This window comes from Hibiscus syriacus, unplaced genomic scaffold, assembly GCF_006381635.1.
Source record: "Hibiscus syriacus cultivar Baekdansim isolate YM2019G1 unplaced genomic scaffold, ASM638163v2 tig00116954_pilon, whole genome shotgun sequence".
Lineage (NCBI taxonomy): Eukaryota > Viridiplantae > Streptophyta > Magnoliopsida > Malvales > Malvaceae > Hibiscus > Hibiscus syriacus.
The window spans coordinates 987,867-1,059,955 of NW_024063483.1; the positions used below are offsets into that span (position 1 = coordinate 987,867).

The following is a 72,089-nucleotide window of genomic DNA, read 5'->3' on the forward strand; positions in this document are numbered from 1 at the left end:
AATGTTTATTAATAAAATCAACTGCTACGAATGTTAAATTTTACTTTTGCACGACGAAGATCGTAAAAAAGAATTCATTTTGAAAATAATCGTACTTGGAATTTCAAAAACTTTTTGGGACCGAGTGATAAAAAAACCGTTAAAATGAAGGGGGTAATTTCACTTCAAGTACGAGGTATTTACTTATTTCAACGCTGAAAAGATAACACGGCAACTGTACAGTCCGCACGCGCCATAAAATTATATCTTATCAGGAATGCTGACGTGGCGAGAAATTCGACGGCCCCACCGCAACCCAAAAACATTTTCGACAAGAACATCGGGAGTTGGTCTCTGCCTTCCCATCCCCAATCTTCATTTCCTTCCTCTTCCCCCGCCAAACCCTAACCCTAACCCTCAAAATTGAAAAATTCTCCTCCTGTTTTAAATATCCTCTCTCTAACTAAACCAAACCACCCTCAAATTTGCATTTCTTGAATCGATTTCTTGTTTCTTTACGACGCGGGTTCCTTTTAATTTTCAAATAAATATCTTCCATGGCTGCAGTTGAAGGAGCTACGCAATGATCGAATTACTGGGTTTTCGTTTCAATCGTATGGGATTTTGAAATGCCTGAACTTTGAAAAGGAGTCTGTAGAGGCCACGCCAAGTTAGCGCGGGCCGCAGCAGCAGCCTGAAGAAGCGGGAAAGCAAACGAGGAAGGGGAATCGAGGTCGGAAACGTGTTGCTGAGGCTCTTGAGGTGGGTAGGCCGAGGACGAGGTTGGCCGCCTAAAGATTGAAGGAGGAGGACGGCCCTCAAGTCGTTGTAGCTGCAGGTCTGAGAGAGGGTCATAATTGTAATCATCATCAGCTAGTTGTGATTGCGGAGAGAGATAGCGATATTGTGAGGGAGGAGTTGGTGAAAGTTGATAAAGAGAAGGAGGTTGTGATGGGGGGCGATAGCGGTGGGTTGAGTGCTAACAAAGCTGCCGGACGGGAAGAAGAGGGGAATACTGCACCTTTCCGGATAGGGTATGCTTGTGGTTTTGCCTTTTTCATTAATTTTTCTTTGTTTAATGAACGCATTGTTGCCTTTGACGCTTGCTTGTTGGTAGTTTTTATTATGGTTTCAAGTGTTCATATTTTCAATGACAGCACCCTTTCACCTTTTAGTCCTTTGTGTTTTTTGTAATTGCTGTCTGGGGAAAATGTTGAGAGCCAATTAATTCCAGGCTCTTTGTCTGCTAAACTGTGTTAATGAAATCAAGTGATTGATCTTAGTTGAATGAATGTTAACCAACCACCTGTTTTCCCTCCTAATTTCTTTACTGTCTAATGATTGAAAGTTTGAGTCAAAATGAAAAGTCCTTTTTCTCCCTTCTCTTTCTTCTGGTAATTGATATTTTCTAGTTTGTAATATGATTTTTCGTTTTAGTTTGGTTAATGGGATTTTTTTCTTTTAACTTTGCAAGGTTCATGTTGGGGGATCTCCTGTACAAACTAGATAGAAAGCTTGGTAAAGGTGGATTTGGTCAGGTGTTGTTGGAAGACGTGTTAGTGGTGGAAATGAATGTGCAACAGGTTCTGCGGCCAATGGAGGTAAACCATCTTCGACTGTCTCAAGCCATAGAAAGCTACATATAATCCTAACCCTTGATATTAATATAAGTTCTCCTACTATTTATGCATTCTTTAGGTAGCTCTGAAATTTGAGCATAGAAACAGCAAAGGCTGCAGTTATGGTCTCCTTATGAATGGCAAGTTTACAAGTAGGTGGCTGTATTCCTTCCGAGTCTTTTTGAAATATTTCTGAATGTTTTGACTCTAGCTGATAATGAGTGTTGAGTTTTTGGTAAGCAGTGCTCTTGGTGGTAGTCATGGGGTTCCCAAAGTGCACTAAAAGGAAAGCAAGGAGACTATTATGTGATGGTATCCTGCATTGTCTTTTATTTGTGTATCTATCCTAAATCCTTGGCTTAACTTCCATTGTGTATTTTCAGGTTATGGACATATTAGGGCCCAGCTTATGGGATGTTTGGAATTCTTCAGGGCAAACGTAAGTGACCTGTCCTAGTTCAGACTCCACCTCTCTATCCCTGCCCCTCTATTTTGGGTTGCTTATTGCCTTGTTCAGAAATGAGCATCACATATGCTGAAGGCCTTTATTAAGCCCAAGGACCCTCATATATCGAAAAACTTGGAAAAAATTCAATGTACCCATGTCGGACACACGCCTGTATCTGGTACCCCCACCCATGTCAGACAAAATAACAATTGTTTTCAGTTTCTCCATTAGACATCAAAGAAACAAAATTACTCCCTTAGAAAGCGTATGCAAGTTCTTTCCCAAATTCATCACTTTCTTATGGAATATTTGTGCCTTGTAATCCTTCGCATAAACGATGTGATACATGGACTCTAACATGGAATAAGCGCACAAATCTTGGGTATAATTTTTTTTCTCAATTTCACATGTAGGATGTCTGCAGAAATGGTAGCATGTATAGCGGTAGAGTCCTGTCAATCCTAGAAAAGATGCACTCCAAAGGGTATGTGATTTTAAATTACGTTTGGTATGAATTCTAGTTTTCATGAAAGCTCTATAAATCTGTAATATTGGTTTCATCTGATTTTCAACTTTTGATTCGAGTGTTGATCTTATGTGATACAGTTATGTGCATGGGGATGTTAAACCTGAGAATTTTTACTTGGTCAGCCATCTACGCCACAAGAGAAGAAGTTGTTCTTGTCGACCTTGGTTTAGGCAGTATATATATATATATATTTTTTGTCCCTACAATATCACTTTATGCTTTCATTTGAGGCTCTTTCTTATGTTTGATCTACACCACCACATTGCAGCAACAAAGTGGAAAGATAGCAGCAGTGGGCTGCATGTTGATTATGATCAGCGTCCTGATATGTTAGGTGTGTATAATGTTTGTTAGTTGAAGAATGTTATGATAAACTCTTTGCTGATATCATTGTGCTCTGTAATTTTCTATTAATCAGAGGCACTGTTCGATATGCAAGTGTTCATGCACATTTGGGAAGAACTGCTAGTAGAAGAGATGATCTTGAGTCACTTGCATATACACTCATATTTCTACATCGAGGCCGGTTACCATGGCAGGGGTATCAGGTACGGCTGATAATATCATAATGATTTGCACATCAGAGGCTTGTTTCTGCTTTTGTCTATATTGTTTGCTCATTCTTTCTTTACTTTCAAATTAAGGGTGACAACAAATCATTCTTGGTCTGCAAAAAGAAAATAGCTACATCACCTGAAATGCTTTGCTGCTTCTGCCCTCCACACTTAAACAGTTTCTTGAGATTGGGTGAACATGAAATTTGATGAGGAACCAAATTTTCCAAACTAATAACATTATTGAGGGGTGATAGGACCAAATCCAGCTGTAAGGCCGAATAAACACAGATGGTGCTCAAAAGGTATTTATGTGTACTAGTGTTTGTTGTGAAGAAGAGATCATAACTTGTATATAATGATTATTATATGGTTAATATTTTTAAGGTATAAAGACATTAGAAAAATAATAATCATGATTCATGGTTGTTTGGTAGATTATTTATCAGGTAGGCCAAAAGCGAGGTAGGTTGAACGTTGATGAAGAAGATGATCAACCCAAGAGAAGGTTCGACTTGGGTTCCTGCTACACAGTGGATTTCAATCTACATGCAAGACTTCCAATGAAGCAGAGGTATTTGAGTTTTGTCTGCATGTAGACTAATCTTCACTATTTTCTTTCCTGTTTGATGTTTCAATATAAACTGTTTGGCTATCATACAAATAGGTATCATTACAATGTGGCTGATGCAAGGTTGGCCCAACAGTGGAGAAAGGAATGGCAGATGGGCTGTTAATAAGCTGTGTGGCTTCTTGTACCAATCTTTGGGCATTAATTATGGATGCTGGAACCGGTTCACAAGCAAGTTTATGAGCTTTTCTCCTTCCTTCTTACACAAGGTGACCTAGCGCAAGTTGTTATGGTTGATATCTTTTTCATAGTACAACCAAAGTGTTAATATAAAGGAAGACTTAGTCTTCCAAGTATACAGGAGTGGATCATGGATCATGGATCAGTGGGAGAAAAACTATTACATTAGTTCTATTGCTGGTTCTAACAGTGGAAGCTCCCTGTTGTTATGTCCAAAGGTCAGTTAATATTTTGGTTTGTTAAATTGTCTGATGAAATTCTGGTTTTGATGGATAAGTAGATAAGTAAAGGTCAAATCACAAGGTGTTAAGATTAGGCTATTACATTAGTTCTATTGCTGGTTCTAACAGTGGAAGCTCCCTTGTTGTTATGTCCAAAGGTCAGTTAATATTTTGGTTTGTTTAAATTGTCTGATGAAATTCTGGTTTTGATGGAATAAGTAGATAAGTAAAGGTCAAAATCACAAGGTGTTAAGATTAGGTTGGGGGTGGGGAGGAGATATTGAGGTTTTAGTTGCTATGGCGTCTTTTGTTCAATATGTTCAACTGATGCAAGTACCAATTTAGCTCTAAACCTTTTTACAGAAACCAGAATGGTACTTCAATCTAGTGTAGAGTAACGTGTTGATTTTTATCTAAATTTGTACATCTACAGATTTCTGTGATCTGAGCAAACAACTTTGTTTCTCCTCTTTTTTCCTTCCATTTACTTTTATGGCTCAATATTTCTAAATAACAATAACCATTGCAGGCACCCAATACACTCAACAATCGTATAAAGTGAGTGAATCTTTCCCTTTTAAGTGGATAAACAAAAAGTGGAGAGAGGGCTTTTATGTCACTTCGATGGCAACTGCTGGAAGCCGATGGGGTGTTGTTATGTCTCGCAATGCAGGCTTCAGCGATCAGGTTTGATCTCAGTTGCACTGAAAGTATCTGTTCATATTAAACAGAGTTATTCAAGTGGAACCTAAATCTATCATTAAAATTTATTAGTTGTAAAAGGTATTAAAAATCTGTTAACGTGTTTTTCTCATCATGGTTTCACAACACTAAAAACTGCATATTGTTTAGTATGAATTCGTTCTACCCTCTCATCTTCACCTGCTATCTCGTCTAACAATCTTCGACTGTCTTCATAGGTCTGGAGCTTGATTTTCTCTATCCAAGTGAAGGAATCCACAGACGTTGGGATAATGGTTATAGAGTCACATCAACAGCTGCTACTTCGGATCAAGCTGCCCTGATCCTGAGCATCCCTAAGCGCAAACCTGGTGATGAAACTCAAGAAACTTTGCGCACGTCCCAATTTCCCAGCATCATGTTAAGGTAGTATGATCACTGATAGCTGTTCTGCAATATATTTCAACCAATCGGTTCTGATTATGTTCAAATCTATTGATTTCATTAAGCCTGATATCTTATTGATTTCATTTGGGCTTTGTTATTATGCAGGAAAAATGGTCAAAAAACCTCTATCTTGCTTGTCTGTGCTATGGAAGGACTGTATCATGAAATGTGTATGATGGTGGCAATTTTTGCGAGGAAAAAAATAGAGTTTGTTTTCTTCCCCTACATATTATCTCTATCCTTTTCCTTTTGATGTTCCAAGTTTTTTTATTAATCTTGATGTTCCATGTTAAATGTATTTATAGTGGATATTAGGATGCTATATGTCCGAAGTCCTTGTAATATTGAAAGTTGCAATTTAGTCCTAATCTAGTTTAATTTTGTATTGTAATATTCAATTATTTCAGCTTTTACCAGCTGCCGTTGAATATCTTATGCGGCATACACATGGCCCTAACGTGTAATATTTTGTGATATTAAGTAATGATTTGAATTAAAATATATACTATTCTTCAAATATTGTGAACTATTTTTTGGATATTTTTTTAAAAGTTATCAATCCAGTGGGACTGAGTTATTTATGTACTTATTAATATTTATGTACTTATTAACGTAATATCTAAATGGCTCTTCAATATTAATAAAACTTTGTTTTGCCCCCTTTTTATATTTTTGGTTAGTTTAATCCCTTAACTTTCATTTTGTTTACATTTTAAGTCATGTCACAAATTCTAATTAGACCACTTGACATGAAAACGTCTAAATTAACAATACAGACGAAATGAAACTTTAAACTAACTAAAATAAATAAAATATTAAAATGAGAATTTTCTTAAGATAGGTAGGCTAAAGTAAATATTAATCTTCGTATATTATATATATATATATATATATATATATATAAATTCATTGATGTCTCGGGTTCGAGTACCCAAGGGTGTGAGTATTCAATATCAAATGATTGAGAATTGTTTTTTTTTAATATTATTTTATACTTATTCTGAATTAATATAAAAAAAAGTTGAAATGTATATATAAAAAGTTAAAAAGGAAATTACTTGACTAAATTAAGAATATTCAAAAGTTTTACGACTTCATGATAATTTTTAATATAATTTTTTGGATAAGTTGATTTCATTATATGTAAAGAATGCAAAGCGAAGCTACTACAAAAAAATGAGCACCATACAAAAGGCAGGAGTCACTCAACTATACGCCAAATTATATAAAGAGAGGAATTCATCCCATCATCCTAATCTATACATTTGCCAACAGCCTTAATTCTAACAACTTCCCTAATAGACACCATCACTGCTCACACGATTTCCAAAGATCTTTCTACTCCTTTCAATCCAAACGGAAAATAATAAAAGCACTCAGGCAAGTTTAAAAACGAAGGAAATGAGGGATTTACCTTTTAGGTCTTAACAGCCACTACATCTCGAAGTCCCACCCACCTACAGGCCTCTACAAGTCACATATGCCCAAGATGTTCCATCAAATCGTTTTCGAGAAAGCGCAACTAAAGAACAGGTGATTTCTTGTCTTCGTAGCACCATAAAGAACACAAGACTCATTGATCATAATTCTCATTTAAATGAGCTTGTCCCTCGTATTAAGCCTCCCCAAAATGACTAAACAGACAATAATAACATGTTTTAGCACATGGAGTGGAAACCAAACCAATTTATGTCAAGAAACTGTCCTTCTTGAGCCTAATCTTCAACCACAATGCACGAGCATTCATAGAATCCAGATTAACATGGGCAATTAAGAAATGACGGGCTTTATCACGTATAGCAAGAAGCTTTCTCAATCACCAACTCATAAATCTCTTAGGTTCCACATGCCAAAAGTTCTTACCCTTTAAAACATAAGTATGTATCCAAACAACCCATAAAGAGCTCTCATTAATAAGGATTTTCTTTATTAGTTGAAAATGACACGCCTTGTTCCAGCAACCCAGCTCCCTCAAACTAAGGCTTCCTTCAGAGTTAAGGGAGCAGATATGATGTCATTCAACCTTACCTCCAGCAACAGGGGTATCCAAACCCTTCCAAAAGAATCTCATGCAGAACCGATCAATTCTCCTCATCACATCTTTAGGAATTATAAATTGCCTACACCAGTAATTAGTGATGCTGGGCAAATTTAACAAATCAACTCCAACTACTAGCATAGCTCAAATTTCTATTAACCAATGAACAAACATCTCATTACCTAGCTACTAGCTAAGACTATGACAATCTTTTTTCAGGCAATTTCCTATAGTCATCACTTTAATTTTTTTTCTTGACATATTTGAGAAGGACATTAAATTTTTAAAAATATTTAAATTTTTATCACATAATATTTCAATATATAATTTATTTATCTATTTTGAAATGGATATCATATCATCAGATCCTTCGCCTTCTAAGTTCTAATTACAATTTCGATGCTGACGTGGGGGAGATACGGGCCCCACCGCAACCACAAACCCTGAATTCCGTTCGTATATATCAATTATTCGACTTTGAAAGTTTGCTGTCGGTCTCCGCCTCCTCTTCGTTTTCCGTTTGCACGTTCCCTTTGAATTTTCTCTCCAAAATTTCCCCTAAATCCCTAAGCCCTTGATTTGCTTTGAAATTCTTCTTCGTGTTTGGGTCCTCTCTTATAATACTGAAATTTGCTTTGTCCTTTTCAATTTATTGTTTCTTCACGAAACAGGAAATAAAATTCCCCATTTTATTTTGGTTTAATTTCCATGGCTGGCATGGTAGGAGAAAGCATACAATGATTGAATTATTGGCGTTCCGTTTCAATTGTATGGAGTTTACGAAATGCCTGAGCTTCGGAGAGGAGTCTGTAGACGCCGCACGACTTTAGCCCAGCAACAACCGCAACAAGAGCCAAAACAGACGAGGCGGAGGAATCAAGTTCTGAAACGTGGGGCTGCGGCCGCTCAGGTTGGTAGGCCGAGGACTAGGTCGGCGGCGAAAAGACTGAAGGAGGAGAATCAACTTCAGGTGGTAGTAGCTGCGCCCGGTGGAGAGGATCAAGTGATTTTGATTTCTGAGAGGGATAGCGATATCGAGAGGAAGGAGTTACTAAAAGCTGATAAAGCAAAGGAAGCTGGGATGGCTGACGTAGCGGTGGGTTGAGTGCTAACAAGGCTGCTGGAAAGGAAGAGGAGGGAAGTACTGCACCTTTTCCTGAGAGGGTATGCTTGTGCTTTTAGCTTGTCCTTTATTTAATTTATGTTTTCTGAACTGCGCTTTAAAGTATTGTGCTTCTTTGATCCTTTTTGTTGATAGTTGATCCTTTCTTTTATTAATTTATGTTTTCCAAGCTACTCTGTTTTCAATGTTGCAGTCAGTGTGTTAGACAGGAAGGAAAATGAGGGAAAAGAAAAGAGAATTAAACTTGTTTTTTACTTCTTCATTTTGGTACTATACAATAGATGGAAAATGGGCGAATTGGAAAAATTGAGCAAACTTGTAAATGATGGTGATTAATTTTAGTTTAAAAGATATCCTCCACTTATGGAAGGGTTGAATTTTGAGGGAATTAGGGAATGTTCAAGATCTACCTATTTAATTCTTTCTCTTAATTTCTTTACTGTCAAATGTTTAGGGCTTAGGAGTGAGGAAGTGAATAAAACCTTGTCCTTCTACTCTCTTTCTGGTAATTTTTGTTTCGAAGCAGTGCCATATAATTTTAGTCAGTTCAGATAATTAGGTTATTTTCCTTTAACTTCACAAGGTTCAAGTTGGGGGATCTCCTATGTACAAAATAGAGAGAAAGCTCGGTAAAGGTGGATTTGGTCAGGTGTTTGTTGGACGGCGTGTTAGTGGTGGAAATGAACGTGCAACTGGATCTGCTGCCATGGAGGTAAACCATCGTCAACTATCTTAAGCCTATAGAAAATTTTGTATGATATTTCTTCTTTATTAATATTCATTCTGTTACTATTTTTGTTCTTTTTTAGGTAGCTCTGAAATTCGAGCATAGAAACAGCAAAGGATGTAACTATGGTCCTCCATATGAATGGCAAGTTTACAAGTAGGTGGCTCTATCTTACTTTCAAACATTTTTAATCATGACTATGTCTGACGTAGCATGTTGAGCTTGTGGTGAACAGTGCTCTTGGTGGCAGTCATGGAGTTCCCAAAGTACATTACAAAGGAAAGCAAGGAGACTATTATGTGATGGTATGATCTGGAATTTGTCTAGTATTTGTGTATCAATCCCAAATCCATGCTTGACTTCTACTTTCACTTTCAGGTTATGGACATATTAGGGCCCAGCTTATGGGATGTTTGGAATTCTCAGGGCAAGCGTGAGTAACATGTCTTGTTTACCTTGTTAACACTCCCCCGTCCTTGCCCCTTCTCTTTTTTCGTCATTTACTTATTCAGAAATGACAGACACCATTATATACAGGTTTTGCCCATTAGAAACAGCTCGAAGAAACAAAAATAATCCCTTGTTGTTTACCATTTATTTTCCACTAAAAAAATACTCCCTTAACGTTTACCATTTTAGTTTTCCACTGGAAATTGTATACAAGCTTTTTCACCAATAGTATCGTGTTTTATCTTTATGGAATTTTTTCCACCTCGTAATCCTTTTTTATAAACGTTGTGACTGATAGATTATTAAATGGGGTAAGCCACTAATCTGTATTTAAAAATTTTTGTTGTTGATTTCACTTGCAGGATGTCTGCAGAAATGGTAGCTTGTATAACGTCGAGTCTTTATCAATACTAGAGAAGATGCACTCCAAAGGGTTGGTGGTTTTAATTATTTTAGCATGAATGCTAGTTTTCATGGTAGATTTATAAATTTATGGTATAAGTTTTCAACCTTTTTTTTATTGTTGATCCTATGAAATACCAGTTATGTGCATGGGGATGTTAAGCCCGAGAACTTTCTACTGGGTCAACCATCTACACCACAAGAAAAGAAATTGTTTCTTGTCGACCTTGGACTAGGCGAGTAAATTTCATTTTATCCCTACAATATCTCTTTTAACTTTCATTTTAGTTTCTTTTCTTATGTTTTGTCTACTCCATGACATCACAGCAACAAAGTGGAGAGATAGCAGCAGGGCTGCATGTCGATGATCAACGTCCTGATATGTTTAGGTGTGTATATTTTTTGTCTAGTTGGAGACTTGTGCATAATCAACTATTTTGCTGAAATAGTGTTCTCTAATTTTGGTATTCACCAGAGGAACTGTTCGATATGCAAGTGTTCATGCTCATTTGGGAAGAACTGCCAGCAGAAGAGATGATCTTGAGTCTCTTGCATATACTCTCATATTCCTCCATCGAGGTCGATTACCATGGCAGGGCTATCAGGTATGGTTGATATCATCACAGTGAATTGCCTATCAAAAACATTTTAGTACCTGGCATCTGTAATCTATGTTGTTTTCTCATTCTTTCTTTGACATTCTAAATCAAGGGTGACAACAAATCGTTCTTAGTCTGCAAAAAGAAAATGGCTACGTCCCCTGAAATGCTTTGCTGCTTCTGTCCTCCACCACTAAAACAATTTCTTGAAACTGTGGTGAATATGAAATTTGACGAGGAACCCAACTACTCCAAACTAATATCCTTATTTGAGGGCTTAATAGGACCAAATCCAGCTATAAGACCAATAAATACCGATGGTGCTCAAAAGGTATTTACTTGCACTAGACTACTTGTATTTATTGTCACAAATGTCGCTTGTGGTACTTCAATTTTTTTTAAAAAAATAATAACTATAAAGAATACTGATTTTAAACTCCTTTTGTCAATGCATAAAACTAGGTTGCATGCAAAATATATATATAAAAATAAAAATAGAGGCTAATTTATATGTATTCAATGTAAATGCATATTTATGCTACCTGGATTAAAAGATCTTGGGGGGACGAGACCAATGTTTCCCTGGCTCTCACTATCATCTGCATTGAAGACCGGTAATAATAATCATGAATATTTGGTAGATTATTTATCAAGTAGGCCAAAGCGAGGTAGGCTGAATATGGATGAAGAAGATGATCAACCCAGGAAGAAGGTTCGTCTTGGTGTTCCTGCTACACAGTGGATTTCAGTGTACAATGCAAGACCTCCAATGAAGCAGAGGTATTTTGGAGTAGTTTCCGTTTTCATTGCCCCTGTTTTCTTATTGGGCACGTTTGATTTTTCAATTTAATTGTTTGTTATCATCCAATTAGGTATCATTACAATGTGGCTGATGCAAGGTTGTCCCAACATGTGGAGAAAGGAATTGCAGATGGTCTGCTAATAAGCTGTGTGGCATCTTGTACCAATCTTTGGGCATTAATTATGGATGCTGGGACTGGTTTTACAAGCCAAGTTTATGAGCTTTCACCTTCCTTCTTACGCAAGGTTACCTCTTATTGCATATTGTTATGATTGCTATGTCATTTTAAAAAAAAAATCGTATTATAAGTAAAACATTAATGTTAATGTCTTACTCTTCCGCATATACAGGAATGGATCATGGATCAGTGGGAGAAAAACTATTATATTAGTTCTATTGCTGGTTCAAACAATGGAAGTTCCCTTGTTGTCATGTCCAAAGGTCGGTTCATATTCTGGTTTGTCTAAATTGTCTAATGAAGTTCTGGTTTTAATGTTAAAGGAGCACTAAAATAAAACTCTTAAGATGATTGGGGTGGGGAATAGAGTATATTGAGGATTTTGTTGATCCATCTTTTCTTTGACATAGATACTCCTTCCTGGTTTGTTCTGATATATTTTCAGCAATTTAGGAATCGACATAGGAACCAACTTTCTCAATCATGATTTGGTTTCTTCTCTTCACTTTTCTCCTAGGTTTGAAATCGTATAGTTTTAGGCGTTTGCCGGAAACTGAGGGAATCAACTAGATGACATTCTCATAACATGGGTAGATAAAAAGATGCATCCTGATGCAAGAAACTGATACATTCTATAACTTATCTCAAAATCATTTACAGAAATGAAGATGGGTTTCTTTTATCGAAGTTTATACTTCTAGAGGCCTTATAAAATTTAAGCAAACCACTTTTTATGTTTTTCTATTTATTTCAATGGCTCAGGGTTTCTTAATCATGATAATCTCTTCAGGTACCCAATACACCCAACAATCTTATAAAGTAAGCGAATCTTTCCCCTTTAAGTGGATAAACAAAAGTGGAGAGAGGGCTTTTTTGTCACCTCGATGACTACTGCTGGGAGCCGATGGGCTGTTGTTATGTCTCGTAATGCAGGCTTCAGTGACCAGGTTTAATCTTAGTTGCACTTGTTTGAGTTCATCCATCCATTCTCATCTGTGCTATTAACTATTGTCAACCGGTTTTGTAGGTTGTGGAACTTGATTTCCTCTATCCAAGTGAAGGAATACACAGACGTTGGGATAGTGGTTATAGAATCACATCGACAGCTGCAACTTCGGATCAAGCTGCTCTAATCTTGAGCATTCCTAAGCGCAAACCTGGTGACGAAACTCAAGAAACGTTACGCACATCTCAATTTCCCAGCACACATGTTAAGGTAATGCTCTCTTTGCTTCCTAAGTCGTATATCCCATGCATATAACTTGCTTACCATCTACATGTTTGAGAAGTTAATACGCTTTTTAGGGCAATGCAAAGTTAAATTGATTCTCGTGAATTTTGTTGCTATGTGTCCAACGTACGTAGGCAGGGAGGGCACAGGGAGGGGCTGGTCAGTTTTTTGGCCGCCATGTTTGGTGATGTTCATCCCGCCTTGACCCGACCCAAATAATTTTTGTCCCATTTTTATTTGGCAAGATAGAGAGCTACATGAAAAATAATATATAAAGGGACATTATAATAATTATATCTAAATATATATATAGAGAGAGAGGGCTCTCATTCACAAAATCAACCCGCCTGATCTGCCCCCGAATCCGAATTAAGAAAACTCTGATCCTATAAGATGGGGTTTGGGTATGTTGTCAATCCCATATGTAGGTATGTATTTGTTCTGATGTGGATTTTGTCTATACTGTGTAGGAAAATGGGCAAAAAATCTGTATCTTGCATGTCTATGCTATGGAAGGACTGTATCATGAAATCGATAACAGTGGCGTCGGTTTTCTTCCCTATCTATTATCTGTTCTCTTTTGACATTTGCTTGTATTGCAATTTGGTCCTCTAATCTAGTTCTGTATTTTGAAACACTCCGTACTAGTTGCTGTTAAATGTGATGTGTAATATATATATATATAATATTGGTACAATCAAAGCTAATGGTTTTTCAGGAAATGTACTCTAGACTTGAAATCCAACTCTCGTAATGTCCAACTACAGTAAGTTATTGACACAAAAACATGTACGTTTGCCCTACCAAATACGTACAAATCTTGAGTTGGGTTTATGTAGTCAGTTAGTGATGAAACGTATTCTTTATTATTTTTTCTTTTTTAATTTAATAAAACAGTAAATAAAATAGTTAACAGACCAGTAATATAATTTTATTATGACCCTAACATAATGATCACCGGTTCTCTTATTTTGCCTCGTCACCTAAAATTAAAAACAAAGTATGTAACCGAATTATTTCTTTTGTAAAGAGATATCTGAAGGAGAAACGAGTCTTTTTTTCTCATCTCTCATTCGATTTATTTTTCTTCCAATGAGAAAAAGAATTATTATCTTCGATTTTATCCTCCATATTAAAAGAGGTAAATTATAACTAATCGATCAATTTATAGTTATTGTTAATCTATTAAACAATTTTAAATCAATATCTCATCCATTGTGCATCAATAACATTCATACATAAACTTTGTTATATTTGCATCCTGAAAATTATTATTTTTTGAATAAATGATATTATACTTATATTACTCGGTCCATAAATCAAGGTATATTGCTTAATCTTTTTTTTTGTGTATTATATAATAACAATGTTAAGCGAATTAAATATGCATTCACAATATGAAGAACTGGCCATTATGAAAGTATGAAATGCAATTATTAAGACTGGACGATATGACAACAACGTAAAGCAAATGGTTCAAAGATTCAATAATACAACACGTAACAATTATACTCCACAACCGCATCGCCCGTCGTCATGTTAAATGTATGAGTTCTTGCCTGAACGTAGCCTCTGGCGAACCGGAACAGCCCGCTCCTCCGATCACCGGCATCTCTCTCATTTTGTTGAAAACCGCATTCCTTCCCAGAATCGTAATGGTGCTACCGTTGTATTTCCCTTGCGTGAAAGCGAAGTTCATCGACATCAACAGTCCTATTTCTTCTTGCGATGAGAGTGTGTAGAACCCTTGTGCCCTCCCCACCGCTTTCGAGCTTAACTCCGGACCTAGCGTTAATGGATCGTCGATCACGTTGATCGTTCCAAACCCCGTCATCGACGTGTTCGAGGATCGAACCACTGAGATGGATGTAGCGTTATTACCGCTCATGATGTCGTGCCAATAAAGACGGAAATGGCTTAACTTTTCTTTCTTTAAGTTCAACAACTTTGGGTCGAGGCTTCTCACGAAACCGTGATCGTCATTACCGTCGTCTCGGGCGCATCGGACGATGCCCGAGGAAGACAAAATGAAGAACAAGATGAGAAGAACCCGCACCATGTTCTGCTCTGTTCTAGGGTTTTGGCACAAGAGCTTGGCGATGACTGATATGTGCCAATGGAGGCTTGGTATTTAATATAATGTCTCAGGGCAGTAGGTATAACTCAAGAACTATTCAAAGAAAAAAAAGGCTAACTTTAGAGAAAGGATCAAATACCGATGGACGTAGCGTTTTTGTTCCAATATTGATATATTTAGTGTGTTTCGGTTTATCGTTTTAGATTGATCAATATTTTAGAATATTTTTATTATAAATAGAAAACTATATATATATATATATATATATATATATATATATATATTAAATAGGAATGAGTACAGGAGTTGGATCTGATGGGATCTAATTTAATCTGATCTTGTAAGATTGAATTCTTTTTTAAAAATTTAATTTCGGATCAAAATTTTTTTAAGAGTAAAATCAGATTCGGATTTAAGATAAAAAAATTATGTTCAACTCAAGATAATAATATAATTATCTTTTACATCTTTAAAGACAATTATAATAATACTCCTCTATTTATATTCTTTTTTCAATTAGGTTCATATTTTACCTATAAAAATGATGTTTTTTTTACATATACTTGAACCGGCTTAGGTCGGGTGTGGATTTTTACTCAAGAAATGAGTTAGGTTTTAGGTCAAGTGTAGTCTCATAAAACTCGAGTTAGGTTGAATGATGAGTGGAGGGTTAGAATACTCTAGTTGAGTTTGGGTCCACCAAAACTCAATTGGACCCAATCTGTGTCTATCCCTACATATATATATTATATGTAAATACAATTTTTAAAATTGTTAATTAAATTCAATAACTTAATTAAATACTTTTATTTTATTTTTAAAAGTAATTATAAACAAATAAAATAGTTAAGATAAAAATATTATGTATCAAAATGTATAAATCGGAAAGGATTTAAACTATCTGATATCATTATGAAATCGAAACGGTACCAACTACTATAACTTAAAAGGTTTTTAATTATGGCTGTAATTTCTTTCAAGGAAAAAATAAATTTGAATGTAGGGTAAACTACTTATTTATCATATAATTATCACTTTGGTTCTGTTTTAGTCATATAACTATTTTTTTCAAAATCATACATAATATTACGATTTGGTCACCGCATGTTCAAATAAAATAGAACTATCGACTGACGTGATATTTTTTCAATGATGATGTATCTTATGGTGACATATTAGCATTATCTTTAATTTTGTACGATGAGTAACCAAAACATAATGTTAACTATGATTTTAAAAAAAAAGTTAAAGTTGATTGACTAAATATGTTGTTTACCCTAGAATGTATTTAGTGCCAAACGTTGAAATATAATTGCAAAGGAATATTAATTTAACCTTGCAATGTAATTTTCCCTTTTGAAGGTGGGTTCCATTTAAGAGAACATTAATTTAACCTTTTAGATATAAGTTTGGTTTTAAGGTAAAGCATCATTTCATTATAACATTCTAGATTTGATGTACTCTATGATCTCTGCATATATTTCTTAAGGTAACTTATATTATTGGTCACCGTAAATGCATTTATAGCTCTCTTATTTTGATTATCGTGTTATTATTATCCAATAATTACTGACATTATATTTTATTTATTTATTTATTTATCAGTCATTAAATATTTAATAAAAAAAAAGTGATACAATTTAATATAAAAATAATTATAATCTCAAGCTTTTTTTATATTAATGATAATGATGTTTATCCTTTATCATTGACGATAGTATTTAGAGAAAATCGCCTCAGTGACCAAAAAAAAGTTATAATATACGATTTTAACCAACTTTTTTTGGATTTGCCAAAATGACCAACAAAATCGCAACGCGAAATAAAAATCGCAACGCGATCCCCAGAATCGCAAATCAGTGTCCAAAATCGCAACGCGATTCTTGAAAATCGCAATGCGATAGTCAAATTCGCATTGCGATTTTACAAAATCGCAACGCGAATATGAAAATCGCAACGCGAACACATAAATCGCAATGCGTATCCGTAAATCGCAACGTGTATCCGTAAATCGCAACGCGTTTCCGTATATCGCAACGCGTATCCGTAAATCGCAACGATAATCCGTAAATCGCAACGAGAATCTGTAAATCGCAACGATAATCCGTAAATCGCAACGAGAATCTGTAAATCACAACACTGAAATTTTGGGTATATAACACTGAAATCATAAACTAAATCCCTAAATCGCAACTCATTCCATCTCCATCTATCACTCTCTCCGGCGACATCCGTTCCTATATCCAACGACATCATTCCCAATCCGGCAACAGGTTTTAGTTTCGCAGCTCGTCTGTTTAGTAAATTAATTTACAACCATGAAATCATCTAATGTTGATCATGTTTGGATAGATTTGTGTTTTGGAGGGTCATGGGATAATGTTCATGGTGTTTTACAATATATGCCTTTACCCATGAATCTTCAACTAAAATTGTCTTTACAAAAGTTAACTTATGAAACTCTAATGCTACGTGTTTCAAATAAATGAATTTAGAGCCCCTAAGTGGATTTAGGCTATCTTATCAGAGAAATGGTAAAGTTTATTTGTTAACCGACAATGAAGATGTTGAACGATTCATTGCTTACATTAGGGTTTCACAAGATGATGTTACATTGTATGTTGTTGAACCTAGAAGTAGTATTGTTGGGTCAGTAGCGGGTAGTAATCACTAAGTTTTTCTCAAAACCCACAACCTTTCTCTAATCCAAATCCCAATCAACTTTCAGCACCAAATTCCGGTTTTCGTATTGACCAGTTAGACGATGATGAGCCAACAGAAAAAATTGTGAGTACTAGTCAGTATTCGAAATTTGGTCTTGGTCAATATCCGGACTTTGATATTGGTCAATACACGGATTTTGATGATGTTTCAGAAGAAGAAACAGACCATGCGTGTAATGATATTGATATTGGTCAATACCCGAATTTTGATGATGAAACAGCCGTTGCCGAAGAATGTAATGTTGATGATAATGAGGAGGAAGTTACGACTGTGAATGAACATGTTGAACATCCATTCTGTAATTCATATAATCCTGAAGAAGAAAAAGAAGAAGAAAAAGTCCCCGAAGAAAAGAAAATGCCACGGGCGTATAACTGGAATATGCCAGAATTACTTCAGATACCGGAAGAAGAGTTGATAAAGAAAGCAGTTGATTGTTACACAAAAGTTATTCGTATCAAGAAAGATGATTGTTTTGATACAAAGGAAGACTTGAAGATAGCTTTATATACGAAATGTGGAAGATGGCTATCAACTAAAAGTTAACAAATCAAGCAAAGATCGTTTCGAAACAAGGTGTATGATTGACAAAAACTGTACGTGGCGTATGATTGCAAAGAGAATAAAAGATTGCAAAATGTTTCAAGTTAGGACTTTTATTGATAAACATACATGTTCAAGAACCCAAGTTTTTCCTCACCATAGACAGGCAAACAAAAAGGTGTTGGGTGGTTTTCTGGCTGAGTTAATGTTTTTGAATGGCAGGGTATATCGGGGACATGAAATTATGACTGACATGAATGCTCGGTTCAAGATTAGTATATCATATTCTCAAGCTTGGAGAGCCAAATGTTATGCCTTGGAATTGTTGAGGGGGTCGCCAGAAGCATCGTTTGCCCAACTGCCGGCTTATTGTCACAATTTAAAGCTGAAAAATCCTGGGTCGGTAACTCATATCAAAACAGATAGAGATGGACGCTTTGAGTTGCTGTTTATCGCCATTGGTGCTACGGTTAGTAAATCAATATAATTTTGTTGACTCATTTTTGTTAGTTACATGCATTTCACATTTAAATGATTATATTTCTTGTGTATATTATTTTGTAGATTCGTTCGTTTATTACTTGCATGCGCCCAGTTATTATAGTTGACGGAGCACATTTGAAAGGTCGATACCTTGGAGTAAACTTATTAGCAGTAGCCATGGATGCTAACAATGGGATATTGCCAATAGCTTACGGGGTTGGCAAATCTGAAACCTCTGATTCATGGACATGGTTTATGGGCATCTTAGGGATTGCATAGGTCCTATTAGCAATCTGACAATCATATCCGATAGGGCAAACTCAATTGACAACGCTGTTAGAAGGTGTTTCCCAGATGCTTTTCATGGACTTTGTGGTGTTCATTTGTATAGAAATCTAAAATCAAGGTCTGCTGGTATAAAAAAGCACAAATGGACATACTGGAAGGCTGTAAAAATCGGGAAGTGGATTTCAATAAGCATATAAATTGTTTAAGACGTGTTTTGCCTCAGTGTGCTCAAACACTAGAAGATGTCGGGTTTGAAAGATGGTCAAGAGTACATCAACTTGGAGCAAGATATGGTTTCATGACGTCTAATAGTGCAGAATCAATCAACGCTCTAAGTCGTCATTCCCGGAAATTACCCATTACTATGTTAATGGAGTTTTTTCGAGCCTCTATTCAACAGTGGTACTACAAGAAAAGAAACCATGCAGGTATTATTTCTTTGAATTCGTAACTTATATATTATATATTTTACTAAGTATTGTTTATTTAAATTTACAGGAACATTGGAACATCGTGTTACACCATGGACTGAAAAAAAGATAACGAAACGTGTTGTGAAGTCAACGTCATGGAGAGTTGAACCATGTTCAAACACTTTGTTTCAAGTACTGGATAATAACTTAAATGGCTAGTCGATCTAAATGCAAAGACGTGTAGTTGTATGAAATGGCAAAATCTGGTTATCCGTGTGGCCATGTTATAAAGTTGCTCTTCATTTAAACCAAGATGATTCAAGCGCATACGCTATGGATTGCTACACTACAGAAGTTTATCGACAGACTTATGCCGAGATTGTCTACCCTATTCCACATCCTTCTGAGTGGGACATACCAGATGACTTACAAACAGTTTTGCCACCAGCCATGGACAGAAGGCTACCTGGCCGACCAAAAAGTCACGATCGTATACCGTCTAAGGGTGAAGAGAAGAAGAGATCGACATGTAGTCGGTGCAAGGAAAGTGGTCATACAAGGTTGACATGTGGATCACCAGTGCCATCAAAATCATCTTTTTCCTCTACCAAAATATGGATCCTCATCAAAATCCAAAGCTCATATGGTGTCAAGCAAAAGGCAATCATCTTTAAAATCCCAATCACAATTGGCTTCACCTTTTGAGATGTTAACTTAGGTGATTTTTAAATGCAAACGTTGTATTATGTGGATTTATGTGTGAACTTTTAACATTTTCAGTTGAATTAATGACTCAGGCCAACCATTTTGACTTAACCAACTCTTGTTATTCAGTTGTTATCACTATTAGGCATGCATTTGACTATCGCAACACGGAAATTACAATCGCAACGCGAAATGAAAATCCCAACATGAAAATCGCAATGCGGAAATGAAAATCGCAACGAGAGAATCGCAATGCGAAATGAAAATCGCAATGCGAAATGAAAATCGCAACGACAGAATCGCAATGCGAAATGAAAATCGCAATGCGAAATGAAAATCGCAACGACAGAATCGCAATGCGAAATGAAAATCGCAATGCGAAATGAAAATCGCAACGACAGAATCGCAATGCGAAATGAAACTCGCAATGCGAAATGAAAATCGCAATGCGAAATGAAAATCGCAATGCGAAATGAAAATCGCAACGAAAGAATCGCAATGCGAAATGAAAATCGCAATGCGAAATGAAAATCGCAACGAGAGAATCGCAATGCGAAATTATAAACGCATTGCGATTTCATTTCCGCATTGCGATTTTCATTTCGCATTGCGATTCTCTCGTTGCGATTTTCATTTCGCATTGCGATTTTCATTTCGCATTGCGATAGTCATTTTTGCCTTCAACATAATGCAGATTGAAATCAACAAAATCAACCATTACATTTCAATCAATTAAACAAGCACAAATAAGAATTATGTTCGCATCAATTACACAAATCAACTTTTACAAATCATCTTTACAAATCAATTAAACAATCAAAAAATAAGCAATAATTCTTATTTCCGATCATCTACTATTGAATCAACTTTTACAAATCAATTAAACAATCAAAAAACAATCAATTAAACTATTGAATCAAACTTTTGCAGCTCGACATCATTTTCACGCAGTTCACTTCTGAGATTAACCTGCAGAAACCAAACATTTGTTCAAACAACACTTTCTACACATCTAAAACCTACAAACAGCAAATTATTGAATTCTAGTTACTTAACCAAACATTTTCAAACCAAAAGTATATAAACTTACCAATTGTTTATGGACATTTTATAACGCGGATGCAGGTAGGCAGCGTCTCGTATATATCGATTTAGCCATATAATGCCGAAACCACAAGCCTACTGCAGCTTTATCTCTATCGGTGGGAGGTAGATACTTGATGCTTCCCGTCGTCAAACGCTCCAACGCCAAGCATACGAGAGGACCACAATCTCCTCTGGCTCCGCTCGTTGTTGTGGCGCGGTCTCGTCTCTAATAACTGTAATATTGAGCTTCTTTGGCTTCTTGTTTCCAGAACGAGTCCAATAATTGATCGCATCCAAGAATTTAGCCAAATGAGAGCTCCATCCCTTAATAACATCTCTTAAATCAGCCAATGATATGTAATTTATCATGCTGTCATACACTATTGTCTTAAGGGATGGGAGCTGAAGCTCGACGAGAATCCAATGTTTACGTTCCAAAACAGGGATAAACACCTGCAATCATAAGTAATAATTCATTCATTTGCGCACTTATTTCATAAAACCTTTAAACTCAATCTAAAATAAATACTAACCTTATCGACCTCCCACCATGCAGGATAAAGTTTAGCTTGTCCATTGCCCAAATCAAATGATTCATCTCGTGCATTCTTCAAGTGAACGGCGTGAAAAGACGTCGGCATAATTGTATATCGTATATTTTTATTTTTCTTAAGTTTTCTTATTATTAGAAGACGTGTCACCCACGCATCGATATGCTGTTTTACAAAAAAAGACATATATTAGTGACTTACATAAATTTAAAAAAAAAATTAATCAAATTGAAATATAAGAAAAATATAAGACTTACCCCCCCATCGAAATAGCCATTGTCTTCGACCCCTAATAATACGCCCCACCAAGACCGATCAAGCAACAAATAGATATCATCGGTGAGCTTGCATATGTCAGTGAAACACCCCTGGCTCTGCTCATGTAGATAAAAATCAACAGCGGTCTTAGCCCAAAGGGTGTTATCCAGAATTGTGTCCGGTAGTTGTTCCCTCTCCTCTTCAGATACCGGTATGGTACTGGCCGGTAACTCATACGAGAGCCAACTTGAATCCATCATGTCCGGCACGTCAGAGGGTTTCTCAAGAAGCCTACATATGACGCCATGTGAATCGGGCTCTTGAATGGTGGGAGGGACCTCTTCAATGATGACAGTGGCCTCTTGAACGGTGGGAGGGGACTCTCGAGGAATGATAGGGGGGGCCTCTTCAACGATAGGAGTGGACTCTTGAGGGATGACAGGCGAGTCGGGCTTCTTCTTGCGGTGTCTTCGCACTATTGGGGTGTACGGAGACTTAATAGCACGTGCACGCTGTCTGATGCGTGAACTCCGTCGTGCAAGCATAACCCGACGTAAAGCATCCACTCTATCAGGCCGCTAAATAATTAAATACAAAAATCAGTAAATAAACAGACATGATATTTAAACAGTGAAACAAAGACAAATATGTTTCAAACTTGCATTGTATTCACCCAAGTCATTATTCTATCATAGTTCACAAAATGCATCAGATAACAAAGAAAAATATGTTTCAAACTAATACCCTGAAGTTAGTATTTGTCTTTGTTTTGTCTATTGGTTGAAGTAATGCAATCCATTCAAGTTTCAATTTGCAGAAGAAGAAATAGTTTACTTTCGCAACACGAAACTTAAAATCGCAACGCGAAACCAAAATCGCAACGCGAAATGAAAATCGCAACGAAAGAATCGCAACGCGAAATGAAAATCGCAATGCGATTTTGGTTTCGCGTTGCGATCTTGTCGTTGCGATTTTGGTTTCGCGTTGCGATTCTGTCGTTGCGATTTTCATTTCGCGTTGCGATTTTGGTTTCGCGTTGCGATTTTAACTTTCGTGTGCGAAAGTAAACTATTTCTTCTTCTGCAAATTGAAACTTGAATGGATTGCATTACTTCAACCAAAGACAAAACAAAGACAAATACTATTTCACAGTGTTAAAGAATACAAAGTTTAGCAGAATTGGCAGCAACCGAACAAATTTACTTTCAACCAAAAGACAAAACAAAGACAAATACTATTTCACAGTGTTAAAGAATACACAGTTTAGCAGAATTGGCAGCAACCGAACAAATTTACTTTCAACCAAAAGACAAAACAAAGACAAATACTATTTCACAGTGTTAAAGAATACACAGTTTAGCAGAATGGCAGCAACCGAACAAATTTACTTTCAACCAAAAGACAAACAAAGACAAATACTATTTCACAGTGTTAAAGAATACACAGTTTAGCAGAATTGGCAGCAACCGAACAAATTTACTTTCAACCAAAAGACAAAACAAAGACAAATACTATTTCACAGTGTTAAAGAATACACAGTTTAGCAGAATTGGCAGCAACCGAATAAATTTACTAAGCAATCTAAGTGAAATGGCTAATCTAAGTGAAATTACGAGTAAATTTATCATTAAGTTAAATATGGAAAATCTTAAACTTACCTCATTGCGTAGAGTATGAACCTCATTCTGCAACGATACTATCATCTCACGTAGAGCGGCAACCTCACCACGTAAAGTTGACACCTCCACACGCCATGCACCATCGTTATCGCGTAGAGTACCGATCTCCTCACGCAAGGCATTGACCTCATCACGTAACTCCCTTGACTCATCCCGTTGAGGTGGAGGTGGAGAACAGGGAGATAGGAGTCGTGGCATCTTTGCCGGTCGCCTATCATGAGGTGATGGTGGAGAAGAGGCTCGATGATGTGACGGGATAGGTGATGGCTCTCGTTCTAGAGGTGTATAGTCGGGTCTATCGGGTGATGGCTCTAGGTGAGGTGATGGCTCTCGAATTGGAGGAAGTGGATGCTGCTCATCATCCGTGCCATCAAAAAAACTCTGACTAGCTTGCCACCAATCAGTGGCAAGCTCTTCCTCCGTGGGTGTCAGTCTTTGTAATGGAATGTTGGCCTCCTAAAATATAAAAACTCAAACAAAGTTAAACGTCTACTATTAATAACTAGTTTATATATTATATGAAAGTATTTGTGTTAACTTACATTATTTATTGTCGCATATGGTATTAAGTCTTCCCAATCCAACAGAGTTTCCTCTTCCAGGAAATAGCCCCCAGGAATATGTACATTTGACGTTTTATTGCATGTACGCATGCTGGGGAAAGCCTCGAATATCCAAATCTACAAACAATATAATAACAAATTAGTAATTGTTAAATAATTAATTATAATTTTAGAAACATTATATAGAATTCTTACCTTAAAGGCCCAAACAAAGCCTGACAAAGTGTATTTGGACCCATCGCCCCGCAAACTTTTGCGGTCATCAAAGGCAGACGACAACTTAGTCCAGGTAGCTTTCCATATACGAACCCCACGGAAACAGATTCCATGCATTCAGGTCCTCTACCAATATTATTAGCTCCCGATGAATAGGTTGTCTGGCCTCTGCCTAAAAAGCCGGCATACACAAGTAGTAGAAGGCATACTCGGACAACATCGACGTCATCCATCCGAGTGAAACCAGCTTTCTTATTAAACAATTTCTTCAGGTCGTCGACATGTAGGTTCGGCTTCTCCATTGACTCATCCGGAAAAACCCGGGATAACCATGATGGGCGGGCGATATGACGAGTGTACGGCCTACATCATCGTGTCCGAATCGTAGACCAGTGATTAAGCAGAACTCCTTCCGCCCAAAGCAAGTATACGCTGGTGGAAAATGAAACCATATCTCTTCCTCACCACGTTGTATACTGTCGGGTAGATTTGATGTCATGGTCTGAAGCCACAAATGGGTCAAATTAGCATCTCCACCCGGATGCTGTACTCTCAGCCATGGCCCGAAGCAGGTTTCCTCAAACAATTGTCTTTGAGCAGGTGAAAGCTTCGAAGCAATTGTAGTGGCCAGGCTGACTTTATTTCTCAAGGTCAATTGAGCCGAAAAAAATTTCTACAAAAACAATAAACATACCAAGTTAGATATACCAAAAACTACACTGTGAAGATATACCAAAAACAATAAACATAAAAAGTAGTAGTTTATTCTTGAAACTAAAATTTGCAACACTGTTTTGTCTTTTGGTTGAAATGAAAATCGCAACGAGAGAATCGCAACGCGAAATGACAATCGCAACGAGAGAATCGCAACGCGAAATGAAAATCGCAACGAGAGAATCGCAACGCGAAATAAAATCGCAATGCGATTTTGGTTTCGCGTTGCGATTCTCTCGTTGCGATTTTCATTTCGCGTTGCGATTATCTCGTTGCTATTGTCATTTCGCGTTGCGACAGTCATTCTCTCGTTGCGATTTTCATTTATCTCGTTGCGACTCTTCTGCAAATTGAAACTTGAATGGATTGCATTACTTCAACCAAAAGACAGAACAAAGACAAAGACAAATACTAACTTGAAAATCGCAACGAGAGAATAGCAACGCGAAATGAAAATCGCAACGAGAGAATCGTAACGCGAAATGAAATCTAAGTGAAATGGTTAATCTATTATTGAGATGACCAGTAAACTTATCATCAGTTTCAATATGAAAACCTACAATAATGCAAACATTTCAAAATAAAAATAATTAAAAAAACTAACCCTCGGAGGTTGATTTTCCATTTCTGAATATTGTGAGGGATTTCTGACCGTGAATGGTTGTGAGGGATTTCGCCGGAGATGGGGACGGAAATCTTCGGAGATGGGGACGGATTTCTTCGCCGTAGAGAGTGAGAGATGGAGATGGGACTGAGTTGTGATTTTAGGTTTTAGGTTATGAGTTGCGATTACGGGATTTTGTCTTAATATTCGTTTTTGTAATTTGAAAATAAAATACGCGTAGCGATTATAATGGCGCTTTAAATATCGCGTTGCGATTTACGGATACGCGTTGCGATTTTATGTATTATCGTTGCGATTTACCGATACGCGTTGCGATATACGGATACGCATTGCGATTTACCCATACGCGTTGCGATTTACGGATACACGTTGCGATTTACGGATACGCATTGCGATTTATGTGTTCGCGTTGCGATTTTCATATTCGCGTTGCGATTTTGGAAAATCGCAACGCGAATTTGACTATCGCATTGCGATTTTCAAGAATCGCGTTGCGATTTTGGAAACTGATTTGCGATTCTGGGGATCGCGTTGCGATTTTTATTTCGCGTTGCGATTTTGTTGGTCATTTTGGCAAATCCAAAAAAAGTTGGTTAAAATCGTATATTATAACTTTTTTTTGGTCACTGAGACGATTTTCTCTAGTATTTATTTATATCTATCATTCTTTTACGTTGTTTGGTTGTGTTTTTAATCTTTTCATTTTATACATATATTTCAAAAATATTAAATTTTAATTTGACCCTTAAACTTTATCAAGATATGAATTTAGTTAAAACTTTAATCAAAGTCTTAATTAATAAAAGAGTCTCTATTTAATTTGACCCTTAAACTTTAATCGTGTGGAGGCTCTCTTATTTTCAGGTCGGGTGAACCAAAAACAAAACTAATCCGACTTATGCCGATCCCTATGCGTGATAGTCTAATCAACTATTTAAATAAAAGAGTCTTCCCACTAGTCTTCCTTTTGCACGTCCCCTCCATCTTTTCAAGGAACAAACGTAATATCTTACGTAAGAAATGAACTTTAAATAATTTAAAATAAATTTATAAATATTAAGGGCTAAAAAAGGGTTTTTAGTAAAAAATATATATTTTTATAATGTATATATTAATTTAAAATTCTTAAGAAACACAATTGTCTCTACTCACCTCTTCGATCTATCTTTATTCTCTCCCTATCCCTTTATAAAACCCACTTCCCGCTCTTTACTAAAGAATGTTCTATAGTATGTTGGTGTTTAAAAATTACATGTGGAAATCAAATTCAAATCAAACACTGCAGAAACATAAATTAACTTTTTGAAATAGAATTCATGTGAGCAGTGGATAGAAAAGCATTTGACTTTGATCGACGGACACGCCGTTTTGAATTAAAAATGGGAGGCTGAGCCGTCATGTATATTTTTTGACCAAATTCGGTGAATTCTCAAACTCTAGAAATATTTTGACTTCTGCTTTTCGTTTCGGATAATTAAGTTTAGATTTAATTTTTTTAATTGGATAAAAAAAGAATAATCATAAAATTTCTATGAGAAATATATGCCAGCGAGATGACCATACATCGTATCCATCATCGTCAACAGTCACTTGACGTCAGGAATTAAAAATGGGTATTGAGCTCAAATTTGATGAATTTTATATGATTCAATTTTTTTAATAAATATTTGACTTTATATTGATTGAATTGAATTTTTCAAAAGATGAGGTTGAACTCAGTTTAGAGTAAAAAAAACCTCTAATACAAGATAATATTATGAATGTTTTTTATATTTTTAGAGATAATTGTAATATATAATTATCTTTATTTTTTCAATCGGACCCTTATTTTATTAAATAAAAATAAGGATTTAGATCACGATTAGAACTTAGATCAAATTAAATCTTTAATACAAAATTAGATGAAACCTTTCTAAACTCTAATTAGATCAAATGACAACGAATGATATAATGTTTGAGTTTGGATTTAAATCAATTAAAAACTTGACGTGATCCAATCCATACTCATCTCAATTTGAGACTATAAATTCTAAGGATAAGATGACAATTTTTCGACCATCAATGCCCAACAAAAGAGAGCTTCTCTCTTAGTTCTCAAATATCTTATTCCTTTTCTTTGAGAGTTTCATTTAATTTCTCATGAATAATCATATAACAATAATCTTTTATTCAGCAAATTTTTAAATGTTACAAAATAATTAGTAAACTTTTCAAATGATTAGAAAATGATCATAAAAAATTATTAAATTATTACAAAATGATTATTAAATTTATCAAGTTATTATGAATAATATATAAACTTAATAAAAAAATATTATTTTATAAATAATTTAATAATTTTAATGATTATTTTATAATTTTTAAAAATTAATTTTTCCTTCATAATTTAAATTAGAATAATACAATATGCACATGTTAATTAAGCTCTATATATTTTCAAAAAAAGTTATTAATAAAAAATGTTTTAACATAGTTCAGCTGTGATATACTTTACCCTTGATTTTCTCACAGATAGCAAGTTCAAATTTGCGACTTTACACGTAGGTTCAAGGATGAGGAACAACGACGTCACCAGTAACTTCAATTTCAATTTCTTTCTTGTATATCACTTAATGGATTCACCGTTAACTCATCACCAGTAAGTTCAATTAAGTAATTAATTAATAAAAATGAAATACGTTACTTGCATATGTCTAATCAAGTGTAATTTTAATATTAGCCAGGTCTAAATTGAAAACGTGATGAGCTTCCTGAGGGGGTTGAGTGAGCGTGGAAATCTCCATGCTTCGGCAATATCCCATGCAAGCAAGGCAGTCAGCAAGCCGATTAGTTACCCTTGGAATGTGACTGATTCTAACGCTCTAGGACCGATTGAGAACATCATGGATTCTCCTAAGAAGCGTAGGCTCAAACGACTGGGGAGGATGCAACAACCCATAATTCGGCTTGGAGGGCAGTGCATTTGTCGATTCTCCTGCTATATCCAACGATCCACTTACCTTCTCATCTCGAAATACACCTCCACTCGCTGCTTCCATGGAGCTCGGTTGCATCGCTTCATCCGTGTTTAACTTTAAAACTTCTAGAGGAGGAGGCTTCCATTTGGTCGCTTCATCCGTGTTTAACGTTAGCCGGAGTATTGGCAGAATCTGTAGGATGACGCCGGCGGCACCTCTCCACCACTATCCAAGGTCCAAAATCAACGTTCTCCGAGCATGCCTGGTTAACTTCAGGTTGATTACTAACCTCGGGAGATGATTCTCCTTACTATTATCATTCGTGGTATGATGAACCTCCGAAGATAGACAGAGGAAGCGATGGTTGGATTTGTAAAACTACAAGCCTCATTCTTGTGTCCGAATCGACCACATGAAAAGCAAATGAGTGGCAAGTTTTCATATTCCACGATTTGAATTTTATCTCCCACAACAACCTTAGAAATTAGCAGTTTAGTAAGGTTAATATAAACTGCAACCCTTGCGAATCTACTTCGATGGCTAATCTCGTTATGAAAATCAAGTTTAGCAACCTTACCAACCAAACTTCCAATACCATGGAGAATTTTCTTGTTATACAAATATTCGGGAAGCCCAGAGAATCGGATCAAGGCAATGACAGACGTTCGGTAAGGATGAGATGTTCGAAAATCCATCGTCTAAGGTTGAACGGTGAGGTATTGGCCATAGATAATCCAGGGTCCATCGGCCAAAACCTTAATGTAGTCTTCCTCATTTTTGAACCTAACCAAAAAAATATCCATTCTATATATCCATTAGGGTGAATGGTTGAGACGGATGCCACAGACCATAGACTTTATTAGAGAGGGTACTCAGCCCTATGTTCCTTCCTAACAACTTCAGGATCAACGTGTTGGCCATGCTAGCTTCCATCTTTTTATACTCACATTCAGAGAATTGTATAGATGGTAAACTAAAACGAGTGCCAATGATAATGTCATCATCTTCGATGACAAAGTCATTAAGGTCCTTAGTCGCAGCGTTAGCTTCACTGTCCAATATCGAGGCATAGGAATGGTTTTGGGTAGATGGACTGTCTATGCTCATCTCTTGCAATTGTAAACCAGCCTCCGGATGGAGAAGAGAGGGGACAGAAGTCTCGGTTACCACAGGGCCTTCCGGTTCTTCGCTAATAGGATCAACAATGGCCATCTCCAGATCTTGAACGTCAGCATCATCTGGAGGCTTGAGGCGAACTTTTTTGGTGGTGTCGTAATCCGCCAGAGTAACACGGGGGAGTTTGTCGCTATTCATTTTTTAATAAATTTTATTTTAATATTCAAATGTATATAAAATTTTAATTCAATTTTTATGCAATGGGTTAATTATTTTTTATTATATTCATATCCTATCTGATATTGATATTTCTTAAGACTACATGATTACTTGCGCATGAAATAGGTGTATTTATTTATTTATTTATTTATTATTAAAATAAAAAAAATGATTCGCCCGTAGTCTAAGGATTTTAAGGATCAATTGATATATCATAAAAATGATTTAATCTTATATTTTAATATCCAAATTGCATATTGATAGATCAATTTAAATTAATTATTGTATAAATGTATTACGAGAATTCTTGAATGATACGTTAGATAGCATGTACAATATTATCATTTTTAAATCCATAACCTTTTTGTTTTATATAAGTTTAATGTCTTTCACTTTTTTAAAGTGTAATATTTTGTCTAACTCAGTATGATGGCATCCTCGTCGTATGTTAGTGTCACGGTTGCCCATGTTGTCTACCTCATTCATTAATACGCTCAATGTTAAATCAAACAATCAAATAGTCATTATAATACCACTTATCACTTGATAGTTATTACATTTATGAAAGATGTCTAATCAAGTACAGAAGTAAGATTTTATATTAGAGGTAAATTATAAAATTTTAAGGTAGAATAAACTTATAAAATTTAGGATGGCCAAAATAGATTATCAATATCAAATATAAAAAGAAAAAAATTGAAATATATAGAAATTTAATTTTTTTTAGGAAGATGATCGCTCCAATCCCATTTGATCCATCCATGTGTCTAATAAAGTGTGCAACATCATCCCTTTTGGATTTCAAGATTTTCATTTTATTTTCCGACGTGAGATTAATCCCCATCATCTCTTGATGGCAATTATTCTAACACAATTTTTTCATTTACCTTCAAAATTTAAATCACGCATTGATTAATTAGTAATTAATTAAGATACGTTGGCCTAAAATATTTAAAGCAATTAATTAGTTATTAATTGAGAAATAAGTATTATAATTGGACCCAATCTGCAAAATACATATATATTTTATGATGTAATTTTTTAAGACTTATTAATTTTAAAATTGAATAATTTACCCATAATTCCATCCGATTTCGTCGTTGCCTAAGGCCTCCACTTACCCACACAAACAAAACATCGTTAGTAATTTTTTTATTAAAAGTCGATTTATGTTTTATTTTTATTCTAAATCAATTTATAGAAAATAATTAATTGTCTATTATGCCAAAAAGTAAATGAGTTTTCTTTTTTTTTTAAAAGGTTTTGTGGAGGTTTAGAAGGGCAAGTAGGGGAATGGCGTGAAGGTGGCGAAGGAAATTGCGTGCAAGCTCAAGCAAGTGCAAAATACAAACACAACCCGACATTATAGTTTGGAATGAATAAAGAAATAAAATTCTATATCGTTATATTGAAAAACAAAATTGCAATACAATTTAGGATAAACTACGCGTTTAGTATCTAAACTATCAGTTTTTTTTCATTTTAGTACTTAAACTTTTAATTTTTTTAAAATCGTACCTATAGTTTAGTTTTTGTTTCATTTTAGTATTCCGTCATTAAAAACTTAATGCGTTTAGTACATAAACTATTAGTCTTAGTCCGCTTTAGTACCTAAACTTTAATTTTTTTTTTAAACTTAATGTTAGTTATTTAACGAAATATTAAAATGAAATAAAAACTAAATGTTATGTATAGTTTTAAAAAAATTAATATTTAAGTACTAAAACATACCATAACTGATAATTTAGATACTAATTACGCATTTACCATTTGATGAAAAATTTAAAAAACAGAATAAAAATATATAATCGATACAAGAATTTCGGATCGTGTCTGTCACTTATATATATACACGTCGAGTTTTCTAAGGTTAATGTACTTTTGCATAACTTTTGTAATATTATCTCCGATCATTGTGAATTTTCTTTTGTTTTGCTCGTGATATTTTTGCCAAAAATTTTCACGTAAATTTATGTGATATTTTCTTTCTCCTTTAATTTACTATCGACAGTTTGACATTATCTTTCATAATTCGTAATAATTAATACAATGCATAAATAAAATTATAATTACTCTCTCAACAAATATTAATATTATTATAATTAATATATTCATATAATTATATGCGTAATCAATTATTACTATACATGAAATAATATATGATAACAGAAATATACAATGGCGGATGCACTCTTATGTTAAAATAGGTACGTGTTTATACTAAAATTTGAATTTTCTTCAATTGCTGATTAATTTTATTAATTGTGTTTGCCCTAAAAAACTTTTATGTGACTAATATATATGTGTCTACCCTGAAAATAATTTTAGATTCACCACTAGAAATATATATATATATATATGTATAATTAATTAAATCAGAATAATTATATTAATGCTCAAATATGAATACTTAAAAGATATGATATTTCATCTTAATTTGCTTACCTTATAAAATTTAATTTATTGTTTTTAAATTATTTTTATATAATTTACATTTTACTAAATTAATAATTATTTTCAATAATAGCATGAACCAATTTGCCTCAGTGATTAAAGGAATCGTTATTGTTCCTAAAAGTCACTCCGTAATTGTTATGGAGAATTAATATTTAGTATCAATTGTATATAACAAGTTCTCAGTTTGAAAACATTTTTATAATATTATACATGTTATATATAGTTTCATACAATTATTATATGATTTAAGTTGTAAAAATAAAAAAAAATTAGTTATCCATAAATAGATAAATAATTCAAAATTAATATTACGTTTTAAAGAAAAATAATAAAATATACTTTATTACTTCAAGTGCAAAATGGAGATCCAGATCTTCTAAGTGCCAAGTCTAGTCTCTTGCGATAAAAAAAATTTAAAAGTAGAAAACTAAGAGTGAGCTTTAGAGCTCAATATGATCTTAAAGTGATGCATATACCTTTCGAGCACCAACGACCGCTAAAATGATTGAGCGTTCATTGTTAAATGATTGAGAGTACTTAAAATAGACACTACTTTATAATCAACTTAGCTTAATTAAAAAAAATATATGCAGATATATATAATTGTATAGAATAATAATGGCTCACTCAAATAGATGTGTGTCCAACGTAGTCATTTTCAATTTCTTTTAATATGGAAATTTCCTTCTTATCGGCATTCTCTAGTTTCTTGGGCTGTCCTTTTTTGAACTTTGAAATCTATATCAATTATTCCTTTCGAAATACAGTTGAATTTGAATCTATAAAATTATATTTATAGTCCTTGAATTATATTAAAATGTATTTTTTTCAGTCGACTTTTAAATGTTATAAAATATTCTTTAAATTTATCAAACTACTATAAAAATTCATTGATTGATTAATTCGGATATCATATTACAAAGGCTAATTCATGAGATAATTTTCTCAATTCAAATTGCTTTAACTATTAATTAGTAATTTCTCTCTTTCAAATAAATATGATTTTTAAGTATTATTTTTTTTAAATATAGTAATTAATTCATAAGAAATAAGTAATAAATTGCTCAATATTTTTTTAAAATTATTCATAATTCTACTAAATTCTTAACTACTTAAATTTAAAAATATCTCACAATTTAATGTATCGGAATCTTTAACTTTTAGATTACTGTAATATTATCGATGATAACGGAATTAATACTTATGGGTTCCGAAATATATTTCTTGAGTAATATCTTAATTTTTCCAACGAATTAAAAACCAAATTGTAACTATTTTTGCCTGATTATGAACCCCCTACCCAACAGTAAAAGGGTTTAATAAGAGAATTTTTTTATAGCTAATTAGGTGAAAATGGTGCTAAATTTAATGTGTATAGCGAGAGGTAATCCTACACAGTTAATTTAACGTACCAAGCAGCTATATTTAGGTGCACGGGCCTAATAGATAAGTTCAATTTATTTGACTTGGGGAAATTTTCTTTTTAAGCATTTTTAGTTTTTTATACATAGAATTAAAAGAAAATATTATTTATAAGAATTTAAATTATTTATTTTTTAAATTAACGAGATAGATAAAAAAGAAAATATAATAAAATCACAATCACAGAAATTTTAAATTCCTTTAACTAACTAGATTAATTAATTTAAATTTTATAAGTTACGAATAATAAAACTATCGACATTGATGGATATATGTCATCAACGTAATATAAAAATAATATAACGATGATAACACATTGATAATTAGGGCGGGACATTTAATAGTAAATAATCATTAAAATTTATCATACTTTTACAAAATAATCATTAAAATTTATCATACTTTTACACCTATTATAACATTGCAGTGATTATTTTATAGCAATTAGACAAAATTAATGACCATTTTATAGCTTTTAAAAATTTGGTGATTAAAAAGATCTTCTCAATATAATTTAATGACTTGTGGTGTACTTTACGCAAATAGATTTTGAAGTTCTTGTAATGAAAACTATGTCGTATTCTAGAAAAACAAGGAGCCACTGCGTTAAAACCCCTTATTTATTCTCACAAAAACAATCTGGGATTGGTCAACCAGTTTGATCTCTCAATAGAAGCCTCTAGTCCTTCAAAATTCAACCCAGCACACCCCCTTAAAAGCTAAGCCCCCCACTTTAGCCATCAATTTCCTTTCCCCAAAACATTTTCCCTCCTAATTTTCTCTCCCCACAAACAACCCTTTCTTTCTTTATTAATATCTTTTACAAAAAATGGGTACTTTAGTGGGGCATGTTGCACCGGGTTTTGCCTTCTTTGCACTTGGTTTGTGGCACCTCTTCAATCACATCAAGCTCCATGCCATAAACCCAAACTTCTACACATCTTTCCCATGGTTCCCCACGTCAAAATTTAGGCACTTGGAGCTTGTTTTGATCATGCTTTGCTCATCAATCTCCATCTCCATGGAACTCTTCATCGGTCCAGCGAAACACCATCCGTTCGATACGGACGGAACGATCCCGTCGAACCACCTCCACAATTTCGAGCACTCTGCTATATCGATGACCTTCTTCGTCTACGCCGCGTTCGCTATCATCCTCGACACGACCAACAACATACACTCCATTGCTAAGTATAGCCTAACGCAGCTCCTCGGAGGGGTCGCCTTTGCTCAGCAGCTGTTCTTGTTCCACCTCCACTCGGCTGACCACATGGGAGTTGAGGGCCAATACCATTTGCTTCTACAAAGTGCAATTGTTGTGTGTTTAGCCACTACCCTAATGGGAATAGGGTACCCTAAGAGCTTCCTAGTGAGCTTTACTAGGTCATTAAGCATCTTGTACCAAGGCATATGGCTTATGGTCATGGGGTACATGCTTTGGACACCTGGGTTGATTCCGAAAGGCTGTTTTATCCACTTCGAAGAGGGTCACCAAGTGGTCCGATGCTCGACAGACACGGCTCTTCATCGAGCTAAATCGTTGGTGAATATCGGATTCAGCTGGACCTTGATCGGCGTCACCATTTTTGCTGTGAGTTTCTATCTGGTTTTGGTCAAGTTCTATGGGGGGAAAGTTGAGTATTCCACGTTGGCACACCATGAAGATGAGAAATTTGAGGTTGGTGGTGATGGTGATGAATCGGATGACGTGGAATTACAGAAGGGTCAAAGAAAATTACATGACGAGTCTAAAAGCTTCATCCATCTGGGAAAAGGGTTTGCAGGTCTGGACATAGAGAGATAGGTTTACATGTGTCAAGTTGGTGAATTTGTGTACAAAGTTTTAGGTTTTTTTAGGGTTTGGTCTAAATTAAGCTTTGCAATAATTTGGGGGCTTAATGACACAACAAGAAAAATGTCTTGTTTGGTTTGAAATATTGTTTGGTTTGAATCCATGGGGTTTGGGGTTAGATGGTGATTTCATTGTGATTTGTATGTATACAAGTTGTTTAAAAATTATTTAAATATATTTTTGAAATAGATAAATATTCGGTATGTAAATTATATATTATGAATGAATAAGAAGATGATTTGAATTTGAATCCTCTAAAAAGTAGAATTTGAATTTAAATTCTCATATTTTAAAAGGAAATGGTCAACATAATATTACAATAATAATAGTAATATTTGATAATTTTAATCATGAATAATTTGATAAATTTAATAATAAAATAATTCAATGACAAAGTACTTTATTTTTTTAGCTTGAAGCTCAAAATAATTATGAACATTGAAAGCATGAAGATAACTCAACGGACATGGTTAAATAATTTGATATTATTTAAAATGCTAAACTAATATATACATGACGACGCTTAAATTCAAAACTTCAAATTTTTTAACAGTATTAATTAGAAAGACCATGTTGACAAATATAAATATAAATAGTGTCAGAGTAAAAAATATATATAATTAAATTGTAGTGGTAAAATTTTAGCAATAATGTCAATTTTTTTTCTTTATCTAATTTTGAAAAATATATTAGAATGAAAATGGACATGACTCCGTCATTAAATATAAATAACGTGAAAATTAATTTTTATTAATAATTAGCAACTTGATGATATTATGTCGATTGACGATGATGATCATGACTATGGGAAGACATGATCAAGGATAAGAATAATAACATTAATTGATTAATCAAGGATGACACTAGATAATGCATATTAAATGTAGGCCTCGTGGCATACGATAATGAGGGCATTATATGATTGTGTGTTAGAAAGTATAAAGGTGTCCATAAATTTCTTTTATTCAACGTACACATGATTTAATCGAACTGGTTTAACATCAGTTGCTTGATAAGTTCAGTTAATTAAGTTAGTTGAATCAAATCAAGTCAGATTTGATTCTAAAGATAAATTATGTTAATATTATTTTTCGCCCACAGTTTTCATATTTATTACTCAATTCAACAATATCAAACATCAAAGTAAATTTTAATATATTTTTATTCCCGGAGACCTTTAAAATGGCTAGGAATAATTGTAGCTTTGCTCTGCTTGCTTGCAGATTAACAAAGAGATGGTTTGGTCAGGCAAATGGCTACCCAACTACGGAGTGCTCCACTTTAAAACATGGAATTTCTGGTGCCTTCTAAGTCACTGAGATAGTCTAAATCTATAATGATTTTACTCCAAAAACCTGAACCCGTCCAACCTTTGATAGTCAAAATGATCCAAATAAATAATCTGAAATATATTAAACATTAAGTGATAAAACTGAACTCATAATAGTCCTGTCCTGTCCTACTCAAACCAGAATGTCCCAAACACAACCCATCCACATCTTGTTTCTTTCCGGATTTTAAAAGTGAGATTTAGCAAAGGAATGAGTATGCAGAGTCAGTAGATGCATATAAAATCATCAAAATTTGAAGAAAATAATTATATCTGTTCTATTCTACATTTTCCCGAAATGTAACATCTTCAAACAGTCTAAACCTTTGACATTTAGTATCAAATATGGTTGTCAGAAACAAATCAACCAAAATGATTACTACTTTACTCCTCTACTGAAGCCATCAAGTCTTCATACTCGGGGTCATTTTCCTGTTTTCTTGCATTTTCTTTACCACCTCCCTGGTGTTGAGGTGCCCCAGGAACAGATGTGGGAGAGAATGGATCATAAACTTGCTGTCCGGCAGAATGGCCTGATGTAGGCCTGGTGGGCAGCGGGAAACCAGCACGGGACAATCGGGGGTTTGGAGGTACGAAACTTCCCGGCCTAGGTGGCAAAGCTGGGTAGTGCTGTTGATGTTGCAAAGAATGTCCAGGCCTGGGAGGAAAGGGACCAGCCACATTGGGTGTTTGGGTAGGTGGAACAAAGTTTCTCAATCCCATGCGTGGAACAGGAGCAGCATTGGTGACGGGACCGGTGCCTGGGAATGCTGGAGGTCTGGGTGGAGCAGACATGGCCATTGGCTGATTTTGTGGCAAACCCATCTGGTTGCCACTGTGTGGCCTAGGGAACACTTGCATTACCGGTTGTTGGGGAGTAGAATTGGGCACACCAAACTGGAAAGATGGTGCTTGTTGTTGAACCGCTGATTGAGGGGCTAAACCATGCGGATTTGCAGCTTGACTGCCGGGTCTTGGAACCATTGGATAGGTTGGGCCCTGTGTATGGTGAGGTTGGAAAGTGAAATCCCTGGAATTTGTATGTTGTGATCTTGCATGTATTGGTGCAGGTTGATTTATGGGAGCAAAATTTGGCATGTTTCCAGGAATAGAACCAGAAGCTCCTCTTGGAATAGATGGCGATAATAACATGGGTGGCGCTTGCGAGATGATTGGTCTCGATAACATTGCTGGATTTAGAGATGGATTCAGTGGTGGTGCCATGGAAATGACAGGTAAAGAGGATTGCATTGGTGGTGTTACGGACATAGGTACTGACACTGCTGTTGGACGTAAAGCAGATGATAATGCAGGAGAAGACCCTAGTGGAGGACCAGGAGGAAAAGGCAAGGAAGGATGGTTAACAGGCGCACTGGTTAATCGAGGACCAAACTGACCCGGCGAAAAAGTTGATAACATGTTCGGATGGGCAGAAGAATCCGATGCAACTGGTCGTGGAACTACAGGATGAGGCACCTGGGAAAAAACTGCAGGTGGAGCCAGTTGCGCTACATTGCTAAGACCTAGGGATGCAGATGTGCTTGACCAGCCAGAAAAGCTTCCTGCAGGCATCGATGGTCTTGTGCCAGGGAGTGGCCTGAGATCCTGGGGCTGGCTTCCTCTAAGTGATAGTGAAGATAAATTGCTAGGTTGAGCAGATGGAAGATTTGGGTTTGGGACAAGAAAATTTTGAAGTGGACCAGTATGACCCAAAGGCTGCAATGGAGGCATATATGGCTGTGGTATTACTTGTCTTGGAAGCTGTGGACTGGATGAAACAAGGGATGAGTCTTGAATAATTGAGTTGAATCCAGCTGCAGGAGCTGATTGTGGGCCAAAGAATGAAGATGGGTTTGAAGGTGAGTGCTGCGTATGTATGGAACTGTTGAGAATTGGTGCTGAAAGATTCAGCGGCACAAGCCTGGTAGGGAACCATGAATTGTGGTATTGAAACTGACCTTGTGGAGATGCTAGTGTAAGTTGCGGCACTTGCTGATTTAAAGCAGAATCAGTCGCACATGATACAGCTGTGCCAAGTGTTCGACTAAGAGCATTAGCATCATTCCCAGATATTGCAGGCACCGAACCAGTGCCTAAATTTCCCTGCAAAAGAGGTACAAGTAGTTATTTTCATAAAGCAGTAGCAATAAATATCATTTCTTTATCTCCATCATTTTCTTGGAGATTTTTTCTTGATGTTCAGAGCGATGAACTCACTGATATTGAACTAGTTAGCAACTCGATCAGTGCCACTGCTCCATCAACTTTCTCAAAGGTGTCAGCTGATAGACGAACAAACAACTCTTCATAAGCATCCTGGGGTTCACTACCATCAGGAGTAGAAATTTCAACCTGATGACAAAACACTAGCTATAAGTCAATAATGCTTAATTTAAGCAATCATCGTGCATATATTTAAGATTTTTCTTAAGTGGGAAATAGAAAAGGCCTCAGTTCAATTAACTTAGACGGCACTATATTCTCCCTGCCCAAAGAATTACCTTCTCTCCAGTATTTGCTTTAATGGCGTAAACTTGTACTGTAGCTCCGGTGTCCTGATTTGTAAGATGAACAGTAAGATCTTCAATAGGTCAGAATGACCTTCACAATAGAACAAAACAACAGAAACCAAATACTTACCTTTCTAGTCGCTTCTTAGTATCACTTCCGGGACCAAAGATTAGAGCAACAAAATTGCATCCAGGGTATTCTTTCACCTGCAAAACTAATATAGTATCATAAATTCATAATATTCAAGTGCTGTATGCACAATGGTAGATGATGGAAGAAACTCATTAATTTTAGAGAGAGAATAGCTTTGCCATGAAAGTTGGAACAAACTCTAAGGTAGTCCATAACATTCCATTATAGCAATTAGCTGGTCAAATTTGTTTCAGTTTGGAACAATTGACACAAAAACACCATGACCTCTGATGATAACATATGAGCCATGAGCATAGCAGGCTTAATCAACATATTACCTACTCTATTTTGGTACCATCACTAGGTTATTTAGGTTGAAAATGTCCGACAATGCAACTTTTCAAAAAAGAAAGAACAAATACAAGGCAAGTGCAATGCTAGTCCAAGCAAAAATGTTCACTTTGGGTGGAAAAGATAAACATAATGCATGTATTTAGATCAAAGGGGATGTATATAAAGAATCAAAATACAGAAAAAATAAATTTGAACCTTATCATGTATTACAAATGCTGATAACCAGGAAAAAAATTCAAATGAATCAAACTCAACAAAAATTAATAAACTTTGATCAGCAAGATTACCATTAGTTACTTTAATGTATAACTTCTTTTGGAATTACAATAAGAAAGTGCAGGAAAAGGGATTTAAGAAAATTGAATTTTCAGAGGTACTTTAATGGAAGTTTGCAGCAGAGAAAGAGTCCTGGTGGAAAAGGGTGGTATGTTGTGTTTATGACTGGACCCGAAGTGCATAATGATGGGGAACTCCTGGCCAGCCCGTGCATCATGGATTTGGAGAGGTGTGGTTAAAAATTTCTTCACCAAATATGGTTTTGGGGTTTGTATTAGGAAGAATATGCGGTTGAAGACTGGGAGGGGGAATTATGTACAGTTCTGGAATGATGTGGCTGGGAGAAGTACCTCTGAAAATTCAGTTTCCTAGACTTTATGTTCTTTCGAGTAACAAATCGGGTAAAGTAATGGAGTTTAGGGTGAACAATGGGGCTGGCTGGGTGTGGGACATTCAAATGAGGCGAAATTTGTCGGATTGGAGGTTGATCAGTGGTTGCAGTTGATGGCTATGTTGAACAATTTTCCTTTATCTCCATGTGAAGAAGACTGTTGGATTTGGTCAGGGAATTGAGAGGGTTGTTTTTCAGCTAAATCTTGTATCAACATTTTCTATGATCAAGATGGTAGTGAGCAGAAGAGGGTGACCTGGGAGAGGCTTATTTGGGTTGGGTTTTCTCCTCCACGGGTGGAGACATTTGTTTGGCAAGTTGCTCATCATAGAATAGCGGTTAAGGAGGAATTACTGAAAAGAGGTGTGGTTGGGATAGATGATCCTCTATGTTCTTTGTGTGGTAGGGAAGTGGAATCAGTTAAACATCTCTTTTTGCATTGTGAGGTAGTTTGGGGTCTGTGGTCTAAATTTTTGAATATTTGGGATTTGTCCTTTGTGATTCCAAATAACATCATGAATTTTTTGAATTTGTGGGATGATTTACTCCTGAACTCAGTGATCTGGAAGTTTATTCCAAGGGCGTTGATGTGTGGAAATGCAGAAACGATATCATTTTTCAGAAAGTAAAGCTGGATAGGGTGAGATTGTTTTTTATTGTTCGTTTTAGAATAGCTTCCTGGTTTGTTGCAAAGTTCAAGGAGGTGCATGTCCCTTTAGACTCACTTGTGGGGGATTTAAAACTCGCTGATTTAGTGGGAAGACAGGGAAATGGTAATCTCCAATCAATTTGCTGGGTTCCTCCTCTGGATGGGCTCTTAAAGCTAAATGTTGATGGAGCGATGACAAAGGGTTGGGATAAGGGAGGTATTGGTGGTCTGATTCGGGACAGCAAGGACATGTTGATTAAATGGTTTTCAGAAAGAGTTGGGGGTGGTCCTCCTATCTTGGCAGAATTATTGGCGATTAAGAGGGGGTTATGTCTCTTGGCAAATTTTAGTTCTGTTCTGAATCAGAGGATTATTCTTGAATCAGATTCAATCAATGCTCTGAAGTGGATAAAGAATCCGGGGTTATGCACTCCTATGTTTCATTTATTGGTGAAGGATATAGTCTCTCTTATGGCAGGGAAGGATATCATCATTAGGCATATCTTGAGGGCTGCAAATTGGGAAGCTGATAAATTAGCTAAAGATGGGATAGGGTGATGTTTTGGTTACTGTGTGTTTGTGTCGATGTGTAGGAATTTGTTCTGTTTAGCTGTGGTTTTTAAGTTTTATGTAATCCATGGGGATGTTAGCAGATTGTGAGGGTTTGCTTATGATGTACTAAAGTTTTCATCTATAAATTTCTAGGTACTCTTTTCCTCCTTATTTGTCCTTCATGTTACTTGTATAACATGGAGGGTGCAAAAGGGGGCTTTTAACGAGGCCTAAATTCTATAAAAAAAAAAAAATTAGATGCAGTAATATGTCGGTATAAAAATGGGCTTACAGGAATGGGAACTGTTGCCGCCTTCAATAAAGGTTTATAATCTGCTGGTGTTTTGTAACTTGGATTCAATTTAAGTATTTCACCTAGAAGTCCAACAACAAAACAGTAAAAAACTGAATAAATTGGAGAAAGAAAAAATTTTCTTATCTAGCAAAAGTTGTTTGAGTTACCAATAGCTTCCAGTCTTTCGATCTCCAAAAGTTCTACTTTCTACATTAACAAATTCTATGTGAGTCGGAAATATAAAATCTCCAATAAATCAATACAATAAAATGAAATTAACAAAGGATGCAATATTAACTGTCTCTCTACCTCACTTTCAAGTTGTGTATCAGAAGTGCTTTTAACCATATTCTTAGCACCTACTGGCGAATCTTCTGTATCCCCAACATCCAGATTTCCTGACTTCAGCTGCTGTGTAATCTGATCAACCCGAGTCTGCCCAAAATTTGGACCACCACAGAGGAAGTAATGTCACTTAATGGCACCTGGAATGTGAAGTTTCCATGCTAGGGAATCACATTGTGGACACTGGCATTTTATCACCCAATTGGGGACAAGGGAAATGTTCAATTGCCATCAGGTGAGCAATGTACATATTCCTCCCACAATCCAGGGCTACAAATGCCTCCAGCTCTACTCAAGATAGTGTAAACATGTTGAAAGAACTTATAAATTCAACGTGTAAATTTTCACTATGCACTTGCAAAAATGACTATGATATGCCCTTCCAAGTGATAGACCAAATACCTGATAAGCTAAAGCTCTACCCCTTCGGACAGCAGCATCCTGTGTCAGATCAGGGCTCCATTTTGTTTTTCTCTGAATCTGATCAATATTATCTTCATTGGCAGTAGAATCTCCTCCGGGTTTCTTACCTCCTCGGAAGATAGGAACCAACGAACCTGACAATTTATTTTTAGGTATAACAAAGCCTGTCTTTGCAGCAAACCTTGAGACCTTTGGGCCTGAAGTTGATGCTGTGGATGAAGTAGTTGTTGCAGACATGTTGGCAACATGAGGGCCAACAGCAGGAGTCTCGTCAACCTCTGTAGTCATCCTGTACATTCAACAATTTCCTACTGCCCCTGACATATGTATGCAGCATATAAAAATTAGTCAAAGTTGAGGCGGAATCCTCCAATACAGTCAGTTGTTAAACGGTATAAAGGAGGTAAAAGAAATGTCAACTACAGATGATAGGAAGGAAGCAGATAAAAGAATTTGTGTAGCAGTAAATTCTTCATTTTGTCTTAATGTAAAATCTTACAGTATGATTCAAGAGCAATAAGTCTCCAAGCCAAACTAAAAGCACTACTTAAGATTAAAAAGTCAGCATTTAATGTGTGTTTTCTCTTAAATGGACTGACTGTTAGACCTTGAGCCTGGTAAAAGAGAGCTAATGCAAGAGAATTTGTAACATGAAAAGGAAAAAAAAAACTTCTAAAAGAAAGGAGCCTATCTACGTTACAACATAATACAGCCATAGAAAAAGACGGCTGCGGCAGTCTTATAGTTACAAATGCTAAAAAAGAAGTTGATTGCCATCATTCAAAAGTGGTCCAAGTTTAACAGTATCCTATAGTCCTTAATACAAGCCCTCAAGAAAAGACTAACCAATCTCATTAACCAGCTGGAAGCCAAAAGAGTTGGGGGGGGGGGGGGGGTTCTCTTTCGAATGGGAAGGGGAAAGGAAAACAGAGCTAGCTTTGAGCAAGATATATGCACCTACTATTGTCACAAGTTCTTGATAAAAATACAACAGTTTAAACTCGTAATGGAACACATTACAGACAAGCAAAAGAAAGCAGTATACATAATCTTCTCCTACAAAAATCAGAAACTAAAATGTCAAAGCAACCGGGTTTCCTCATAACTCAAAACTATTTAAAGGGAGTCCAAATTGATTCAAGCCAACAGAAAACAGCGTAAACCAAAGCAAATTTACTGATAAATGCTTTAATTAAATATTAAATTTGCTGACCCAAACAAAATCAAAGAGCAGGGGGGGAAAAGCACCATGAACATAATCAATTAAAAGCAGGAAAAAAATAAACGAATAAATAGCATGGAAATGAACATGCTAAACTACATACTAATCATAATTCCGCAAAAAAAAATCAGTATTATTTTCTTTCCCCAAAAATAAAAGATCTTGTAAGAGCTTTTAGAAACAATTTATATAAACTGAGTCACATACAACTTCATGCACACATGAAACAGTGAGTTTATGATGAAAATTTTCCCAAACCTTCCCAAAGCAAGAAAGAAACCATCACTTTTTTTCTCAGATATCAACAAAACAGAGGATAAGAAATGAGAATCGCATGTACTGACATAACAGTGTAAAATTAAATAAAGAAAAAGGGTATGAAGAGCACCTAGGGTTTATCCACAGAAGAGCAGAGCTCGAACCGATGGGAAGCTGAACTGAGCGCAGCGAGATAAGCGAGGTGTCGAGCAGGAATAAAAACTGAAAAAACGTTGTGAAATTTGTTAACCCAACGATTGAGCGAAGGTAGTCGGTTATGGATTTTTCTTCTTCAATCCGACCCGATCTAGAACTTTATACTATCAATAAATTTATTTTCTTTGAATTTATCGATTATAAATCATAGTAAAATAGTATTTTTTATTTTTAAAATTAATAAATTTTAATTTAGATCATATTAATTAACTGAAATATAAATGATAACAAGTTGAGTTTATAAAATTCAAATCCAAACTCATAAATTTACTTTAAAATTTAAATTTATATATTATTTTCATTAAATTAGATTATCACCACACGGTCACTAACAATATAGAGACATGTATTATTATCTTATTAGTGAAAATTGAGAAGGATAAAAAATACACAAGATTTTAGTGACTAAAGTACCAATATCTTAAAAGTTAAGGGATTAATACTGTAGTTTACCCTAATATTAATAAGGATAAACTACATGTTTTGTACCTTAATTATCACTTTTGTTCTACATTGGTCACTCAATTATTTTTTATTAAATTATACCTAATATTACATTTTAGTCACTCACCATTTAAAAAAATAATAGAATTACCGTCGTGATATTTTTTAAAATTTTCAATGATGATATGGTATCAACTTATGGTGATAAGGCGATATGTCAGCATTACCATTAATTATTTAACGGTGGGTAATCAAAAGGAAGCCAAAATATAAAGCTAGTTATGCTATGTATCCTTTTGAAACAAAAAAAACTTAATGACCAAACCAGAACAAAAGTTATAATTGGAGTACTAAAGTGTAGTTTACCCTATTAATAAACCAATACCTACCAAATACTGGACAGTACGGTAATATTGACAACATCCATAAAAGCTCTGCGACAGTCCTTTCTTATTTACTTTCCCCTTTTCTTCTTCATTCGAGAAAGAACAATAATGGAGTCTAAACTTCTGGCTTCCACACTCTCATCTAGCTCCTGATGCTGCTGGGTTTCGCGAGCTCCGATATCAACCAAGACAAAGCCGAGTGTTCGAATAAGGTTGCGGGGCTGGCTCCGTGCCGGCCGTACGTGGAAGGCGAGGCGAAAACGCCGACCATGGACTGATGCAGCGGACTCAAACAGGTGGTGGACAAGAGCAAGAAATGCCAGTGTGTGTTGATCATAGAAGGAGACGATCCCAGCCTCGGGATCAAGATCAGCGCCACGCTAGCCGCCGCTCTTCCCTCCACTTGTCGCGCCACGGTTAACATGACGGATTGCATCTACAGGTGTGTAAATTCGGGTATCCGAGTTTTTTGGTATGAAGTGCCGGGTACCCGGATATTCGGGTAATTGATTTATCGATCTGTGTCTCGACCCGGGTATCCGGATTTTACGAGTAAATGTATTTCCGATACCAGGATACTCGATTTTTTTTCTTTAAATTATTAATTAAAAAACATACACAAATTTAAATATTCGAAACTTCGAATTATATATTTCAACATCCAAACATAATTAAAAAACATCTAAACATAATTGAAAAAAATGTCAGATATAATTTTGAAAAAAAAAATAATCGAGTGATCAAAACATAAATTAGATAACATATAAGTGACTAAATAAGTAGTTTATCCTAAATAATAATCGAATGATTAAACATAAATTAAATAATATATGTGACCAAATAAGTAGTTTACTCTAAAAAAATCCCTAATCTGATATTCGAAAAAATTCAATTTTATGACCTAAGTTTTACCCGGTCGGATAATTTTTTTTAAAGAAAATTATTTGATTTTTTATGTTCGAATTGACAAGTCAATTGAGTAGGATATTTTTGTACATCCTAATTTCATGGTAAAGTGAACAAAAGCAGCTTATCTTTTATTGTTTTATGAAATGTCTAATTATGGTTTTAGTCCCCCTATCATGTTGAAATTTAAAACATCATTTATACTATTATTTGTGTATGTTCTTAGTAGGTAGAGAGTGGTAGGTGTTATCCCGCCCAAAATATTTTATATGACAACATTTTTAGGTTTATACATATAAATTTAATTTAAATTAAAATTTATTACTTCTAATTTTCAAAATTAAATATTTAACGAAACTCGTTAATAATATATAATAAAATATCAATAACAAAGGTCTACATCATCACTTCAACGTCAACCACTACTCGTCTACTCCCTCCGTTATCCATTTAAGAGGAGGCTTGCTCCCAAGAGTTCTGAAATTTTCTATCAAGGTATTAAGAAATTTTGAAAATTTTAATTTGAACTTCCAAATTTAATGTCATGGCAAATTATCGATTTAGGGTTAACTTAGCATTGATTTAAAAAATAAGTAGAAAATTACTTTTAAATATTTAATTTAAAATTTAAGTATTTAACATTGCTATAAAAATATGTTTTTTGAGATGAAAACAGTATCAATTTAATCCTGGATAAACATGAATCAACGACCATAGTTGTTAAAGTCTTAAAGAATTGTTATTATTCTTCGATGTCTCAGGTTCCAATATCATGTGGTGGAGTGTATAAACTATCAATGTTAGATGGTTAAATATTTTTGAATAAATATTATATTGTATTCACTCCATATTAATAAAAAAATATTAAGATAAATCGTTTTTATCTAAATATTAATAAATTGTTTTGAATTGTGATATTGGTGGGTGTGAATTCAGCCCTACTGCACTTGGCACCCAATTCCCATGAAACAAAGTTATTTGAAGGTTATGAGAAGCATCCCAAAGTTGCCACTGCCACCCCCATCAACCACCGGTAACATTTATCCTCTCGTTGCCCTCTTTATTTTTTCCTATCCCTTTATTAACCTAATTAATAGAAAATGATATATTTCATATAATATATATGTGTAAATTACTTTTTTTATTCAACTTTAATTATGTTTTTTATTCATTTAATTTTAAAAAAATTAATTTGATCATTAAAATTTTAAATTATTCTTATTTTATTCCGAGGTTAAATTTTAATATGTTAGTCGTGTTGTCCACCTCTTTTTTGTGTTTTATTTTATTTTTTCTTTTATCTTTTTTTCCTATAAAGATTAAATTTTAAACGTTTTATACTTTTGTCACTTAAGTGTTGGAATCGTCGTTCTTCAAAGCTTTTTATGAATATTCAAAATATTGATAAATTCGTTTCATCATCTTTATCGCTATAGAACTGTAGACACTACATTTTGTCCGGATGTTATTTCGATCATATTCCTTAAGTTATTAGTATAATTTAAGTTTAGTAATTGTTTAATAATTATTTATTAATAGTATTTAGCATGATTACTTATTAATAGCATTCTAGGTCTTTATTTGACTCGTAGGTTAGTTAGATAGTTAGCTAGCTCATAAGCTCTGTGTTTTAATTATTGTATATGCTAATATGGATATCTAGTTAACCGTATTAAGATTATACAATCAAGCCTACAAGCCCAAAATACAAAGCAACCCACTTAGCAATGAACCCACCGGTTCGGGCCCAACAAGAATGAAGCTCGCTGGCGAGCCCAAAACCCGGTTAGGGTTCTTCACCCAAGTCTAGCCGCCCACTGCAGTTGTCCAAAGCTCCACGCCTGCCACCACCGCCATGCCCTGCTGCAGCAGCAAGGCAACACCATCTCGAGCTCACCTACCATCATCTCCAACAAGACACGCCACCACCAACTGCACCAACCAAATCAGCAAGCAAATTAGTTTTTTTTTTTAATTTTTGACAGTTGTAATGGGTATATAACCCGAAAAATTAAACAATGTAAAGAAAAAAGGAGAGGGGAAACCAGCAATAAAAAAAAGAAAGTTTCAATTGTAAAGGTATCTAGCATATTCCTCTCTCGGTTTTTTCTTGGCATGCATGTATTTTCGATCTAGATTTCAAAGCAAAAAAAAAAAATTAACAGATAGGAGAGAATGAGTTTGCTTACCCTGTTGTCATCGGGGTTGGTGTCGTCAGAGAGGAAGTTTGAGGATCGTTTTGGCCTGGTTTGGTTCGTGGCACCACCGCTCGTGGTAGTCGGCCATGGGTTTTGGATCTCTCGGTCGAGGAGAATGAGTAGAAGAGGACCTTGTTTCATTGGGGGTCCGTCGGTGGGGTTTTCATCGCCTTGTTTGGCGCTGGCTGGAAAGGAACGACCACCAATATACGGTGGCCGAGGCGTCGCTTGCTTTGGGCTTTTTGAGGGTCGGCCGCCTCATGTGTGAGGGAAGGGAGAGATGAGCTGAGAGAATATGTTTTTAGGGTTTTATTTTCAAATGAAACAGAAAAAAAAAAGATATTGGGCCTCTTCTTCACATTTAGGTTATTATGTTGTGGGTTACTTACCCACATGTCCCCGGACTTTAGGCATCCTTTTGTGTTCTGTCACTAAATTAGGGTATACTTTTTCTTCAGTCCTCATATTTTAGCATGTTTTTCGTTTTAGTCACATGTTCAGGAAAAATCGCATTTACGCCCCCCAATCTTTGTCGTGTTCTTGCGTTTCGGTCATTCGGGTTCTTTGTTTTGATATTTTCTTTGGTTTAGGTGTCTTGTTTATAATTTATTTTAATTTAGTCACTATTTTGATTTGCCATTTATTTGAATTTAGTCACTGATCTTTATATTATTTCATCTTAGTCACTAATGAGGTTTTATTCTCTTTTGATTTGCATTGTTTCTGCTTCATTCCATTTTGGTCATTGTTGTCATTTTTTTAATGTTCATTTTAGTCATCAAAAAAGTTTATGTTTGTTTTATTTTGAGCTCTATATTTATTTGTCTTTCATTTTAGCCACTGATTGTTCATTAATGTGTTTTGTGTAAATTCCTTGTCCTGGCTATTAATTTATGATTTAGTTTATTCTAGTCACTCATTTCTATTTTCAAAAGATTAATATGTATTGTATGTTTTAGGCTTCAAGTTTAGAATTATGTTCATTTTGGTCATTGTCCACGGTCTAATATTCAAATGGTTGTTTGGTTTAGACATTCTTATTTTTTGACATGTTCACATTTAGGTCCTCTAATGTGTTATTTTTTTAGCTATTTATTTACCTGGTCCATCTAATTTACGGAATTTATTTTTGGGTTTCAATATTGTAATGTTAGTATTTTTAATCCTTCATAACTAGTGAGCATATGTCTGAATGGATGTTTATTATATCAAATATTTATTAAGGATTTTATGCTTCATTTATTCTCTTATACACGTGTACACTATATGTTTATATTATAATATTTTAACTCTTATATTTATGTATATGTATTTAGAAATGTATACCTATGTGCATATATATTTTGTATGTATATTTTAATTATTACAAAATACTTTTGTTTGTTTATTAATATTTTGACAAGAATGTAAAACATTTTTTTATTCGTATTTATTTTCGAGAACATTATTCGTAGAATAGGCGTTAAAAGCACTACTTTACAAAAGTAGTGCAATTCAATACGGTATTCGAACGAAATATGAACTCAAAATAAATCAAGCTTATTTTTAAACGGTAATATTAATTAACTTGTTCCTTTATTTCTTATTTAAATGTTGGTAACGTGTGTGTCTAAATAATAAGTTATTTTATGTAATTACTAGTACTAAACTTTATTCGATTATTGATAAAGTGAGGTGGGAATATTCTTTTATAAACTAGAAATAGATGGGATAGCCTCCCATTGGAGAATGTACGAATCTTTTCAAATTAAAAGAATTTTCCCTGATAATTAATTTGAAGCAAATTAATTAAAAAACTTCAACAAATGGATCATGTTCTAATTTTCTATTCGAATTCATAATTTTATTTATACGACAATATATAAGCGACCAAGTACCAATTTTGGACATTGTGGTGGTAAGTTTCTTCCTCATGTGTAACCGACTCCTTAATCTTTTAAATTGAGTCTTTGATAAATGTAGATTGATTTAAGTCTTTTAAATTTTTTAAATATTTTTAAATGTATTTTTAGTTATTCGACCTACCTAATATAAAAGTCGATGACCACTCCACAGCAATTTGATTCTTAATCAAATTAAATACAAAATCCAAAATTTCATAAATAAGTCGTAAATGAATATTTTCTTTACAACATGAAAATGCTTTTAAATAAAAGGACGTTATGACTATAGCTTTTCATTTTCTCAAAATCTCCTTTAAAATTTGTGAGATTCAATTCAAAACCCAGAGTAAAATCATTCTGATCTATAACCTCTACTGTCCGACCAGTATAGAATCGAGATTACAACTTGTCTCCTTCATCTCCACCTCTACTGTCCGACCAGTATAGAATCGAGATTACAACTTGTCTCCTTCATCTCCACCTCTCCACCTCTCCACCATTGATTTAAAATAAAATACTTCAAATGTTAAATATATATATATATCGAAAAGTTAAGTTTTAAGAAGATTTCAGGAGATTTAAAAAAATTAAGAAAGTTTTGGGCCTTGTCATAATCTTTGAAAACAAATAATCTCACAAATTGATGTGGAGTGACCAAAAAATAAATAATTTAAATTTTAAATGATAAATTGATAACATTTTAAAGTTAAATGACCAGAATATAATTCAATAAATATAATGCAATTAAAATTTTATTAAATTGTATTTTTTTCTCTTTGACACGTGTAGGAAACTCCACTAGCAATGGTGCACAGCACGGTGATGGAGGAAAGGGACAGAAGTGGGCGGCCATCGAGATAGCGTTGGGAGCTTCTTTTTGGATTTTTATTATACATCGAAACTTTGTTATGTGATAATGGAATTTATCATTATTATAAAAATGTAGTGCTCCATGTATTATTTTATTTTGGATTAATTATGTCTTTACTTCTTATATTACGTGTTAATTGCGGACTTAATCTATATTTTTATTTAATCAATTTTAATTGTAGGCTTTTTGATTTGAAATTTTAGTTTCGACTCCGATATTATAATGATATGATTAAATATAATAAAAATAATAATAATTAAATTTATAATTTATACATATTATAGTGATTAATGATGGATTTAATAATTAATATCATTTGAATCAAAATCTAAGAATTTAAAATTCATAAATATTAAGATTGATCGACTTAAAATAAAGATTAATAATGAATTTTGATATTATATTTTATGATAAATTTTAATTGTACAACTATTATAAGAGATGAAAGAGACTGATAAAGATAAATTAGATGATTAGAGTATTAAATCGAAATAAATTAAATTAAAAAAATGAAATTTGAAATAAAAATTATATTGTTTAAATATTTATATATGTATAAGATTCACCTATAAATTATGTTAATTATACTCGTGAATAACAATAAATGATGATTAAATATTAGCATTTCGTTGCGATATGAGTAAAAGAAATATCTTATATTTTGTAAATATTTCTTTAATGAACAATCATAATTGAATGGTCAAGATCAATATATTAATCACTATCCTACGTACCAATATATAAAACATACTTATGTAAAACATTACAGTTAAAAATATACAGATGGTCATTGGTCATTGATTATATGATGTTGTTTTGTTAAGTTCTTTGATTATTAAAAGTTACAAAATAGTCACACAACTATTCATATGTTCTAAAATCATCATTTTTTATTAAAAAATTGATGTTCGTCTGAGCTGAACGTTAACATGTTGACTGAGATATGATAAAATCATATTTTAATGATGTCTACTGACATCGTTGTTGATTTTAAGCACCGACTCGCTAGCATAATGTTTCAAGCATTAATTCAACAACATAATATAAACGAAGATTCGATCTATAAAATATAGCTAAAACGATTATGAGATAAGATGTTACCATATCTCAATCATGATGTTAATATCCATCTCAAACAATCACCGATTTTTTAACGAAAGAGGACGAGTATGAAGTATTTGAATAGTTTAGTGACAATTTTATAATTTTTAATAGTCAAATGACTCAACAAAGCAATGTCCTATAATTGAGAGACCATTTTATAATTTTTAATAGTTAAGGAACTTAACAAATCAATTATCTATAATTAGGGGAATATTTGTGTAATTTAACCAAAATATTATAATAATAATTATTTTTAAAATATTTTTATTATATTTTTAAAGAAACACAAGAAAAATTAAAATAAAGGAGTAAATGCTCAATTAAACAAAAAGAGAGAAAAGAACAAAGCACTCTCTCTCTTTCACTAAAACATTGGGCTCTTCACCAAAGCTTCATTTCTTCTCCTTTACCCTTTTTTTATTCTCTCCAGAAATATATTGAATTTTTTTTACCATTTTGGGGGAATATTTGGAATCTAGGGTTCTAATAGAAGAAAATATGGGGTCTTCGGTGGATTCTAATTCGCATGGGAACCTGGACGAGCAGATTGCGCAGCTGATGCAGTGCAAGCCATTATCCGAACAAGAGGTTTTTTTTTTCTTGTTTACATTCGAAATTAGTTCAAGTGGATCTATTCGGAATTCAATGTTTAACGGCTAAATCTGGGCCTTTTTTGGCTACTGATCCATTTTCTCTCTCGAGTATTTCTGGATATTGGCTCAGATCTATTTTATTTTCTGGATCTTGGATCTTGTTGGATTAAATTTTTATTTGCTTTTCTTTAACTGATCCATTATGTTTGTCTATGTTCTTGCTTGGTGTTAATTTCCCTAGACGAAAGTACGCTTTTGCGGAATTGGAGGTTTAGTATTAGTTGTAGTAAATTGATTAGTTTTTCTTGCTTGCTTTCATCTCCTTGTATAGAAAATATAGTGTTACCGGAATTGGAGGATTAGCAGTAGTAGCCGTTGACAATTAGCTAAAGAAGTTGGTTTTGAGACGTGGACTTCGTGGCCATTGACAAATGGAAATTCGTGGTTATCAGCTCTCTTTTGATGTATTTTGTTACCCTTGGCTACCTACCTCCAAAAGTAGTCATATAGACATAAATGGGTGGGTTTCGTGCTTAAAAGGACAAGGTGCAATAATCTAATTGTTATAAATTTATTTCTTCCTTTTAACTTGCATGCCTGTCGTGCATATGCATACACCTTGAAAGGCAACGAACATATGGTCGTGGGCTTCATTTTAATTTTTCAGTCGAGAAGAGAAGAAAACTTATGTCTTTTTCGAGTAGAATGGTATAATGTGTTTATACTGCCTGTTGTGGTGGTAGTGTGGGGAACTTTATTGGTACCCTTTCTTTTAAATGATAATAAATTTTATTTTGCAGTTATTTTTACCTGATATTATTTTGGATGTCTATATGAATTAGGTTAGGGGGTTATGCGATAAGGCTAAGGAGATACTGATGGATGAAAGCAATGTTCAGGTGCGCCTTATCATCTGCTACCTCTCTCGGCATTCGCTTTTATTCTGTTTCTATTAGTTTTATCTCAAGATAATGTTTCTTTAATGGTGGTGTGCGCCTTTTGCCTTGTTATTGTCAGCATTGCATTTCTGAGCTTATGAACTTAAATCAATTTTGTTTCCATATTTCAGTTTCCTAATACATTGTCCTAAATATATGCTTAAAATTTAGTTGGTTTTTTATTGTCTGTTTCCTTATTCTGCTATTTTTTTTGTTTCTATGGATGGTAATATATCTTTTTCATTTACTGAAACCAGAAATATATGGAGTCTCTTATTTTAATCTCCGCTTTCTTTATATGATGACTTATAAGGCGCAAAAGGAATAGTTTGTTTGCACTATGGTTGGACTGATTATGACTTGAATGTTTTGTGTTTGGTGCAAGACAGCCTGTTAAAAGTCCTGTTACAATATGTGGTGATATTCATGGGCAGTTTCATGATCTTGCAGAGCTTTTTCGAATTGGAGGGAAGGTAATTTTTCTTGTTCAAGTTGCGATGTTGCGTTTCAAACGTGATGCTAACTGTGGTGAACTATTTGCAATGCATGTTGTATTTTGTTCTGTCTGGCCTTCAACAAGCATTCGTAGATCACAATCACAAGAATCATGTGCATCCAATTATAATTCTGTGCAATAGATTTTCCATACTTTGTGGGATGGGGTTAAATGGACTAGCACTATGTTTCAGTGTTTTTTTTAACATTTAGTTCCTGCTGCAAAATTTCTGATCAGTGTCCAGATACAAACTACTTGTTCATGGGAGATTATGTTGACCGTGGTTACTATTCAGTTGAAACTGTAACGGTAAGTATCAGTTTTCTATCTTACATTTCCAGCTTTTTAGATGTTTAACATTGACAGTTTAGTTTTTCTTTTTCCTGTTTATGTTCTTTTTACTAGTAATAATTCTGCATATGAATCCTTACCACATCAACCTTTTCCTTTGTTTGTTTCACATCAACATTAATTAACTTAAGTCCATGTCACTCATGTTTTACTTGTGATTTGCTTTTGTTCAGCTTTTGGTAGCGCTCAAAGTGCGTTATGCCCAACGGATAACCATCTTGAGGGGAAACCATGAAAGCCGTCAGGTATTTTTTGTTTCTAAATGATTGTTCATGATGTATGTTTCAGCTCTGAATTGTTTGTGAGAGCTTATTAAGCAGGAATAATTTATTATTGTTCTTTTTATAATCTTTTGAGGGAAAAAAAAAGAATCCTCATCATCATTATCCATTCTTCTTTGAAACTTATTTATCCAGTTGGTATATATATAATTTAATTTCTGATAATTGTTTTTTTATGTTTGAAATGCAGATTACTCAAGTATATGGGTTTTATGATGAGTGCCTAAGGAAGTGAGTATCTTAGAATGTTTGTGTAGGCTTGTTGCTAATGTTAATAGACCATAATTTTGAAAGTTCAGCTTGAGGTTGGACTTTCTTTATTTCGAATGCAAACTATTGCTTGTGATCTTTCCTCCCTATTCTATAATACAAGGCATTCTGAATGTCATATTTTGTTGTTCGTTTGTAGTTTTTATGCATGAGCCTATTGTGGCAAACAAATTCTTTTATAATAAATTGTGTCAAACCGATAAAACAAAGAGAACATATTTAGAATAGGGATAAGTTGAGGTGAGAAATTATTTAAATTAATAGTAGTTTGATTTAGATGCATGACATTCATTTTCAATAGCTCCCAGAATTTCCTTTTTAGCACAAGAAACTTTCATGTAAGCTTTGACAGGGTGGCATGCCAATTTTCTTAATGAGACAGTTGGAAAATGAATTAGCTTAAACGTTGAATTTGAAAGTAGGTTATGCCAATGTTATTGCCGGAGCAATGGGATACCATCTGCAAATAGGCTTGTTTTGCATGCGGTTGCCCAGTTTTACAGGGTGTCTGCAGTTTTTGGTGCAAGCGAACAGAATTTACTTAATACGTAATTGTTCTGAAACTAAAAGTCGATTACTTTTTACAAAAATTAAATAGTTAAAAAGATAGGAATTACATTCTCTGTTACATTATGATATGCACACACAAGCACACATGCAGGTTCTATGATTTTTTTTTTCTTTTCAAAATTTTCAATTTATGGATTAGTAAGTCTCTCTTTAATTAATTTTTTGGTCTTTCTTTGAACATTTTTTTTTCCTTTTCCATCTTTAGGTACGGCAGCGCCAATGTTTGGAAGATCTTTACTGACCTGTTTGATTATTTTCCACTCACTGCATTGGTTAGTATTTATTGTTTGTTATTTAGTGTTATTTCAACTGACCTGTAATGTTGTGGTTACTAAAGCTTAGGTTATTAGGATGTGCTTTAGTAATTAGACACTCTGTACCATGCACTAATGATATTGGTTGTTCGGTAGGAAGTTTCCCATCAGAGTATCTAGGTTTACCCTTGGGCTATAAGAGAAATTCGGCTGCCATGTGGGAGCCAATAGTGGAGAGATTTCATGCTAAGTTGAGCGGTTGGATGTCTAATTCCCTGTCGCTTGCAGGAAGGGTGGTGTTGGTTAAGTCAGTGTTGTGCTCGCTCCCTGTGTATTTTCTTTCCATTTTCAAAATTCCAGTTTATGTGCTAAAGAAACTAAATTCTATCATGGCTTCATTTTTGTGGGGGGGGGGTGCAGCGGATAAAAAAAATATCCATTGGTTAAATTGGAGTTCGGTTAGTAAACCAAAAAGATTGGGGGGTCTAGGGGTCCCGAATTTATTACTCTTGAACAGAGCTTTATTGGGGAAGTGGGTTTGGAAGTTTGCTTCAGAGAAAGAGTCTTGGTGGAAGAGGGTGGTATGTGGTGTTTATGACATGGATCCGAAATGCATAATGATGGGGAATTTGTGGCCAGGCCGTGCATCATGGATTTGGAGAGGTGTGGTTAAAAATTTCTTTTCCGATGATGGTTTTGGGGATTGTATTAGGAGGAATATGCGTTTGAAGACAAGGAAGGGGAATTATGTGCAGTTCTAGAACGATGTATGGTTGGGTGAAGTACCTTTGAAAATACAGTTTCTAGACTCTATGTTCTTTCGAGCAACAAATCGGGTAAGGTGATGGAGTTCAGGGTGAATAATGGCGTTGGTTGGGTGTGGGACATTCAAATAAGGCGAAATTTGGCGGATTGGGAGGTTGAACAGCTGTTGCAATTGATTTCTATGTTGAACAATATCTCAATATCGTCATGTGAGGAAGACTGTTGGATTTGGTCAGGGAATGGTGAGGGCTGTTTTTCAGCTAAATCTTGTATCAACATTTTCCTTGATCAAGATGGTATTCAGCAGAAGATGGAGACCTGGGAGAGACATATTTGGGCAGGGATTGCTCCTCCACGGGTGGAGACATTTGTCTGGCAAGTTGCTCACCAGAGAGTGGCGGTGAAGGAGGAATTACTGAAGCGAGGTGTGGTAGGGATTGATGATCCTTTATGCTCTTTGTGTGGTAGGAAAATGGAATCAGTTACGCATCTATTTTTGCATTGCGAGGTAGTATGGGGTCTGTGGGCCAGATTATTGAATATTTGGAATTTGTCCTTTGTGATTCCAAAGAATATCATGGACTTTTTCAATTTGTGGGATGATTTACTTCCGAATTCTTTGATATGGAAATTTATTCCAAGGGTGTTGATGTGGTCAGTGTGGAAATGCAGAAACGAGGTTATTTTTCAAAAAATTAAGCTGGATGTGGTGAGATTGTTCTTTATTGTCCGTTTTAGAATAGCTTCCTGGTTTGTTGCAAAGTTCAAGGATGTGAATATACCTTTAGACTCTCTTGTGGGAGATTTAAAACTTGCGGATTTGGTGGGTAGACAAGGAAATGGCAACTCTAAACCAATTTGCTGGGTTCCTCCTCCGGATGGGTTCTTAAAGCTAAATGTTGATGGAGCGATGGTAAAGGGTTGGGATAAGGGAGGTATTGGTGGTTTGATTCGGGATAGTAAAGGTGTGTTGCTTCAATGGTTTTCAGAAAGAGTTGGGGGTGGTCCTCCTATCTTGGCAGAATTATTGGCGATTAAGAGGGGGTTATGTCTTCTGGAAGATTTAAGTTTTGTTCCTAATCGGAGGTTTATTCTTGAATCTGATTCAAGCAATGCCCTAAAGTGGATCAAGAATCCGAGTTTATGCACTCCTATGTTTCAAGTATTGGTGAAGGAGATAGTCTCTCTTATGGCAGGGAAGGATATCATTATCAAGCATATTTTGAGGGCTGCAAATTGGGAAGCTGACAAATTAGCTAAGGATGGGATAGGGTGATGTAATGGTTTCTGTCTGCTTGTATTGAGTAGAAAATTTTATTTCCTAAGTTTAGCTGTTGTGTTTAAGTTTTATGTAATTTCTGGTGGTGTTTGCAGATGTTTAGGGTCTGCCTTTGTTGTTCTATTGTTTCATCTAATAAATTCTAGGCACTCTTTTCCTCATTTCCTTGTCCTTCATGTTACTTTTATAACATGGAGGTTGAAAAAGGGGGTTTTTAATGAGGCCTAATCTTCTATAAAAAAAAGGGTGTGTTCTGCTTCATTTTTGATGGAGACCTCTTTGCACACATCCACAGCTGTGGGTATAGAGGTTCAAACCTATATGGAAAAACTTGGGGAAAATTGATGTTGGAGATGTACATTGTATCCAATACACACCTCTGAATCAAGATGTAGATCATCTAGACCCCTTATTTACCATTGATGCATCTTTTTAGTTAACATAAAGCGGGTACTAAGGTGAACTATTGTTACTGCCACCATTATTATGATTCTGTTTTCATCATATGTCCAACACCCCTAACATTCGCTCTTTACTATTTTCTGCATCTGTCACTAATAATGTTGCCAGAAATGTTAGCAGCAATATTCATAACTGAAAGCTTTATTTTCATAGATTATGTTTGATCTAAGACGAGCTAACTTCGATTTAGTTTGTTAGTTTGACCCCAGAAATCTGTCACGGCAATTCTATTTTATCTTTATGGTTTCTATTAATGGTTCTTAGCTGCTGGCTTTCTGCTGTTTTGAAGGTTGAATCCGAAATTTTCTGTCTCCATGGTGGGTTGTCTCCATCCATTGAAACACTGGATAACATACGTAACTTCGACCGTGTTCAAGAAATCCCTCATGAGGGTCCCATGTGTGATCTTTTGTGGTCTGACCCTGATGACCGTTGCGGTTGGGGTATTTCTCCGAGGGGTGCTGGATATACCTTTGGCCAGGTATAATGTTTTTTAGTCCCCTCTATTTCTTGGAAATGGTCAAAGGAAATTTTTATTTTCCATTTTAACTTTGATGACATCTTCAGGACATATCCGAGCAATTTAATCATACAAACAATTTGAAGCTGATTGCTAGGGCTCATCAGCTGGTCATGGAAGGATACAATTGGGGCCATGTAAGTACTTCACCTGCTTTAATGCTTCTTCCCGAAATCCAATATCATATACGAGATTTGTGTAACTGATATCATTTCTTCCACAGGAACAAAAGGTTGTTACTATATTTAGTGCACCTAATTATTGCTATCGATGTGGAAACATGGCTTCCATTTTGGAAGTCGATGACTACCAGGGTCATACATTCATTCAGGTAAGCTGTTCTCTCATAAACGCGCCACCCTGCTTGCACAGATTGAGCTATTACATTGTGCATGTGTATAAACACTTAGTATGTACATGTTTGTATAAACATTAATAGCTGTTCTGTTCAAATAGTTTGAACCAGCGCCGAGGAGAGGAGAGCCAGATGTAACCCGGAGGACACCTGACTACTTCCTATAAAATAAACTGGCATTGAATCGACGAGTCTCCTGCAGCTGGTCCTTGTCAACGGGTTTGAACGAGGTTTTTTTCAAAATTTAAGTTTAAGATTTGTAATTCACAATGGTAGGTGTCAGCAAAGCCATTGTATAAGGCTGATCACTGATGAGAATCCATGGTAAGAGTTGCTTCATTGGATTATGCTTGAGCTTCCACGGCCGAAGAGCTGGCAACACCGTTAACAGGCATATGTACCATTTCAAGCAGACAATGTTGACACTTTGTTTATTTGTTTTCATTGATTTTAATTTTTGTTTTCGAGAGTCTAGAGATCTGTAGAAGGATGCTGAGAACATTTTCCATATATTAATGCTTTTCTTTCGTTTTTGATGATCGAACATACTCGTGTTATATACAAACATTCTCCATTTCAAGCAATACCTCATTTTCTTTCATCAACACTCAGAGGCAGGGGCTTGAATGCAGCCAAAAATACAGCAACTTTGCATACAAGAAAGCCCATCATTCCAACCAGAAGTTCTTTCGGAGTCAACTCAAATGGAACATCACTCATGCTATACTTGATTGCTAATGAAGAAAGTGCTATAGCCAATGCAAGGCTTGATACCGGACCCCTGAATTGGACCATTTCATCTCCGGGATTTTTGATATTAATTCCGAAGCTGGTAATTCATCAACGGACCTTTGTAATGACCAGAGATAAAGAAAACCAACGATCCCACCAAGTAAGAATGCAAAAGCAGAACTTTCCCCAATTGAGAAGGATGCAAATGATGTACCGACAACTATAAGAACAGCATCATAAAGTAACAAAGAGAACTTCAAATCTGCATATTCCTTCATGCTTTTTTCATTAGTTATCCTGTCACTCAAGGATGAAGTTGGCTGAGAAAAGCCCTCGTTCACGAGGATATTCTGCCCTGATAACTCAGTAATGAAAGGTCTTAGTTCCACCATGGAATCATCACCACCCTCTCCGAGCAAGATATCATCAACTTCGAAGTCATACTTAACACCACCATGTTCTAAACTTTCCCCATCATCTTCCCCAGAGTGGATTGAGATGTATTAAGGATGATTAGGCTGACACCACCTAATCTCCATTGACCTGAAAAATGAGAAAGGAAGACGAGCATTTATCTTTCCAGGTGCACTTAGTTTAACCTAAAAATTACTGAACAACTTACTCGCACAAATCAAGATCTTAAAACTAACAATCCTTATTCAAGGCTAACCTGATTCAACACCGATCCAAAGAGCTTTAACCTTCCCCAATTCCGCCCCCTCAAAGACAAATTCGTCAATGGAACCTCTCTCGAAATGGAGAGTTTCAGGGTCCAGTGTGTTCTTCAATTCCGTAGGATGTTCACTGAACAAAGATGCAGGTATTCTCTGCAATATCGAGTTTCCTTTCTCATCTATCAAGCACAAGAGTATCCCAGCATTTATATTGCTCAAACTTGAGCCATACATGTTACTTGTCTGCAACCAAACCTTGTAAAATGCCCGAGCTCCATTCAAGCCGGTTGATGAAATGATCTTTTCTTTCGACGCACCGGTACATACTTTTGGTTCAGTAGATGGCAAAAGACGTGACGGTTTCACGAAGCCCTGAAAATCTGGAGTGGAAATGCTACATCAAACTCTCTAATAAACCTCAATTTTTCTTCTTATTATGATATCCTAGGTGCCAAAATACATTTGACTCAACAGCAGGTTAACAAAACCTTGATGTATATGTATATATATGAGGATAGATTTATCTAAGCTAGCCTAAACATAAGGTTAAAATAGTTTACATATTTACATAACGCTTTATTCAATATTTATTTGATTAATTCGACCATCTTTTTATCGTTACATTCGTGTAAGTCATGCATGTTAATTCTTTATTCAATGTAAAAAAATTAGTATTTTTTGTTCTAATGACAGTTTTAGTCCTGTTAGTTTAAATATTTGTCAAATTAAACCTTATCCCTTCCAAATTTAAGATCAAATAGTTATGAAGTCCGAAGTCCCTGTTAACTTTGAATTTAGGTGATTTGACTAATTTTATTGTCTAATTCTAGCTCCATCCTGCACAGTGTTAAATTATATATATATATATAAAGAACAACAGATTAAAAAGGAAAGTACCTTGAAAATCAGATCTCTTGTAAGAAGTGATGAACCGAAAGCGAAAACAAGCAGTCCGCGAGTGAAACGATCTTCTCGAGTGAATTATCGGTGTCATTCTAAAGGGATTCCTTTGATTCGTTGCAAAGATTGTGCGACTTACGGGAATCGACTCCATCGCCATTACCACCAGCGTCTGTGTCCAGCTTTCATCCCGAACCAGAACTTTGTTATCTTTACGCATCGTCGTACCTACGATGGGCCTATTGCCGTTTCATGATCTGGGATTGGGCATGGTTTAAAGTAGACCTGAATCAAATACCCAACACTATATTTGCTTGAAAGCCGGATTAGGATCAGGGATGATCATTTTATTCGGGATCCAATAAATTTCAATCCAACTCCATTTCATTTAATTAATTTTTATTTTAAAATCACTTGATGTAAAAATAAGTATTTAAAATTATATTTAAAGTATATTTATTTTTTTAAATATGTACTTAACGTTTTTAACGTTATACTTTTAAGTACCTAGACTACAACAACCAATAAATTCGACCGTTAAGTGACATGTGTTATGTTTATAAAATTTTATTTTTTTATTTAAATTAAAAAACTTAAAATTATAAAAAAACCCAAAATCTCTTTAAATCTTAATACTAATCCTTTAGCACCGACCGCCACAATCAACACCGTCAATTGACCGAACATCCAACGACCTTGTAAATATAAGATTTTGTGGTCGGCGGATAAGAGTTCTCCCCACCGCGATCGTCAATTTTTCGCTATAATAAAAAATGAAAGTGTTGAAAACATTTTGATATTTCGATATAACAAATTAAGTTAAATGAATTTTAAGATTTTCCAAATGATTTTCTAAGTATATTCAATAGAATTATTCGAATATCAAAACATTACTCCAAATCTTTCAAAGATCATTTTTAATCCTTACTTAAAGTGTAAAATTAAGTTTTAATCTTAAAACAATTTCAAAATAATTTTACAAAGTATTTCGAACCATTTCAAAGCCAAAAATTTCAGATTGCTCAGAGGGAACCGATTCCCCCCTAAGGGGGTACCGATTCCCCCCTGAATGGTTTGGCTCCGAGAATTCCAGTATGCTCGGAGGGAACCGATTCCCCCCAGGGGGGTACCGATTCCCCCCTTGTATAACGGTCGAAATATTTGAATTTTACACTTAGGGAATCGATTCCCCATAGGGGGTACCGATTCCCCCCACGCTCCAAGCTGTTTTATTAATTGTTTTCACACTAAAACGGCTATATGATCTTCACTAATCATCCCCAACGTTAAGAAGTGATTCAAGGTGTATTTAAACAAGTTCTGAAGCCCTTGATCAACAAGAAATTATAGAGAAACAAGAGAGAAAGCATCAAACACCAAGTTTGTGCAAATCAAGCCAATTTTCCTTTCAATATTCATTTTGCTTTCAAAGAACACCATTTGTGCTCATTTGCAATTATTTGTGAGTGTTCTTTTCTTGTTCTAGAATTGTGCAAACATCTTACATTGAGAGGTTTTCCTTGTAAGTTTGCAAATTTGTAATCTTCTCTTTGGGAAAGAGTGTTCTCAAGAATTGGGGTATATTCTTGAGGGTGTTGTAAGGTTATCTCTTTGGCCTCAAAAGAAAGAACAAATTAGTGAATTTGTTGGAAAATCCTTAGTGTGGATACCTAAGGTAGTGGACGTAGACTTTGATTGAGAAAGTCGAACCACTCTAAATCGCTGTGCAATTACTTTCAATTTTCTGCAAAAGCTTCTACCAAATTTTTTAATTACCAATTCACCCCCTCTTGGCCAATTCCGTCAATCGATTAACTCAACAATTGGCATCAGAGCCTAGCTCATTTGAAGGTTTAATCGCCTCTTGAGTCGATCCGGGAAGAGTTAAATCGATAAATATGGCATCCACTTCCGGTTCATTCTCCATGGAAGAATCCAGACCAATTGACGTGCCTCCACACTTCAATGGAACAAATTATCGTCATTGGAAGAGGTGTATGATGATATTCATCAAAGCATTTGATATGGAAGCTTGGATGATAATCAAGAAAGGATATTCCTCTCCTACTAAGAAGGTAAAGAAGTGGAGTATTCAAGAACGGAATGAAGCTCAACAAAACTCAAAGGCTATGCACATGTTGTGTTGTGCAATTGATCCTAATGTATATAAAGGAGTTTCTTCTTGTTCAAGTGCCAAGAAAATGTGGGATAAGCTTGAGGAGATCTATAGAGACAAGGAAGAAGAAGAACCAATAAAAGTGATGTCTCTATTAGCTCTCACAGAGCCAAAGGTATATTCTAACTCAAATATATCAAATTCAAAATCTTTTAATGAGTTACAAGATGCTTATATAAATTATTTTTGGAGTTTGAGACCATGAACTCCAAATACAATAAATTGATTTCTAAATTTATTGCTAAAAATGATCTTCTTTTGAAAGCTAAAACAGACTTGGAAAATCAAAATGAAATGTTGAGAAAGGAGTTAGAGCTTTCAAAAATAAAATTTGAAAACTTTGAAAAAGAAATTTTCAAATTAAACAAACTTCTTCTAGAAATGAAAATGGATTTTGAAAATCAAAATGAAATCTTGAAGAAGGATTTAGAACTCTCAAAAAAGAAATTTGAAAGCATTGGAAAAAAAAATTTCAATTTAAAAGATAAACTTGAATGTTTAACAAAAGAAAAAGAGATCATTCTAAATAATTCATCTAGTTCAATAATGACAATATGTTCACATTGTCATTATCATGGTCATAAGGAACATACTTGTCCTTTAAAGAAATGAAAACGATTTAAAATTAGACAAGTATGGATTCCAAAAGGAACAAGAGGCATTGAAACTAATGTTCAAGGATCCAAAGCAATTTGGATACCAAAATCTACTTAAATGTCTCTTCTAGGTGTGTGGGAGCAATGATGATGAAGTTGATGATATTCAAGATGCTCTAGCCACACATGAAAAAGTAATGGGTAACCTCTAAACTTAATTTTTTTTATTTGGTTGCTCATTTATTCTATGCATGCATGAGGTTTTAAATGTTAAATAATTCTAAATGATTATGTTTTGTCTCATGTATGTTGAAAAATATTGTATGATGAACATGGTAATTTTTTTATAAACTCTAGTTCATCATATTAATTTTTGGTCAAAATTATTTTTTAAAATGTAATTGATATCTCTTTAATAATTGATATTGATTTTTCAATAACTTTGGTTTTGCAAAATTTTGATCTGAAATTTTTAATGTTTATGCATAGATTTTTGTTTAAATATTATAAAGTTTTAATGCATAACATTTTCAAAAACTTTATGCATATGCTCTTACTCTCTATAATCAACATTGCATAATGTTTTATATGTGAATAGGTTAAAAGCATAATCTTTTGAAAAATAAATTTGATAAAAGATACAATGTTTTATTTTAAATGATTTCAAAATTGATTGACATTGCATCTACTTTCGATTATGCTTTTTGGTCATAAAATAGGGACATATACATGGTGCATTTTGATTCTTTTGATATGACTAATTTATGCCTAGTTGCTAAGGATGAACATGATAGTTGGTTATGGCATAGGAGACTAAGACATGCTAGTATGAGTGTTTTGCAACTGTTAATTCAAGGAGACCTAGTAAGAGGGTTGCCTAAGCTTAAATTTGATAATGATAAAATCTGTGATGCTTGTGCTAAAGGAAAACAAAAGCGAGTTTCTTTTAAATCCATTAATGATGTATCAACTAGTAGAGTTTTACAATTGATCCATTTAGATCTTTTTGGGCCAACTAGAACTACTAGCTGGGGTGGAAAACAATATGCATTTGTCTTGGTAGATGACTATTCTAGATATACTTGGGTTCTATTTTTAAATACTAAAGATGAAGCATTAGAAAAATTCATCACATTTTCAAAAGTAATCCAAAATGAAAAAGGTTACTCTATAAATAGTGTTAGGAGTGATCATGGAATTGAATTTGAAAATCTTGGATTTACTGAATTTTGTAACTCTAACGGTATTAGCCATAATTTTTCAGCACCTAGAACCCCTCAACAAAATGGAGTTGTTGAGAGGAAAAATCGAACTTTAGAAGAAATGGCTAGAACCATGCTTTGTGAAAATAATTTGCTAAAATATTTTTGGGCGGAAGCCACAAATACCGCTTGTTATGTTGTAAATCGAGTAATGATTAGGCCAATTTTAAAGAAAACTCCATATGAAATTTTCAAAAAAAAACTAACATTAGTTATTTTCATCATTTTGGATGTAAATGTTTTGTTTTAAACAACGGTAAAGAAAACCTTGGCAAATTTGATGCTAAAAGTGATGAAGGAATTTTTCTGGGTTATTCCTTAAATTCTAAAGCCTATCGTGTATTTAATAAAAGAACTTTAGTTGTAGAAGAGTCTATACATGTTGTTTTCGATGATAATCCCCTTCCGAGGAAGGATTCTTGTGTGAATGATGATGTAGGTGTTATAAATACAAATGACGTTAGACATGACGTTGGAGAACCATCATCAAAGGAAGAAACGAAAAATGAGGAAACTCATGATCCTCTTGAGAATCCAACCGTTGAAGAAAGTGAAGTATCTTATCCAAGAGAGTACAACTATGTCAAGGATGGTGAAATTATAGGTGATCAATCAAAAGGGGTAACAACTCGATCTTCTCTTAGAAATATTTGTAATTATGTTTCATTTATTTCATACATAGAGCCTAAGAATATTAAAGAAGCATTAAATGATGAACATTGGATTATGGCTATGCAAGAAGAGTTAAATCAATTTGAGAGAAGTAAAGTATGGACATTAGTTGAAAGGCCTAGAAATAAATCTACTGTAGGTACTAGATGGGTATTTAGAAATAAGCTTGATGAGAGTGGTAATATAGTGAGAAACAAGGCTAGACTTGTTGCTCAAGGGCATACTCAAGAAGAGGGCATAGACTATGATGAAACATACGCTCCCGTAGCTAGGATGGAAGCAATTAGAATGTTATTAGCATTTGCATGTTTCAATGAATTTAAATTATATCAAATGGATGTTAAAAGTGCATTTTTAAATGGTTTTATAAAAGAAGAAGTGTATGTGGAACAACCTCCAGGTTTTGAAGATTCAAATTTTCCGGATCATGTTTTAAAATTGACAAAAGCTCTTTATGGTTTAAAGCAAGCTCCTAGAGCTTGGTATGAAAGATTGTCAATTTTTTTAATTGAAAAAGGTTTTTCAAAAGGGAAGGTTGACACTACATTGTTTTTGAAGCATAAAGGTAAAGATTTATTAGTAGTTCAAATTTATGTTGATGATATAATATTTGGTTCTACTAATGATATTCTTTGCCAAGAATTTTCTAAGCTAATGCAAAGTGAGTTTGAGATGAGCATGATGGGGGAGCTCTCATTTTTCTTAGGACTCCAAATCAAGCAAAGAAAAGATGGCATCTTCATCAATCAAGCTAAGTACGTCAAAGATATGCTCAAGAAGTTTGGACTAGAAAATGGGAAACCTCATGACACTCCAATGAGCTCTTCAACAAAGCTTGACTTAGATGAAGGAGGTAAATGTGTAGATGTTAAATTATATAGGTCAATGATTGAATCTCTACTTTATCTAACTGCAAGTAGACCGGATATTATGTTTAGTGTTTGCTTATGTGCTAGATTTCAATCATGTCCTAAGGAATCACATTTACTAGCTGTTAAGAGAATCTTTAGATACCTCAAAGACACTCCTAGTTTAGGACTTTGGTATCCTAGAGACTCTAGCTTTAGCTTGCATGCTTTTTCTGATGCGGATTATGGAGGATGCAAATTAGATAGGAAAAACACCTCCGGTACTTGCCAATTCCTTGGAAATATGCTAATTTCTTGGTTTTCAAAGAAACAAAATTGTGTTGCATTATCTACCACTGAAGCCGAATACATTTCAGCTGGTAGTTGTTGTGCACAAGTTTTATGGATGAAACAATAACTTTTTGATTATGGAATTGAAGTAGGTACCATTCCTATCAAGTGTGACAATACTAGTGATATTTGTCTCACTAAAAATCCCATCCAACACTCTAGAACTAAGCACATTGAAATAAGACATCACTTCATTAGAGACCATGTCACTAAGAAAGATGTAGTTCTAGAATTTGTTGATACTTTGCACCAATTAGCGAATATCTTTACAAAACCTTTAGACAAGGAACGATTTTGGACACTTAGGAGAGAATTAGGTTTGACCAATCTATCTTCACTGAGTGTTTAAAATAATTTTAGCACTTTTAATAATAAATGAAAAATGCTTATAATAGTAATTTTTTGATTGCATTCATTGCTATTAGTTAGGGGGAGTTTATGATTCGTGATGAAAAATTAATTTTATGTTCAAATATCGTTTAAAGATTAATTGAATTGTTTGAACATGATTAATTTTCAATATATGAGTTGCTAATACCACTAGAGGAAATTAATTTAGCATTTTGGGTGTTTAAAATCAGATTTTAGCATTTTGGTACAGAGGGAATCGATCCCCCCTTGAGGGAACCGATTCCCCCTTTGAAGGGGAACCGATTCCCCCCACAGGGGAATCGATACCCCCTGGGGTTCTGGTTAAACACGGGCAGAACCCTTATTTTTGTTCAAAACCCTTTTCTTCCTTCACGCCGTTTCTTACCTCTACTCTCTCAAATCTCCATTCTTGCCTCAAATCAACGTTTTTAATCGGAATTCACTTCAAATATCATCCTCTAAACCTGTTGGAATCATCAAAAAATACAAACTTCATCTAATCTCACTCAAATCCGAAATCATTCAAGGTATTTTTCCAAAACTTCTTTTTATCAATTTATGAACATAGAACTAGTTTTAATTAGTTCTAGGTTGAATTTTTGATCGGGCATTGATTATTTAGTGATTAGAAACTAGATATTACAACTAATTTCATCAAAAACACAAGATTTTTTTCGAAATTTTCGAAATATTTTTTTTTAAATTATTGTGTTTTGATTAAATTATGTTGTTATTATGAAAACTATACATATATTGTTTCTCAAAACCATATTTTTCAAAAAAAATTCAAAAACTTTGCCCATTAGGATTGATTTAGAGAACCTTGAAATATTGAGGACTCAATTGAGTTTTGGGATTAATTGAATTGCATACATTGTTTTCTAAATTGCAGGTTATCAATTCTATTCCTATTTCCTAAACCATGTCAAATCCTAAACGTGCTAGGTCTTCATCTAGTCGTTCACACCGTCAACCAAATCCACCTCCAAATCCTCATTCTATTCCAATTTGAAATCCTAATCCCATTGATCCTAATTTGACTATCCAAAATTCGTGTTTCAATCATCCTGGTCCTAGAAATCATCGTTTTTGGTATTATCAATATTTCGACTCTTACAAAATCCAGGAAGAACGTATTCCTTCTCGTTAAGCTATGTTAGCTATCAATTTTAAATATCTTCCTCTTTTACAAGAGTGGAAATTTGATAAACTCTTTGACCTTGAACCCATCGTTTACCATCAACTTGTTCGTATTTTCTATTCTAATGCCGTTTGTGTTAAAAACCAAACTGAAACCGAAACCATAGGAATTCGTTCCTACCTCCTAGGACAATTATTATATTTTGACTCGACTTACATAGCCAATACATTCGGATTAGATAACGATGGTATTTCAAATGAAAAACAGGTTTTAGGATCTCGTTATAAAAGAAGAGATAGTGCGAGTGTCCTAGACCTACATGAACGTTTTCTTCATCTAATGATTTCTTGGTGGTTTCGACCATCCGGAGGTCGTTATTCTACTCTTAGAGCCTTAGATCTTTGGTGGTTACATTGTTTCGAAAACAATATTAAAATTAACCTACCTCAGATTATTTTTGCTGAAATTGTTGAAACCGTAAATCTTGTTCCTAACAAGAAACTCTGTTCCTCTCTTGTTTACGGTTGCATTTTAAGTAATCTGTTTTCCAAAGCTGGGCTTAGAGTCGGTCTAGATGCCGTTTCCCCCCTTAAGAAACAAATTAACCTACTTTCCTTAACGAGAGCGGGATGGATTAAGGATAAGGAAACCGGTGAATGGGTTCGATCTTCTGCAAATACTCCAGGAGCCAGTTCTTCACAAGCTCCACCCGAAGCTGACGAAGATCTCGAGCTTAAGCAATTAATGCGAGACATCGATGAAGCCGAAGATGAGCTTGAGCAACCCAAGGAGCAGCCCGAAGAGCAAGCACAACAAACGCATCCAATGCCTCCATATTTCCAATCCTTTATGGAGACATTCGATTTTCGATACGCTACTATGGATTCGCGCTTTACTTCTATAGAGTCTCATTTATCCACAATGGGAGCTCAACAATTAAAAATTCTTCGGGAAATGCATGCAAATAATGAAGCAACCAACGCACGTATTAATGACCTCACTAACGAAATGGCCGCTATGCGAGCTCGTTTTCCTCCTCCTGATCCGGATATGTGATTCAATGTTTTGCTTTGAACTCCAAACTTATTGTTTTAACATTTTGAATATTTTGGAATGTTTGAATTTGTGGATTGATTGACTTTGAATTTGTTTGGATTTATGAATGGTTAGAAATTATCTATTTGGTGTGATTAAATTTATTCATTATTGCATCATTTACTTCATGATTAGATATATGACCAATTTTGCCATTTCACATTAATTATGAATATTGATTATGAAACTAATGGCTAACGTTTCTCTTGCTTGTGATCTTAGCAGCTTATATTATATATATAATCAATTGGCTAACTGATTTCAAAACCTTGTTTAAATTTTTTAAAATGTCTTTTTGATTTAACAAAAAGGGGGAGAAGTGTTAAAGTGTTTTTAAATGATAAATGGGAGAAGTGTTAAAGTAAGGGGGAGTAATTTCAAAACTTGATTTCAAAATCTTAAAATTACTAAAATGTTTTGTTATATCAAAAAGGGAGAGATTGTTGAAAATATTTTGATATTTCGATATAACAAATTAAGTTAAATGAATTTTAAGATTTTCCAAATGATTTTCTAAGTATATTCGATAGAATTATTCGAATATCAAAACATTACTCCAAATCTTTCAAAGATCAATTTTAATCCTTACTCAAAGTGTAAAATTAAGTTTTAATCTTAAAACAATTTCAAAATAATTTTACAAAGTATTCCGAACCATTTCAAAGCCAAAAATTCCAGATTGCTCAGAGGGAACCGATTCCCCCCTAAGGGGGTACCGATTTCCCCCTGAATGGTTTGGCTCCGAGAATTCCAGTATGCTCGGAGGGAACCGATTCCCCCCCCAGTGGGTACCGATTCCCCCCTTGTATAGCGGTCGAAATATTTGAATTTTACACTTAGGGAATCGATTCCCCATAGGGGGTATCGATTCCCCCCACGCTCCAAGCTGTTTTATTAATTGTTTTCACACTAAAACGGCTATATGATCTTCACTAATCATCCCCAACGTTCAGAAGTGATTCAAGGTGTATTTAAACAAGTTCTGAAGCCCTTGATCAACAAGAAATTATAGAGAAACAAGAGAGAAAGCATCAAACACCAAGTTTGTGCAAATCAAGCCAATTTTCCTTTCAATATTCATTTTGCTTTCAAAGAACACCATTTGTGCTCATTTGTAATTATTTGTGAGTGTTCTTTTCTTGTTCTAGAATTGTGCAAACATCTTACCTTGAGAGGTTTTCCTTGTAAGTTTGCAAATTTGTAATCTTCTCTTTGGGAAAGAGTGTTCTCAAGAATTGAGGTATATTCTTGAGGGTGTTGTAAGGTTATCTCTTTGGCCTCAAAAGAAAGAACAAATTAGTGAATTTGTTGGAAAATCCTTAGTGTGGATAGCTAAGGTAGTGGACGTAGACTTTGATTGAGAAAGTCGAACCACTCTAAATCGCTGTGCAATTACTTTCAATTTTCTGCAAAAGCTTCCACCAAATTTTTTAATTGCCAATTCACCCCCTCTTGGCCAATTTCGTCAATCGATTAACTCAACAGAAAGCATGGGGGTTCAGCCGGTAGAGGTTCAAGCAATCGCACGTCGTAGGGTTTTCCGTCGTTTGATGGCGTTTGTGACGGCCGACAGTGATAGGAGATTGAAATTAGGATTTTCGGG

At 34.7% G+C, this 72,089-nt stretch overlaps 3 protein-coding genes and 4 pseudogenes across 6 annotated transcripts; 4 read left to right on the forward strand and 3 right to left on the reverse strand.

The window, feature by feature from the left end:
• Positions 1 to 348: 348 nt before the first annotated feature.
• LOC120189359 lies at positions 349 to 5,714 on the forward strand (annotated as a pseudogene).
• A 2,111-nt stretch (positions 5,715 to 7,825) lies between these two features.
• LOC120189253 lies at positions 7,826 to 13,536 on the forward strand (annotated as a pseudogene).
• Positions 13,537 to 14,254: 718 nt separating this feature from the next.
• LOC120189252 lies at positions 14,255 to 15,001 on the reverse strand (annotated as a pseudogene).
• Positions 15,002 to 34,672: 19,671 nt separating this feature from the next.
• On the forward strand, positions 34,673 to 42,437 carry LOC120189296 (transmembrane protein 45A-like). The gene is made up of 2 exons (XM_039192609.1): positions 34,673 to 35,939; positions 42,426 to 42,437. Exon 1 carries the CDS (start codon positions 34,765 to 34,767, stop codon positions 35,737 to 35,739), a length of 975 nt encoding a protein of 324 aa, XP_039048540.1. The 5' UTR covers positions 34,673 to 34,764; the 3' UTR covers positions 35,740 to 35,939; positions 42,426 to 42,437.
• LOC120189295 (splicing factor 1-like) lies at positions 37,424 to 44,801 on the reverse strand. Of its 2 annotated transcripts, none has more exons than XM_039192608.1 (10): positions 44,656 to 44,801; positions 43,025 to 43,356; positions 42,587 to 42,712; positions 42,445 to 42,484; positions 42,275 to 42,357; positions 39,759 to 39,834; positions 39,619 to 39,674; positions 39,335 to 39,469; positions 38,389 to 39,220; positions 37,424 to 38,337 (listed from the first exon to the last, which is right to left on the reverse strand). In XM_039192608.1, the coding sequence occupies exons 2-10, from the start codon at positions 43,340 to 43,342 to the stop codon at positions 37,502 to 37,504; spliced, it is 2,502 nt and encodes an 833-aa protein (XP_039048539.1). In that variant the 5' UTR covers positions 43,343 to 43,356; positions 44,656 to 44,801; the 3' UTR covers positions 37,424 to 37,501. The 2 variants fall into 2 exon arrangements, with proteins under 2 accessions (XP_039048539.1, XP_039048538.1); XM_039192607.1 differs by having other exon boundaries at positions 43,025 to 43,362.
• Positions 44,802 to 52,867: 8,066 nt separating this feature from the next.
• LOC120189303 (serine/threonine-protein phosphatase PP2A catalytic subunit) lies at positions 52,868 to 60,195 on the forward strand. 3 transcript variants are annotated; one of them, XM_039192618.1, is made up of 11 exons: positions 52,872 to 53,121; positions 53,974 to 54,025; positions 54,454 to 54,537; positions 54,798 to 54,869; positions 55,085 to 55,156; positions 55,383 to 55,423; positions 56,238 to 56,304; positions 59,082 to 59,273; positions 59,360 to 59,449; positions 59,536 to 59,643; positions 59,769 to 60,195. In XM_039192618.1, the coding sequence occupies exons 2-11, from the start codon at positions 54,005 to 54,007 to the stop codon at positions 59,832 to 59,834; spliced, it is 813 nt and encodes a 270-aa protein (XP_039048549.1). In that variant the 5' UTR covers positions 52,872 to 53,121; positions 53,974 to 54,004; the 3' UTR covers positions 59,835 to 60,195. The 3 variants fall into 3 exon arrangements, with proteins under 3 accessions (XP_039048547.1, XP_039048549.1, XP_039048548.1); XM_039192617.1 differs by having other exon boundaries at positions 52,873 to 53,121; positions 53,969 to 54,025; XM_039192616.1 differs by lacking the exon at positions 59,769 to 60,195 and having other exon boundaries at positions 52,868 to 53,121; positions 53,969 to 54,025; positions 59,536 to 59,751.
• LOC120189302 lies at positions 60,145 to 62,208 on the reverse strand (annotated as a pseudogene).
• Between the last annotated feature and the right edge of the window lie 9,881 nt (positions 62,209 to 72,089).

Excerpts from the sequence above, each read along its gene's own strand:
- LOC120189296 (XM_039192609.1), top strand. The coding sequence starts at position 34,765 with ATGGGTACTTTAGTGGGGCATGTTGCACCGGGTTTTGCCTTCTTTGCA.
- LOC120189303 (XM_039192616.1), top strand. The coding sequence starts at position 53,032 with ATGGGGTCTTCGGTGGATTCTAATTCGCATGGGAACCTGGACGAGCAG. Across the intron at positions 56,305-59,081 it reads ATTTTCCACTCACTGCATTG|GTTGAATCCGAAATTTTCTG; the intron begins GTTAGTATTTAT and ends GCTGTTTTGAAG. Across the intron at positions 59,274-59,359 it reads CTGGATATACCTTTGGCCAG|GACATATCCGAGCAATTTAA; the intron begins GTATAATGTTTT and ends TGACATCTTCAG.
- LOC120189295 (XM_039192608.1), bottom strand. The coding sequence starts at position 43,342 with ATGTACAGGATGACTACAGAGGTTGACGAGACTCCTGCTGTTGGCCCT. Across the intron at positions 42,713-43,024 it reads GTAGAGCTTTAGCTTATCAG|ACTCGGGTTGATCAGATTAC; the intron begins GTATTTGGTCTA and ends AATTTTGGGCAG. Across the intron at positions 39,470-39,618 it reads AAGCAAATACTGGAGAGAAG|GTTGAAATTTCTACTCCTGA; the intron begins GTAATTCTTTGG and ends TTTTGTCATCAG.